This window comes from Lactuca sativa, chromosome 3 (assembly GCF_002870075.4).
Source record: "Lactuca sativa cultivar Salinas chromosome 3, Lsat_Salinas_v11, whole genome shotgun sequence".
Classification (NCBI taxonomy): Eukaryota; Viridiplantae; Streptophyta; class Magnoliopsida; order Asterales; family Asteraceae; genus Lactuca; species Lactuca sativa.
Genome location: NC_056625.2, coordinates 168,212,980 through 168,285,068, shown reverse-complemented (window position 1 = coordinate 168,285,068; position 72,089 = coordinate 168,212,980). Strand labels below are relative to the sequence as shown.

Sequence of the window (72,089 nt, the reverse complement as noted above, 5' to 3'; positions counted from 1 at the left end):
GGAAATGCACTTGTCACTCAAGCGTTGACCGACTCGGGTGCAAGCATTAACCTGATGCCTTTCTCTTTCTTCAAGAATATGAATTTACCGGAGCCAAGGCCGGTAAACATGAAGATCCATTTGGCAGACAAGACAACAATTCATCCAAGAGGCGTTTGTGAGGATCTTCTTATTAAAGTCGACAAGTTCATATTTCCAGTAGACTTTGTGGTGCTTGATATGGAAGAAGACCCCAAAATTCCGATTATTTTGGGGAGGTCATTTTTAAACACCGCATGTGCATTAATTGATGTATGTGAGTCTACACTAACGTTGAGGGTAGGAGACGAGTCAGCAATATTTAGAGCTTTACCAGAGATCAAGCAAGAAGAGGAAGGAAAAGAAGAGATCTCATTTATTGATTTGGATGATGAGATACTACAAAAAGAACTTGCACTTTTGCAAGAAGAAGATCCAAGAAAGTTTTTGCTGCCTTCTGGAGAGGATGGAGATGTTAACAAGGACTTGGAGGAGATAGAAAAGTTACTAGAAGGAGCCGACTCGAAAAACACAGTGGAAATGGTGAAACGCGATCCGACTCGCCGAGTCACTTTCCTAGACTCGACGAGTCCATTCGGAATTACCAAAAACTTGGACGAATTAGATCTGCTTGTTGCTAGTTCTCTGCATGTGCTGGGCATGGATGTTTTTCCTCATTCGTTAGAAGAACAAACAGCAGAAGGAGAAATGGATACTGAAGTTCAACACGTTCATAAAGAATGTCTTGATGCAATTCCACTTGAAGACGAGGTAAGCACAGAAAAAGAGGAGAACGCAATGGATATGAGAGTTGATGCTGATCAATCTTTCATTACCAAACCTAGAGCACAACTTTCACAAAATATGAAGTAATTAAGTTTGTGGAAAAGGAGGTGCAACAGAAGGTGAAAAAGAATGGGGTGAAGAAGAAAAAGAGGAGAAGGGAATTTCAAGCAGCTGCGGATGATGCTATAAGAAAAAAGAAAGAAGACTTAAAACGGTCTTACAAAGAGAATATTCACGCTTACAAGACAAAGTACAAACCACAAAATATTAGGCGTGCGTTCTCGATGCTGGAAGATGACGAGACGTAGATGGGAAGGAGTCCAACTAACGACTCCTTAAAAAGAAGCACTTGGTGGGAGGCAACCCGTTATTTAGAGTTTGCTTTGTTTTATCTTTTTAGTTTTGTTTAATTTTCGTTTTTAGGATTTTAATCTTCCAAATCGTCGGACATGTCTGCTTGAGAGTGAGTATGGACTAAGTGTGGGGTGGATTAAAATTTTCTTTTCTAAATAAATGGCAAAATTATTTAATTTTTGAATTACTTGCAAAAGACTCGCCGAGTCTGACCATGACTCGACGAGTCCATTTAGATTTCAGATGAGGATAAAATCGCGACCAGACTTGCCCAGTCTGCCTATGACTCGACGAGTCTGTTTTATTTACAGAAAAAAAAAATTCATTTTTTTACAACCGGTAACTAGGGTTTTTAACCCTAATGAAATCAGTTTTTCCCCCTTCACTCGGTGTGCGCCTCCACTTTGGTTTTCTCTCAAGCATTCATCAACTTCTTCATCTTTTCTTCAAGCTGTTCAATTTCCATCACAAAAGGTACTTAATTTCTTCCTAAATTCTGTTAAAGGCATGATTTTTAGATGATCTAGGGTAGCAATTTCATAGAATACCCGATTTTGAGTTATAGTAAATTTTTAGGGTTTTGCTTTTACATCAAATATGATGTTTTGGATGATTATTCTTGCCCTAATAAATGTTAGACATGTCCCTGGACAAAACCCTTGAAGAAATTTTGAGATTTCGTGGTTGAATTTTCATAGACTCGTCGACTGACTCGTACAGTTCATGCGACTCGCCGAGTCGTTCATGGACTTGATGAGTCCAGTCGGGGATCCAGGTGTGATCTATTTTGATGATTTTCTGTGTTTTCTGGGTTTTGTGTTTTCTGTTTTGCAGGGACAATGTTCAACAGAGGTCAAAGTTCCAGTGGACGCCAAGGAGATTTTCCTTGGTTGAATTTTCCTCAAATTGAATCAGCTTCAACCATGACGAGATGGAAGAAGAAGTTAGCTGAAGTCAGAAAGAAAGAGATTTACGTGCCCAACAGGATTGATTGGGATTGGTTGCGAAGTGTGCGGTATGAAGAGGAGTTGGCTCCTTATCTTTTAAAGGAGTTTACTTACGAGGGGGAGACAATGGTTTGCGATGGGTGGAGTCGGGTCTTTAGAATTCAAGAGCCGGTGTACCGGGAACTTTGCCTAGAATTTTTCTCCTCGATATCTTTTCATGGGGGAGATGATTGCTATCACCCGATGAGTTTCAGTTTTTGCCTTGGGGGCGAGTTTCATCAGTGCTCCGTTGTTGATCTTGCTTGTCGGATGGGTATTTATGACCGGCCATTGGTCTCGACTGCTATTTTCCGCGCCCTTATGGAACGCTCTCACAAGGTGTTCCCCGATGGTGTGACGAGTACGGGTTGGTGGAACTTGATCGCCAACAAGTTGTACATTCTAAATTCGGCCCAAGAGGGAAGTATTCGGTCGCCCACACACCTTCTCATTCATCGCCTTATCTCGACCACCATCAACCAACGGAAGGACGACGACAAGGTTTCTAAACTTAATGTCTTTTACCTATGGAGCATTATCACACCAGACACTTTTTGCAACATTCCGTGGTGTTTGGCTTCCTATTTGGTGGAGGGTGCGGTCAAGGATCGCAAGACCTCAAAAATTAATGGTGGCATGTTCGTCACCCGGCTAGCCAACTCTTTTGGCTTGATGACCCGTGGTGCGTGGAATTCGATGACAGTGATTCCTACCCCTCCATTCAATCCCATTATTTTCCGGAGGGCTAGGATTATTGAGGACTATGGTGGTGGTCATTATGCTATCCCGCATGATGATCTGGTGGTTGGTCCTGAGGCACCGGGAAGGAGGGTTCGGTTGAGGCGAGAGCGAGATATAGAGGAGGAACTGTCGGTGATTCCGGTAGACAATGATGAAGTACCGATGGATTGGTACAATGTTGAGATGACGCGGTTGCAAGATCAAATGGCGCGGAGTATCAACTTTAGCAATGAATCACATATCCGACTTTTTGACCACTTCCATATTCCACATATCGATGGTGGTAACTTTCCATATATTCCATCTTGGGATGCGGTGATTAATGCGAGGAGGGGTGGCGCTAGTGGAAGTGGAGTTGCACATGATCATGATGATGAGGAGGAGGATTAGTTTATTTATGCTTTGTTGAACAATTTTTATTTTGTTTTTATTTGGTGTGTTTTGGGATTTGTTAAGACTTTTATTTTATGCTTGATGTTTAATTGGCTTGATGATTTTCAGATTTGGATTACAATGCTTGCATAAAAGGGTCTAGAATTTGAGAGAGAAAGAGAGTTGTAAAGAGTGGAAACGAGTCAAGAAAGGGCGGAGTCTAGATTTAAGGTGTCGAGTCCGGTCCTTAGGGACATGAGCGAATGAGTCTAGAATTTGTGAGAATTTTTGAAGATTTATCAGAAGCTGGAACGAATGCAGAATCTGAATTTTTCCACCCAGCGGTCTACTCGCCGAGTGCACTTAACTGACTCGACGAGTCGCCTTGTATTCTTGCATATTCGAAGCTTTCCGCAACTATACTCGACGAGTCGCTTATATGACTCGATGAGTCAGTCATTTTTATACCAAGAGGACTGCTGATTTGATGTTGCTGAGTGTACCACTTGACCATTTATTCTTCCATATCGATTCTTGAAGATTTTACACTGTTTTTCCTATCTATTTGGAGTTGCCACATGTGATTTGATGCCCAAGATGTGGATAAGCTATTTCCATGTCTAAAGTCCAATGAAGATGGAGCTGAAAAGAAGAGTTATCAACCTATCGAATGCTACCCCATGGGAGTTTGTTCCAATTCTCTCTATATTTGCATTTTTATTTTTGTATAATATGCAATGGGGGCATTGCATAAAATAAGTGTGGGGTAGGGGGTTGGTCACATATTAGAAAATTTAGAGTCTTAATTTAGGCTAATTTTAAAAAATATTGTTGCATACCAAAAATATTACTTAGGAATTAATTGAGAAAATTTTGGTAAAAGCAAATTAGGATTCCATGTTAGAGTTATGTTGATAATTGCATGAAGACCCAAATGTTTAGTTGAACCTATATACATTCTAGTGTATTTGTGGCTTCTTTATTCCAGTGAAATCATGAGACAAAAACACGACCTTGCTCAGCCCGAGGGATGCAATATGTTTAGTATCGTGTACCAGAAATGTATCCAGGAAAGTTATTATCGTTAGCCAATAAAGGTTGAGGTTGAGCGCCCCTGCTTAAGCATGTAGGAATTTGAGTGAAAAAAAGTGAGGAACATGTAAAAAAAAGAGAAAAAAAGACAAAAAAGAGAGAAATTACAACAAAAGTTTGAAGAATTTTTGGAGCATCAAAGTCAAATATGAAATTAGAAGATCAAAAATTCCAAAGAAATTCAAAAAGTTAAAGATACCAAAAATCAAACAACAAAGGTGGTGAATTCAAAACAATCAAAAATCAAATTATCAAGGAAGTGAATAATTCGAAAGAGCTCCATAGTGGTATCATAAATTGTAATTCTAGATTATGTATGCTTGGGTTGCTCAACTAAAAATACCTTGAGGTTAAGAGGTTTTCTGGGGATGGATTCGGAGGGATGCATAAAATGAGCATAGTTTGGGGTGAATGGGCGAATGTTTATGAGGATTGTGAGTATTTAGAGTATGGGGGTATTTAGGACAATTTTAGACACAAATGCATGCGTTGCGGTCTTGGCATAATGGATGGGTTAGACTAGAGTTGTCATATGTGGTTCTAATATGTTTAAAATTCAGTTTTTCCCCCTTCACTCGCTGTGCGCCTCCACTTTGGTTTTCTCTCAAGCATTCATCAACTTCTTCATCTTTTCTTCAATCTCTTCAATTTCCATCACAAAAGGTACTTAATTTCTTCCTAAATTCTGTTAAAGGCATGATTTTTAGATGATCTAGGGTAGCAATTTCATAGAATACCCGATTTTGAGTTATAGTAAATTTTTAGGGTTTTGCTTTTACATCAAATATGATGTTTTGGATGATTATTCTTGCCCTAATAAATGTTAGACATGTCCCTGGACAAAACCCTTGAAGAAATTTTGAGATTTCGTGGTTCAATTTTGACAGACTCGTCGATTGACTCGTACAGTTCATGCGACTCGCCGAGTCGTTCATGGACTTGACGAGTCCAGTTGGGGATCCAGGTGTGATCTATTTTGATGATTTTCTGTGTTTTCTGGGTTTTGTGTTTTCTGTTTTGCAGGGACAATGTTCAACAGAGGTCAAAGTTCTAGTGGACGCCAAGGAGATTTTCCTTGGTTGAATTTTCCTCAAATTGAATCAGCTTCAACCATGACGAGATGGAAGAAGAAGTTATCTGAAGTCAGAAAGAAAGAGATTTACGTGCCCAACAGGATATATTGGGATTGGTTGCGAAGTGTGCGGTATGAAGAGGAGTTGGCTCCTTATCTTTTAAAGGAGTTTACTTACAAAGGGGAGACGATGGTTTGCGATGGGTGGAGTCGGGTCTTTAGAATTCAAGAGCCGGTGTACCGGGAACTTTGCCTGGAATTTTTCTCCACAGTATCTTTTCGTGGGGGAGATGATTGCTATCACCCGACGAGTTTCAGTTTTTGCCTTGGGGGCGAGTTTCATCAGTGCTCCGTTGTTGATCTTGCTTGTCGGATGGGTATTTATGACCGGCCATTGGTCTCGACTGCTATTTTCCGCGCCCTTATGGAACGCTCTCACAAGGTGTTCCCCGATGGTGTGATGAGTACGGGTTGGTGGAACAAGATTGCCAACAAGTTGTACATTCCAAAGTCGGCCCAAGAGGGAAGTATTCGGTCGCCCACACACCGTCTCATTCGTCACCTTATCTTCACCACCATCAACCAACGGAAGGAGGACGACAAGGTTTCTAACCTTGATGTCTTTTACCTATGGAGCATTATCACACCAGACACTTTTTGCAACATTCCGTGGTGTTTGGCTTCCTATTTGGCGGAGGGTGCGGTCAAGGATCGCAAGACCTCAAAAATTAATGGTGGCATGTTCGTCACCCGGCTAGCCAACTCGTTTGGATTGATGACCCGTGGTGCGTGGAATTTGATGAAAGTGATTCCTACCCCTCCATTTATACCCATTCTTTTCCGGAGGGCTAAGATTATTGAGGACTATGGTGGTGGTCATTATGCTATCCCGCATGATGATCCGGTGGTTGGTCCCGAGGCGCCGGGAAGGAGGGTTCGGTCGAGGCGAGAGCGAGATATAGAGGAGGAACCGTCGGTAATTCCGGTAGACAATGATGAAGTACCGATGGATTGGTACAATGTTGAGATGAGGCGGTTGCAAGATCAAATGGCGCGGGGTATCAACTTTAGCAATGAATCACATATCCGACTTTTTGACCACTACCATATTCCATATATCGATGGTGGTAACTTTCCATATATTTCATCTTGGGATGAGGTGATTAATGCGAGGAGGGGTGGCGCTAGTGGAAGTGGAGCTGCGCATGATCATGATGATGAGGAGGAGGATTAGTTTATTTATGCTTTGTTGAACAATTTTTATTTTGTTTTTATTTGGTGTGCTTTGGGATTTGTTAAGACTTTTATTTTATGCTTGATGTTTAATTGGCTTGATGATTTTCATATTTGGATTAGAATGCTTGCATAAAAGGGTCTAGAATTTGAGAGAGAAAGAGAGTTGTAAAGAGTGGAAACGAGTCAAGAAAGGGCGGAGTCTAGAGTTAAGGTGTCGAGTCCGGTCCTTAGAGACATGAGCGAATGAGTCTAGAATTTGTGAGAAGTTTTGAAGATTTATCAGAAGCTGGAACGAATGCAGAATCTGAATTTTTCCACCTAGCGGTCTACTCGCCGAGTGCACTTAACTGACTCGACGAGTCACCTTGTATTCTTGCATATTCGAAGCTTTCCGCGACTATACTCGAGGAGTCGCTTATATGACTCGATGAGTCAGTCATTTTTATACCAAGAGGACTGCTGATTTGATGTTGCTGAGTGTACCACTTGACCATTTATTCTTCCATATCGATTCTTGAAGATTTTACACTGTTTTTCCTATCTATTTGGAGTTGCCACATGTGATTTGATGCCCAAGATGTGGATAAGCTATTTCCATGTCTAAAGTCAAATGAAGATGGAGCTGAAAAGAAGAGTTATCAACCTATCGAATGCTACCCCATGGGAGTTTGTTCCAATTCTCTCTATATTTGCATTTTTATTTTTGTATAATATGCAATGGGGGCATTGCATAAAATAAGTGTGGGGTAGGGGGTTGGTCACATATTAGAAAATTTAGAGTCTTAATTTAGGCTAATTTTAAAAAATATTGTTGCATACCAAAAATATTACTTAGGAATTAATTGAGAAAATTTTGGTAAAAGCAAATTAGGATTCCATGTTAGAGTTATGTTGATAATTGCATGAAGACCCAAATGTTTAGTTGAACCTATATACGTTCTAGTGTATTTGTGGCTTCTTTATTCCAGTGAAATCATGAGACAAAAACACGACCTTGCTCAGCCCGAGGGATGCAATATGTTTAGCATCGTGTACCAGAAATGTATCCAGGAAAGTTATTATCGTTAGCCAATAAAGGTTGAGGTTGAGCGCCCCTGCTTAAGCATGTAGGAATTTGAGTGAAAAAAAGTGAGGAACATGTAAAAAAAAGAGAAAAAAAGACAAAAAAGAGAGAAATTACAAGAAAAGTTTGAAGAATTTTTGGAGCATCAAAGTCAAATATGAAATTAGAAGATCAAAAATTCCAAAGAAATTCAAAAAGTTAAAGATACCAAAAATCAAACAACAAAGGTGGTGAATTCAAAACAATCAAAAATCAAATTATCAAGGAAGTGAATAATTCGAAAGAGCTCCATAGTGGTATCATAAATTGTAATTCTAGATTATGTATGCTTGGGTTGCTCAACTAAAAATACCTTGAGGTTAAGAGGTTTTCTGGGGATGGATTCGGAGGGATGCATAAAATGAGCATAGTTCGGGGTGAATGGGCGAATGTTTATGAGGATTGTGAGTATTTAGAGTATGGGGGTATTTAGGACAATTTTAGACACAAATGCATGCGTTGCGGTCTTGGCATAATGGATGGGTTAGACTAGAGTTGTCATATGTGGTTCTAATATGTTTAAAATTCAGTTTTGCTTGGGGGCAAGCAAAAGTCAAGTGTGGGGTATTTTGATATGTGCATATTTAGTTCATATTAAGTATAGATTTTTATTCATTTATTAGCTAAATTATTGAATATCATGGACAAGAGGTACTTAAAAGTGTTTGAATTATATTTTCAGTCCAAAAGTGAAGCTCCGAAGCAAAAGGAAGCAGGAGAAGCGGTTGAGAGCTCGGGAATTGAACAAAGAAGAAAAACACTAAAAACAACACCTACTCGGCGAGTAGGGTCGACTACTCGGCGAGTCCAAGCAAATATTCGAGAAGATAAAGACTCGAAGACCCAGAGACTTGTCGCATACGGGGACTGAGAGATGGACTCGGGGAGTCGTCACTTGACTCGACAAGTCGTTTCGCATATATAAAGATAACTTCTCAAATCGACAGGGGAGAATTCTGGAACCATTCTGGAGAGGTTAGCTGCGATTGAAGAGCCAGAAAAACCCTAGAGAACGAAGATACAAGCTAGCATTCAATTCCGAAGAAGATTTGAGGCAAATTTCATCATTCTACTCAATCTTTTGTTTTTTATTATGGTTAGACAATTAGAATTTGTTTGGTTGTTGTTATTTACTTCAATCATGAGCTAAAACTCTTAAACTTCTGTTTGGGGATACAAAATTGATATTATGGTTTGATTAATTGTAGGATTAATTTAATATTGGTGATTTTTGTTATTTTAGCTTGCTAAAGAACCTTGTGTGTGAATGATAATTAATTTTATGTTAATAGGAAGGTAATTAAATAACATGAACATCTTTTGATTATCAACCTCATATGTTTATGTGAGCACGTTGTCATATGTCTAGGATTAATGAACATGAAACTAGAATTAACAAGAAAATTAAGTAAATTCATGTGTGAGCTTGTATGATGACCATCAACAATAAGTTAACTAAAGAACCAAATTAGTTAATTATTGCAAGTCTAAATTAACCCGAATAATTAATCTAGTGAATTTAATTAAGTTAGACAACTGATCACTGTTTGAGTTAGTTATTTCACTAAGGGTTAGTGTAGTGAACGCGAAACTAATCATTAGAGTCGGTAGCCAATAAAAGAATTAATCCATTGCACTATTACCATGAAATCAACCATAGGATCAATTGAGTTGAACTAAACAGAAGTTCCTTTTCATTATTAAATCTAGTTAGTTCTTTGCTTTCATAGTTTTTAGATAGTTAGTAAGTTTCTAGTCTTGTAACACTAGAGAAAACCCCTACTTATTAATTAATTTAGATAAAATTAGTTTTTAGTTTAAATGTACCGTTCCCTGTGTTCGATACCCTACTTATTTAGCTTTACCACAATTGATAGGTCCCTTGCCTTTGTGTGTTTATTTTTATTAAAAAGTAGGTTTAAAACTATTTGAGTTTTACATACATCAATATCATATTTACAATTTTGCCACCGTGTATTTTATGTTAAGATGCTAATTAAATGATTGGCTGAGAATGATTCCCTCATTCTCAACCTTTTTTTTCTCAATTGAACCCTCATATATATATATATATATATATATATATATATATATATATATATATATATATATATATATATATATATATATATATATATATATATATATATATATGGTTTAAATTATATAAATAGAACAAAAAAACATATATAAAGAAATAGTAATTGAAAAACGTGAATACAATGTTTAATTAAAAAAATTATTGGTTTCACTAAGGCAAGTTACATCACACAGTACCACCTTAGGTCATGTATTTATTTATATGATTATAAATTATATAAAAAAGTTGGATAATAGTAGAATATATATATATATATATATATATATATATATATATATATATATATATATATATATATATATATATATATATATATATATATATATATATATATATATATATATATATATATATATATATAATGTATAAATTTTCTTCATTTAATCTTACCTTAAAAATATCATGACTTGCTATGTCTTATAAAGCTTCAGACTTCGCTACGTCACACTTTTCATGTTCAATTAAGCATTTTGAAATCTCTTAGACAAACTAGTTTATTTTGTGTCGAATTTGTATCGGATTAGAGTGTCCTGTTAGATTTTTGATATGTTTAAGTTAGGTGCTAGTTTTAACGAGATTTCGAATTCTTTGTTTGATAACATGTGGTTAATCATGGTTTCATGTTCTCCAAAGTAAACAATTTTTTTACGGACGTACACCATCGTCAATGGTGGCATCAAATTTGTGTTATGTTGTTTGTTATTGGTTGTTCATCCGTGACGTGAATATTCGTTATAATAAATTCGATATATCTGTAATATATTTAATAACAATTTTAAAGTAAATTTTAGATACTAATTATTTGATTTCAATATTTGTGAAAACTTCTTTTAGAAATCGTATTTGATTCTGTTCCAACTTTTAAAAAATTGTTATTAGTCATGCACTTTTTTCTTAAAATAATGTTAATCTTATTTTTAAGAAAACCAACAATAATGTTTTATGCACAACCAAGAAATTATCTAGCATATGTGAACTGTCATTTATTGCTAGCATGTCACAGATAGTGAATGATACTATATATTGTGAAGACATATGGTGGGTTATAAAGAATCCATTTTAAAGGTTTCCAAATATTAGCAAATGAATGAATGAAATACTTTGAATCAATGTTCCCATTACCTCCTACTTACCAACCCTTTAATTGTGACCATATGCATTGTATTCTCTTAAGATATTATAGAACTTTAACTTAGTTACGTCTAAATTCGTACATCTTATAAATTCTAAGTCTTAGTCTTATTATAATCACTAAAATAATTTTATCAGTATTGGTTAGATATAAATTATTGGTTCCTAATAATGAGTGAACTGTCGTTATTGAATTTTTGTTGACCGATATCAATTACGTACACACCGAAACAGGTTTATAATCTATAAACATATCGTTTATGCCCTTTGAAAATGACAATAGGATAATTGATGATTATTAGTTATTTAAAATTTAAGAGATAAAATTGAAAAAAAAAAAAAAAAAAAAAAAAAGATAATGTGTGTACAAAAGGAGAGGTATGTTGCCAAATTAGAAGGGTAAAATCCATAAAACTTATTAAATTTATATAAAAATTTGATTTACACAAAAACTCAATTTTGATGTTGTATTATTTTTTGTCTTAAATTGAAACATTCCGTTTATCAATTTGTTATAATTTTAATTATTTAACTGGTCAATCAGATTGAACGCTGGCATATAAATTTAGATTGCATGACATAGTGACATTACTTGCATGACATGGTGACATTGCATGATGAGTTGACATTTTTTATTAGAACATATTAGATTGTGCAACAAGGTTGTCAAAAGAACATGTTCTTTATTAATTTACCTAGGCTCCATTCTAAGAAGGTGGGCTTCATTTCCAATAATTCATCATGTTTTAAACAAGTCACCAATTATAGTGATTTTCCTTAATTTATTCAATACTAGTTTATAACCCATGGAACTATGGCTATAAAATTAATAAAAATTTTATAATAAAAAATTATAATTATTAATAAATTATTTTAAATAAGTCATTTTAAATAAATTATTAATTAATAGATATATCAAAATTTTAAAGTTATTATAACGTCAAATTTAACATATAATAAAAAAATATAAATTTGAATTTTGAAATGAATTGCTTAATATATCTACATGACACATGATATAATATTAATGAGTTGTATTAAAGTGACACTTGTGTACAAAAAATGACTAAATGTGAACAAAATCAACAGTTAGATATCCTCCTGAGTCATTTTCCTTTTTATTACAATAAGGTTTCCATATTTAAAGCCTTAAGATTAGGATTATGGTTTTAATTTCACCAAACATTATTGAATTTGGATTTTAACAGTTAAACCATAAGATAATGACTAAAATAAACCCTACAATCGAATTTGGCAGGCTAAACACCAAAAAACGAAAATCTCGAAAAGTGCGGTGCGCCTTGCAATTGATGTTGCGCATCCAATTCTTGTAGTTGGTGCCATCCAATTGCACTTTTTAGCAGATGTTCAACAAATAGAAGTTGTTGTTGTTGGAGGAGGAGGAGGAGGAACCAAAAAGCATCAGTTGGATTAGACATCCGAAAGAGTAGAAAGGATAGTTTAAGTTAGATAAGAATATCCTCAATATAACACCCAAAATGAAATATCATGGTTATGATCCAACTAAATAATTTACAACTTAGAAAATGGATGTCATAATCTAATTATAAATTATATGAAGGTAGGTAATGATGATTTACCAATTTCACCATCGAAAAATGAAATTTTAACGAATTTTGTTTTAAATGAAATACCAAGATCTTTTTGAGAATCATTAAACTTTTCAATGGCATGTTTAATCTCGATTATGCTCTTCCATTTGTGACTGGGATACTGAGTATCACAAACAAGATGTGAATAACCATGCAAATTAACATGATACTCTCGATGTCATTTATCATCTCATTTTAATGTGCCGGTTAGCCACATGTGCTCCACTAATCAATGATAATTTTCAAGTTACCAATTGTATTTCTAGGATTCTCAAACTCATATACTTTCCTTAGATAGATCATATGTGTGTCTAAACTATTTTAGAACTTACAGCAGTAAGTCCCGTTCGGACTATTTGACATTTCTCACAATTCGAACTATGAAGAGGGATGTCATAATCGTAATCAAATGTGAGAATGCAATTACCATAACTGCTATTTATTTAAATCTACTTAGTAAAAGCGTTTTCTCACAATCCTTTTATGAAGCGGAGAGAAACATTTTGTCACTTAGATTTTATGGTGTATGTGTTCCTATCTATGTGAATTTGTCATGACCATAATCACAAGAAAAGGTTTGTGACAAATCCAGACTCATATGGACTGAACTTGTTCAATCTTAATTTCTTGTCATTTGGTAACACAAGGGCCTACCACTTCTTCCAAGTTATTGAGCAGCTTACTATACTTGATCAATGTACTTTCATTGATCAAGTTGCTTTGCCTTATGCAATCAAAATGCATAGTTAACTTAATTGGAATAGGCATAGAAACAAGAATATGTCAACACGATAGGTTACAACCTCAAGTCATGTGCTAGCGATAAACAATAGGTTTATTCTTGATTAGTTCTTAAAGCTATTCAAGATCATTAAGACTCCCACTGACCTCTTGGCATATAAGATTCTCTGTCAAGGAACATTCCTTGACAAACAAATACTCAAGAGTTAGTGTGGGCTCTTATTAAGAAAAACACTTCATTTATTGGTCTTAGTTGGTGTTTATTTTAGCCAAAAATATGCAAGAGTAAGAAACATTTTTACTCCACATTTCATGAGGTGTTATAAACCTACTTGGAACATGTCACACAAGGTACAACTTGGAGTAACTAGAGTATGACTCTAAAACTTGATATTGGAATGAAGTATGACTCATCTTCTCGATTTAACCATTTCAACAATTCATGATTCCTCTTTTCAGTCATATAAATGTACTAAGGTGTCCTTAGAGGATCAATTGTGAAATCGTTCCTAAATCAACAAGATGATCATAAAACATGATACTAAAGTACTCTTCTTTCCTTTCGGATTGAAGAAACTTTTATCTTTCTGCCCACTTTGATTCTTCTTATTCGTTTTGCCATACATTAAAACTTTTTCAATGTATCAGAATTACAATTAATCTTATAAGTATAATCATATTTATTGAACTATCAGTAAATCATGATGAATAGACTTTATTGTCCTTTGTGGTGGATCTAACCAGTACACATCAATGTGTACTAGATCCTTTAGCCTTTCACTTGACTCACATACATATGTGAACAAGGAATCAGTCCTAATTTCCCGAGGATCAAGATCAGTGGCGGCCCTGGGGTGGTGCCGCCGGTACGGTCGCACCGGGCCTCCGATCTTGGGGGGCCTCCGATTTTTTGGATAATTTATAGCTATAGTATTGGTATTTTTGTGAAATCTATTTTTATGTTTTAACAATAAATAAAATTAGCCCAGTAACATTTGGTTCAATTTTTGATGCATTTTAATTATGAAAAAAAAATCAACAACAATCAAAATCTAATCATAAATTTAAAATTTATCAACAATTTAAGGAAAATATCTATATCTAAAAAAAATGCAAATCTGTTTTCTTTATAAATTTTAGACAACATTTTCATTTTTTAAAAAATCACCAAAAAGTAAGAAAAAATCTCATAGATGAAAGTCTCATAGATGAATTTTCTTCTAAAAACGCTACAAGGTCGATGTTTAGAAAATAGTAATGTGTTCCTTTTTTTTAAAAGTTGTTTATAACAGTTTTACAGATTTATTTGATTACCAATGAATGCATACATTATTTTGTGGTAGTGAATTTATAAGATGTTTTTTAGCAACTTTATATTTTGAATTAGTGGTAACAAATGTAGTTAATAATATTTACAAGAAATTTTTTATGGGGCCCCACTTTAGTTTTTGCACAAGGTCTCCGAAATGTCAGGGCCGGGCCTGATCAAGATTCTCATACATCACACTATTCAAATCGTATGATTCAAAGTTTCTATCCAATTGAAACTTGGGTGATGAGAATCCTTCCTCACTTGGAAAATTACGACACTACCACAAACGATATAACCAAGAGTCAAATCCATTTTCAACATTGCTAATAATAGAAATATATAAACACTAATTTTCCATAAATGCCATTGCATGGAAACATAAAGTAAATAATTTTTTTTTATAATGTGCGGAAAACTTGTCCTTACAACACAAATACATACGAAACTATGTTTCTAGATAATCCTTAGCAATCTATCATAACTCCTAAGTAGCAGCTCAAAAATCTAATCATCAAACCATGCGATCGAAATCCATCTCTTCACGATCAGACTCAACTCACTCTTCCTTTAAGCTTCCGTTCTTTTCTTTGATCCTACAAAGCGTCAGAATGCAATATTATCAAATCATGTATTAAGAATCTATAAACAAGAACTTAATATAGTTAGATATAAGACTTACCTAAAGTAGAACCATACAATTTTATTTTACCATCTCTTAAATCTCTCAGGTAGATACGGAAGCTTTACATCCAATGCCCCTTCTCTTGGTAATAGAAACAAATCGACTCTTTTGGCACTCGGGACAATCTCAGAATTAGCCTTTCTCTTTACCATTTGGTCACACAGTTTGACCTTGGATGATCCTTTTTTCATTGGGAAGAGAAAACTTATCTGTACTTACAATGTTGCCATTGTAAATGTCCATGGAAGTTTGGGAGATTGATCTTCCAATCAAATTTGCTTGACCAGTACGCCAAATCATTGTTAATTCAGCAGCAATTAGCAAATAGGTAAGATTGATAAGGGTCATGTCGTGATCTGTCATATATTAGTCTTTAACAAATTGACCATACGAATCGGGAAGTGATTAAAGAACCAAGTCAATAGCCAACTTCCTCGGGAAAACGACGCCCAACATTCCCAGCTTGTCAGTATGTAACTTCATCTCCAAGACGTGAGCACATATAGATTTTCCATCTTCATGTTTGCTTGCCAATAGGGGTTGAGTGACCTTGAACTTTTCAAGTCGACGAACTCGTGGGTCAGGAAGAATATTTGGAGGAGGTGGAGGAAGTGAAGTATGATTTCTAGTTCCATCAATGCACGAAAAAAGAGATTGATCTTTCACCTTGATCGCCATGCGGAATATCTTCTTCATGAGGAAAGCTTTTTCCAAAAGGATAAGGAAGACCATAGTTGTCAAAACTAGACATCTACAAGGGGAGAAATTCAAGTAAGTTGATTTATTCCTTAATATAACACCCAAATGAAATATTAAGGCTAGGACCCAACATAATAATTCACAATTCGGAAGAGGGATGCCGTAATTCAATTGCAAATTATTTGAAGGTAGGTAAATGACGATTTACCAATTCCACCAGGAAAATGAAATTTTAAACGAATTAGGTTTTAAATGAAACTCCTAGATCTTTTGAGATTTATTGGACTTTTCAATGGCATGTTTAATCTCGATTATACCCTTTCAACTTTGTGACTGGGATACCGAGGATCACAAACAAGGTGTGAATAACCATGCAAATTAGCTTGGTACTCTCGAAGTCATTTATCACCTAATCAATGTGTCGATTAACCACACACAGTCCATTGATCTATGATAACCTACGAGCTACCCATTGCTATCCTTCATTAGTTGCATATTAGTGTGCTGGTTAACCACACATGCTCCACTAACGATCAATAAGTTGCAATGTGCAATTTCATGGATTAGCACCAAATTCACATTTTTCCTAAAGTAATTAAGATTGAGAATTTAGAAGAACATTTAGTTACTTTTTATAATTATAATTATACTTTTTAAAGAGAATTAATATCCTATCCTACTCGTTCGGCTAACGACCCTCCACTAGTCAAAAGTGCGGTGGCTAAGAGTGTATACCCAATAACGCTCATTTTACAGGCCGCTTCCTTAAACATTCCTTATAGACCAACTTTGTGAATGAGACCTACTAACGGTAAGACTGAATTTTAACGTATACATATATAATATATTAGACTTTTAATTTTATATAGTATAATGGTGTCTTTTAAACCTTTAAAATACTATGAGGTTTATCTTTTACATAAATTAGACTTTTAATTCAATTAAAACTTTAAACGGTTCTATTATGGATTTAGTAATACTCTTTTAATTAACCTTTTAATTAATTATTAATAAGGTCGTAATTATTCTTTCCAGTTGTGTCCATTTAAATTTCTAAAATTAAAACCTTTAATTCTAAATTTAATTATGAAACCAAAAGGATGTATTTTAAACATTTAAAATGCTATGGTTTTAGAATTTAATGTTTCATAATTAAGACTTTTCAAATTCCAAAACTTGAAGGCAAATTTTGAAACTCTTCAAAATCTTTTAGATCAAAATTTTAAACTAATAAAATAATCATGTAATTTATCTCTTACTAATTTGACCTAATTCAACTCATATAGCAAGATGATTCAAATTCTACAAATAATTAATTTTTCACAAAATCAAGTAATTATCTTAAATTCTTACAATCATCATTTAATTGGATGAGGATAATCATTACCTTATCAGAAAAATCGAATTTTATGATACAAAATAGCTTGTGGTAATGATCCTAATCCAATTCTGGCCAAGAAACTCGAAAAACAGCAAACAGATGACCCAACTAGTCAAGTTCATGGCATGGACTCGTCGAGTTGGACCAACTCATCGAGTTCCCTCATGGGACTTGTCGAGTCCAGCAGTCAGAGCCAAAAAATGAAGTTTTTTCAGCTTTGAAAATAACACAATTTCATCAATATAACAGAAAACACCCTAGGCTCTGATACCACTAATGGGTTTTGAGCACTATAACATCCTTATGGTGCACATATAACCCTAATGGTTTGGATCTAAGTTTTCTCAAGTTATACATGCAATTCCATTTTATCCAAAGCATGTACCCTAGCTAGCATGCAATTCGAGATATACAACATAAAAACTAGTTAGATGAATACCTCTTTGTTGTAGCTTGTTATCCTTGGCCTTTCAAGAGCTTAGTATCTCAAGTATGATACCTCTAATGTGTCACAAAACACTGAAAGCAAGATAAGGCTTATTAGAGAGAGGTTAGGAGGCACCAAAATCAGCTAGGGTTTCTTCTTAGAACACAAGTCACGATTTTGGAGTGCAAGGGTTAGTATTTATAGGGTGGAATTCATCGGGTTTCATACATAAAACCCTAATTTACTTAAACCTTTAAGTATTCCAATGATCCGTATGACAAAACCTTTGGACAAATCTTCATGGACTCTCACATAGATTTAGCCCATTCCTAATCAACATGGATCATTAGCCCAAACTATAAGTATTATTTATTTACCTAATCAGTCCCTGCAAATTTAATTGGTCTCTTTTGATCACTAAATTAATTCCAAATTAATTCTTGATCAATATCAATTAAATATTATGATTTCTCAATTAATATATTATTCTTATAATATATTAATAAATCATAAATGACATCTTTCTCAAATATCCATCCTATCAAATTGCTCTAGTGAATGCAACCCAAAAGGACCATGCTACTATCGGGTTATGTACATACTAGTTATAGTTATGAGCTTAGACACCTAATCCAACAACATTATGGAATCACAATTTAAACATTATATCTAAACTCCATAAAGCTAGGGTTGGAATTCTCCCTAACCCTCCATGAATCTCAAATCTTGCAACTACAATGAAATTTGTTGGTTAAATCATGAAGTGGAATTGAAATAGAAACTAGAATTAAACATAAAGTCACAAGAATAACATAAAACTCTAAATATATACCTACAACCCTAGAATCCATTTTGAGAAGAAAATGGAAATAAAATTACCTTCAAGCTAGGATATGAAGAGATTTGGCCATGAATTTAACAAACTGGCTTGTAACCTTCAAATCAGCATGTGAAGGAAAACAATCGTCCATGGAGGAGCTCTCAGGGCTGAACACATTTGAATGAGGGGGTGAAAGTGGGTTTGATATCTAATCCCAAAACTATGAACATTCGGCTAATAAGGTCCCTCAACTTCAAAAGCTTACACCTAGACCACCATTTTGACGTAGAAAACAACTAGTTACTTTATTTGTACATAGTTAATCCACACCCATATAATTTTTGACATGTAAGTCCTATTTGGTCAATAAGAATCAATCTCAACTTTTATGAATTGACAACTTTGGTCCTTAATCATATTTTTTCTCAATTTGAATCATTTAAAACTATTGTTTATTTCTTTTATCATATAGATAATATATTTTATAATTTTTCTTTAATTATTTATTTTTATTAACTATTTATATATTTGTTTTGTATTTTTCACTAAAAGACAAACACTTCTAGGCCTATTTTGCGGGTGTTATGGTGGTGATCTTTATGCCAAAAGTCAAAGTGCGGATGTAAAATTTTGTAGCGGACTAAAATGCGTCTACACTAGCATCCCATCTTAATTGAAAATAAAGGTAATTGTCTTCTAAATCTTTATCTGTATGTAGGAATCAACGTTTAGTTATACAAAAACGATTTGAATTGAATATGGTTGTATAAGCAATCATAGACAAAGTAATCACATACACGAAGTGTGTGCGCAACGTTACAATCATTGTTTATTGAAATCTATATCTATATATCTTATAAAGCTAGCATTTTTGCTTTCACCACATTCATTTGAAATTCTCATGCATTTTCCTTTCACCACATTCATTTGAAACTCCAATAACTTTTCAATTTCTTCATAATAATGGTTATAAGTTGGTTAATAAGATTAAATAAATATCAAACATAAAATGTAATCTTATACAAACTAAATTTTAATATTAAAAGAATATCTTTACTTCTATTTATAAAGTTATGTTTTTTAACTTTTAACATATTATACTTAATTTATTAGTTTTAATATATTGTTGGGTGTAAATCATTATCATTTTAAAACTACAACTTTTTAATAATTTGTATAAAATAGTTAAATTATAAATTTAAATATAAAATTACAGGATCAACTTAAATATAAATTTTAGCTTAACTTAAATAAACCAAATAACATTTTGTAAATAGTTAAAAGTGATAAATTGTATTGTCTTTCTAATAATGATTATAAGTTGGTTAATAAGGTTAAACAAATATCAAACCAAAAGTGTAATCATAAATAAACTAAATTTCAATATTAAAATAACATCTTTACTTCTACTTATAAAGTTATGTCTTTAATTTTTTACAGATTATACTTAATTTATTAGATTAAGATATTGTTGTATGTAAACCATTATCAATTCAAAGCTACAACTTTTGAACAGTTTGGACAAAATACATAAATTGTTAATTTAAATATAATATTACAGTGTCAACATAAATATAAATTTTAGTTCCACCTTAAAAACCCAATGAATATTTTGTGAATAGTTAAATGTGATAAATTGTAGTGCTAAATGCAAAAACTGAATTATAATCTCAATTTAACTAAAATATTTCCTAAAAATATTTGTATAATCGTTAAAAGTTTTCAAATAAGTAGTTAAAAATAACTTACAATAACAGTAGTTAAATATAACTCTATATAAATGATTATATTGTTACCTTTAAAATCAAAAAACAATGTTTGATGTTTTAAATAATTATAATGATAAAAATTAAAACGTTAAACAAATAAATTTGAAAAAATTAATTAACAATAACAACTATAAATAACATTAAACCATATATTATATTTAATTTTATTCATGAGTAACTCGCAGGTAAAAGTCATTCAAACGGTTGAGATTATGCAGTTATAATAGATGTATATATTATCATATAACTCAAAATAATCAATATATTATACCAATTAGTATATGAATTATTATATCAAATTTAACAACAATGCTATTGTTATATTTAAAAAAACATATATTTGTAAAGATTTCAACTATATAGATGTTTATGCGCAACGCGGGCATTCGCCTAGTTTTAGTAATTTTGATGGTGTTTAAACTTTCATCTTGTTAACTCAACATGGTGACTTCCGTTTAGGGACGATCCGATAATTTTGAGGGTCATGTGCTAAAAGTAATAGATGGGCCCCTAATATAAAAAAATAATTAGTTATAAAAATCATCTCAAAAAACATAAGGCAAGTGATTTGTTTGTGAGGAAGCTTATAATGTGTAAACCTTAAAGATAGTTGAGGTACATGACATTTTGTTATGGATCTACGTGTGTGTGTGTGTATATATATATATATATATATATATATATATATATATATATATATATATATATATATATATATATATATATATATTAGAAAGGAATCAGTTAAAAATTAAAAGAAAGGGAGTAGAAGGAATTGAACCCTGGGTGTTTGGCAAGAAACAGCTAAACACAGATTGTAGAACCAATTGAACTAAAAACAGTTTGTTAATATTACTGTGTAACATAATATATAACATATAATAAATATATAAATTGGCTAAAATTCGGGCCCCATTTTTTCCCGGGCTCTGTGCGGTTGCACACCTTGCACACCCTCAGGGCCGGGCCTGCAATTCCGTTTCCACGAATAAGTGAAAACAAAACATACCATCATTATCGGATGAAGATGAAGATGAAAATTGTTCACCATTTAAATATTTTTGTGTATAATGTATAGATAATTTTGTAAAGAATGTGTGATATCATAATGTGGAAATGTGTATAACATATGTTAGAATTTATAGGTTAAAAATGTAAATTTATTTATTTGTTTGTTTGTTTAAATGGTCAAACGGTAACAAGATCTTTTGCATGCTTCTCTTTCTTCCATGCCATAGCCATTTCACACCATGCCTATGAACCACAGTAAATGGTGTGCATAGTCTATGTGCCAAATGAGTCATTGAGTCCACAAGGACCATACCATATGGCCTAAGTTGTGGTGGTAGGAAAAGAGATAGATTTATAGAAGGTTTTGGGAGGGACATTTATTGGATTGGAATGATTCTATTTTTAGATGGGCTTGTGGGATGACGAATAAAAGAGAAATTGTGGAGAGAATTTTCTTTTCATGGTTTTGGTCACCTTTAGTAGAAGACACCTTCAGTGACAGCTAGAAGAGATTAAGAGAGGTAGTGGTTTGTAGCGCATTGGTCAACCTTATGTTATCAAACCATGATAAAATCAATATTCAACATATCCTATGATGAGTTCTTATTAATGTTTATAGGTTATAATATAGAATTATATGCTAATACAAATACTATATAATATAAAAACTGTATCAAATGTAAATATGTGGATCTGCATTAAACATAAATATGAAACCTAGGATCATAATACAAATACAATACTATATAAAAGCATCTAGCTTTGTTTATATTTCTCATAAATTTTCCTTGGAGAATTTCAAAATTTTCAAAATATTTTGTGAATTTGAAATGAATTTTTCTGAAAATTACATTATTTTTCCAGAAAAAAAATATCATTTCTCAAAAAATAAAGTTTAGAAAATATGACTTCAGAAAAACAAATTGGCAAAATTAACAAAGCTTCCTCACGAAATGGATCATAATTTATTTTAAAGAAAAACACGAAATTGATGCTATACTTTTACATATTTAGACATTTGTGCGATGAACTCTATATTTAAACATATAAAAAAAAAAAAACACTCATTTTTCGGATATTGTTTTTTGGTTTTACATGAAACAAAATAATGGGCAAAAAAAGAAGGCCAAAAAGCTTCAAACTAACCAACCCAACTTGTCTCTCCATAAACACTATTTATGGCTTCTCGATCCTCTTCGCTTCTTTAATCTACAAAACCCACGAAAACCTCAACCAAATTTCTTGATTACCCTTATTACAGAACCTTCAATGGAAGACAATTATGGCAGCCATGATCACGAAGAACACATGGAACTGCCTCCAGGCTTCCGGTTTCATCCTACTGACGACGAACTCATAATTCACTACTTATATCGTAAGGTGTTTGATGATTCTTTCGCAAGTCGAGCCATTGGAGACGTTGATTTGAACAAATTCGAGCCATGGGAGCTTCCATGTAAGTTTTTCTTTATCATGATCATGAACCCTGTTTTGTTTTCTGAAACCTTTTATTGTTTGATTACTGATTTTGGTGTCATAATTGAATTCAAGTGAGGGCGAAAATTGGGGAGAAAGAATGGTATTTCTTTTGTGTGAGAGATCGAAAATACCCAACTGGTTTAAGATCGAATAGAGCTACAGAAATGGGGTATTGGAAGGCTACAGGGAAAGATAGAGAAATTTATAAAGCAAAAACACTTGTGGGAATGAAGAAAACTCTTGTGTTTTATAAAGGTAGAGCTCCAAAAGGTGAAAAGACGAACTGGATCATGCATGAGTTTAGATTAGAAGGAAGATTAAAGAATCTTTCTGCATCATCAAAGGTACCATTTTTATGAATTTCTTTACTCTGTTTCGATGATTCTTGTTATGTTTTAGCTTTTTACGATTCTTGATCTGGTTTCGAAGCTATTTTGATGATTATGTTTGTGCTTTTGAATATTTTTTTATGATTAATTCTTTGTTTTTACTATTATTTGCTACATTTTTATGATTGTTTCTCTCATTTTGCTTTCTTTTGATTGAACTTGCTCTGTTTTTTACACTGTTTATCCTCGGTTTTGATGTTTCTTTGCTCTGTTTTTACTCTATTGTAATGGGTTTGCTTTGTTTTGATGATTCCTACAATGTTTTATATTTTTTTGATTGATTAGGATGAATCTTACTCTATTTTGATGATTTTTCCTTCTGATGAATCTTCCTCTGTTATTAGAATGCTATATTGCTCTGATTTTGTCTTGTTTTGCTGATTTTTGCTCTGTTTTTGTAGGGTGAGTGGGTGATTAGTAAGGTATTTGAAAAAAATTGTGGAGGGAAGAAAATTCAGATTTCTGGGGTTTCGGGCATTAACTACAATTCCTATGAAGATGAATTGGAGCCTTCAAATTTGCCTCCATTAATGGATGTCTCAAGAACAGTATCCGAATCTATCGAAGAACAGAAACCTACCAAAGAAGAGTTGATTGAAACTTACAACAAATCAATTTCCATGATGCCTTCAATGAATGATAATCTTTTTGGGGTTTCAAACAATCAAATGGTTCCAAACATTGAATACTTGCAGTACCATGATCCTTCAATTCTCATGCTCTTGATTGATAAAGATGATCATTCAAGCATGCAACAAAACTCAAAAAGTGAATTTGGGAACAATCAAGATTATGCCATGAATTTAGCTGGATTAGTGGACCTTGATTGGGTTTGGAATTATTAAGTTTATAGAGTTGCATGAAAGGTTTAGTATCTTTTTGATTCATTCTAATGGTTTGAAGGAAATTAAGGCGCGATTAAAACATGTAAATTATCAAAGTAGTGGGGTTTTGTTGTTTGATTTGAGGAAACGATTTGTTGTTATAACCATACGCACAAGCGATTTACAAATTTTGTTTGAAGTAAATCATACATAGATATTTTTTAACGAAATAAGTTGAATAAGGTTTCATTTGATAGTTTCTGTCTGAGAAAATATTGTCTGGGAAAGTGAAAGTGTTGTATGGAAAAGTTTTCTTACTGAGAAAAGAAACCATGTTGTTTGATTGTACATCTTATTGACTGTGCTGAATGATGAAAAATAACAATATTACCCTGTTATTGTATATCGTGATAGATGAAATTGTTGAATAATTATAAAAACATACAAATTGTCATACAAAATCAAAATTATACAATAATCATTTAAAATTCCAAATAGAATATGGATTAAGTTGTTTTTCAAGTTGATGTTACTTTGTTATTCTTTCTAGCTATTTTTTTTTTTTTTTTTATAACTCATGTATGATTCTTGACCAAGTTAATGTACGATAGTGATAGGATTGATGAAATTTTTTAAAATATATTAGGATGATGGTGTTGTAAAAAAAAATTAAACCAATAAAAATGAATTATATAAATTAACTAAAAGAAATTAATAATCCAATAAAGCAATATTTATTAAATATAAATATTATATATTTATAAATAATATTTACTAATATATAATAATCCAATAAAAAATAATTAATCCATAAAAAAGAAATAAAAAAATTATTTAAAAGAAATTAATAATCGAATAAAATAATTTCAATTAATACATAAATATTATATATTAAAAATAATATTTATTAGTATATAATAATCCAATAAAAAAGTAATAATTCAATAAAAAAAAGAAATTAAAAAAAATATTTAAAAGAAATTAATAATCTAAGAAAGAAAGAGGCTGGGTTTGGGAAACAATTTTCTTTTCAGTCAATTTAGCTAGAAAGATATGGTTTTGAAGCTTTCTGGGAAAGACACATCTTACCGTAAAAGGCCTATTTTTTGTGCATATCAACCAGTATTTTTGGTCAATTCAGCCAGAAAAATTTATTTGGACCTGGAAAGATGTCTATCAAACGGGGCCTAAGACTTTTTGGAAGATGTGTGTAACGCCCCGTTTATTTAATAAATAAAATAAATTAATTAATGAATGACTCGTAGCCTAAAATCAATAATTATATAGTGAGGTTTGACTTTGTGGAGCTAATTGTCATAATTTTGAAGTTGGGGGGGGGGGGGGGGGGGGGGTTTAAAAGTGTAAGTTCTGGATCTAATTTGAGAAGGGTTTCAGAAGTCAGGGTGCGTTTGGTAATTAATGGATTTAAATTGAAAAGATTTGAAGGCTTAGGGAGTTGATTGGTAATTTAAGGATCTATTATGAAAGCAATTTATGGGATCAGGGTTTAAATGGTAAATATCAGCCTTAGTCTAAAAGAAAATGTCATGGGGAGGGACTGTTTCTGCCATTCTGGCAATAAGTTTGGAGTGGTAGCGGGTATAAAACCATCCATGTAACCCTAACCCTAGTGACCATGTTACAGCTGTCATCTCCATCCTTATGCCTCCCATCGTCAGCCGTCACCCTCCTCCTTCGACTTTCGGGGCAGAAACCACCACTACAAACCTGCTGCCACCACTATCTCCGCTCCAATGCTACCACAAGTTGCCTCCGGTGAAGCCAAAGAAGCTGAAGACCGCGTCGGGGCAAGTGGTGTTGCCGATTTCCCATCTTCAGCCGCTGCCTTCAGTTACATCGCCGTCGTGAGCCATTGGTGACCGCTACGACACCGTTTCCATTGAAGACGAAGCCGTCTTTGGGCGTTGAGGCTGCCGTTTTTTCTGTTCCGACCACTTCTCTTTCTTCTCTTCTTTCTACTGCCGTTTTTTCTGTTTCGGTCGCTAGAGTCGGTTGTTAGCGCCGTCGCTGCCTTCTCGTTCCCTTCGTGATGTCGTCGCTTATTGTGCACTTCAACGGCTATTCCGCTCGTTTCCATCGCCGCCATGCGGCTGTACTGCCATTGACGCTGTTGTCGCCTCTCTAGGGGTCCTGTCGCCATTAACGCCATAGGTGGGTGGCTGTGTTACTATTCCGGGCAAAGGGTGTAGTATATGTTTATTGTAGTGTGTGTGTGGCTGTATTTCTTTTGTTACACCCCGCTCCCGAGTTCAACTTAAAGAGAGAAAAGAAAGGAAATGGGAGGAAATGAGAGGAAAGCAAGAGAGAATGGTGCTCCCGAGTTTCATTAAAGGAAGGAAGTGGAAGGAAATGGAAGGAAAACTTTCCCTCCTACCTTTCCTCCCGATTTGGGAGGATTTGAAAAGAAAGAACAAAATGTTTAACTTTCCTTCCATTTCTCTCCAACTCAGGAGCACAAATGACAATTTCTTTTTCCTTTCTTTTCTCTTCTTTTCTCTCCTTACTTTCTTTTCTTTTCTCTTCTTTTCTTTGCTATAACTCGGGAGCGGGGTGTTAGAGTGTTTTTGCCTAGCAGGAAAATTAAGATCAGTCGCTACCACCACCGTGAGATGGTGGCTGCTGTCGCGAGCCACCGTCAACCACCACAAGGTGGCTGTGTCTGTGTTTTATTAGATTAGTATGTGCGTGTGCCATTCGAATTGGGTTGTAAATTGTACTTGGTATATGAATAATAATAATAAAAGAAAATCCATAACCACCACCATGAGGTGGTGGCTGCCATCTCCTGCCGCCATCGGCCGCCATGTCGGGTGGCGGTGTTGATTCGGTTGGGATGCTTGAAACCCTAATGGGCCTAATGAAATCATAATGGGCCTAATGAACCCAAATTGGTCAAAGGACCTAGCTATTGGGCCTATTGGGCTAATATGGGTTGAAAACCCTAATTAAGGTTTGGAAAACCCTAATGCCAGGAAACCCTAATTTGGGACTTATCGGGACCGCATCAGAATTATTTAATGAACTTAAAATATTAATTAATAATCGTTGAAAATTAACCGAAGGCCATGTTGGACTTAATGGATTAAGTCCTTAATGGGTTAAGTAGGAAAACTTAACCCTAAACATCATTTTATGTGGAAACCCTAATTTCACTTGGGCCTTGAGTTGGGCCTTTCCATTGGGCTTTGGTAATTGGATTATTAATAGGCCATCCAAGAATAATCATAATTTAATGGGCTTTCGGATAAGTCCCATATGTGGAGGTTTGTGCCCAATTTGGAAAATTGGGCCATAAATGGGCTATAGTTTGGGCCTAGATGATTGTGAGACATTAGGCCATTGAAATGCCAAGTGTATGGACTGGACTAAATGGTTGGGCCTTTGAATAAGACCGTGTAAAGGTTTGGACCCAATTTGGAAAATCGGGCCATATGTTGGGCTTTGATTCCTATATTGACTTTTGGGCCTATCCAAGCATGGGGTAATGTAGTAATGACCCCAAGTATGTACTTATGGTTATGTAGTGGAACCCAATTATTAATTGGGTGATGTTTTGATATTGACAGTTCGGGAAGTTGTCATCCAGCAATTGGGATTGTGTCTACGAGACTTCAGCAGTGTGAGGTGAGTTACCTTCCAGTAGAAGTGGGTCTAAGGCACCAAGGTTGACCTACTAGTAGTTGATTATAGTTAAGATGATTGTCTTTGTGATAATTTTCTGGTTTACTATTACTTGATGTGTTCTATGGGGAATTCTATCTACACCATGCTGCAAACCATTTAAGAAAGTCAAAACCATTACTGTTCAGGTCAATTAAAAACATAAAATAATCATATTTAATTAAAAATAGGTTAATATGATGGAACGTTAAATTTCATTCTTTTCTTTTTTTGACGCCAATTAAGATTTTCTACTTTTACTTTTATGTTTAAACTAATTATTTTTATATTAATATTTATAAGTACACAATTTAATTTCTATAATTTATTCTGTATATTTTTTTATTTATGTTATAATCTGTAAAATAATTTTTCATAATAAAAAATAAATTTGTTAAAAATATCATAAATTTTTTTCTTTATGTTAGATTAGTCTCGTAATTGTTAAAAAATATCATTAATAAAAAATAAATTTGTAAAAAATATCATAAAAAATAGATTTGTTAAAAATATCATAAATTTGTTAAGCATGTTTATATATGCACGTTTTAAAGATGCATAATTTGTTTTGGATAAAATTTACGATGAAAAAAATTATTGGGTTCTTACGAGTGTCTGACAGTGGCCAGGGTCAAAACAAAGGGTGTCTGAGTTGTTACAAGATTACATATATAGTGAGATTCAAAATAAAATAGAGATATGGAGATTCAAGCTTAGCTACATATTTCACATCTGCCGTTCTAATCTTCTAGCGTGGCGCGACGGATCAATTATAATCATAAATGATTATATGGCGTCGTACGTGTAACATCTCAAAATTTCAGAACAAAAATTTCATTTTTAAATTAAACAAATATAAGACAACTTATAGAAAAAATTAAACAAAATAGCAATAATATCAAAGTACAAATCCCAAGAATCTCGGTGTTGGGATCAACTCTTCTCAAACTCCTACAGATAACAATCTCTTTTAATTACTCTTTATACCTCAAATGATCTGGAAATGAAGTTCTCCTTCTGGATCCAAAGTTCCTTCCTTCAACCAAACAATTCTAGCTTCCACTTCTTCAAGGAAACACCAAAGAATCACTTGTTTTTCACTCACACACACACTCACAAGGCTCAATATCATGAATTAGGGTTTTCTGGACTAAGGGTGGCGATAAGGGAGGCCACAATGGGGGAGTTAATGTCTGTAAATAGGGTGCAAACCCTGAAAATTAGGGTTTCACTCTGGTAGCCCTAATCATCGAGTCGAGGCTTCTCGACTTGTCGGGTAGACTTCAAGTCCCGCATCCAAAAATCTCATTCCTACTCGATGATTTTGGGCCTCCAACTCGTCGAGTCCCTTTGCAAAAATGAATAATACTTTATTAAAATACATACTAGGAACCAAGTGTTACAGTCCGTTTCTTCCTACCCCGCCACCATCCCCACCACCACAAACTGCCACCGATACCACCACCTCTGCCTCCAGCCGACACCACCACTATTACCTCCGCCACTTATACCACCGCCACGTCTGCCATCACCACCTCTTCTGCCACCAACTATCATAATCATATATGATTACTCAATCTGTGAACAGACATGTATAATCATTTTGATTAAACATATACATATAAACATGTATAATCATATATGATTATACGTCTCTGTCATATAATCATTTATGATTAGGTATACCCCGCTGCTGTCGGTATGTTGAACATTAGAGCGACAAATGAGAAATATATGGATGATGTTGAATCTCAAGATATCTAATTCTTTTTTTGAATCTCAAGAAAAAAGCGCCAAGGAAAGTCAACAAATTCACGAATTTGTCAACATACCACCGGACACGAAAAACGGTGGTGGTTGTTTGCCGGAGATCGCATAGATCTAGATCTAAAGATGAAAATAACAAACAAATTTCGCAGATCTAAGACATGAAGAAGACAAACCAGATCTGAAGAAATCAGATCTAAAATCATGAGCACGATGCACAAAAAAATGAACTGATCTGAGATGTTCAGGTGGTAGTCTGACATCGGAGGTGCTAACGGTGGTTTAATGCTGACGATAGTTGTTGCTCTCCAGATCTGATACATTTTTTCCATTTAGAGAGAGAAGTGGAACCGAAGGAGGTCGGTGTTGTTGGTAGTTGTTTGGCTTCTTCAGTGGTAACAGTTCATCAGAGTAATGGTGGAGGAGAAGAAGTGACAGTAGATCTAGATCTAAGCGTGGTGCTTCCAGATCTGAAGTTCCGACGACATATGTAGGTGTTTTCGTAGTTAATCGAAGGTTGTGACAAATGAAGAGAAGTAACGGCTGTGGAGTCGCCGTCGGCGATGGTGGCGGCAGTGGGGCCGCCTCTGGCGGTGATGTTGTCGCGCAACAATGGTGGCGGTGGTGTTCTTCAGAGAGGTTATTGAAGAAGATCGAGAAAATTACTTTTTCTCTTAAACAACTATAAAAGTAATTCATCATATATGATTTTAAGAATAAGTTTTTTAAAAGACCATTATAACCTTGTTGTGTTTTGTTATTTATCAAACTTTAAAAAATAAACAAAATAGCTAAAAATAGGAAGTTCTTAGGTTCTTAACATTTAGTACTGGTTTTCATTTGAACATTTACCTATATATATATATATATATATATATATATATATATATATATATATATATATATATATATATATATATATATATATATATATATATATTAAGTAGAAGTAATAAGGATTAAAAGTAACTTTTCAAAATAGAAAATGAGATAAATTGAAAATAAAGTTTAACTAGGAGGATTAGAAATATAAAAACTGTTTGATAAAGTGATGGCTTAACGGGACGTAAAATAATATTTGTTGAAATAATAATTGGTAGATATTAACGTTGCAATTGTATAATATGTAATTATTATGTTAAGTCCCATCAAATGGTAAAGTCAAAATGGTTTTTGACGTTAAAGCGGTTTTTGACCACTTAAATCAGGTGCGAATAGCATCACCCGTGTTCTATGTACCAGTATATTATGTTCTATGTGATAGTGGTAGTAGGAGGGGAATAGTCCCTCGATCGGTTGTTAGGACTGAAGGGTAGGTCGGACACCCCAGATATGTCTGACATCATGTTTATGATATGTTATTATGTGATAGTAGTAGGGGTGAAATAGTCCCCATGACCGGGTGAGATAGACCGGAGGGTAGGCAGGCACCCTAGAATGGCCTGACATGGGTAGTCAGCACCCCATAATGGTTTGACACAGGTAGTCAGCACCCCATAATGGCTTGACATGGGTAGGTTGGGCACCCCAGAATTGACCGGCAATATGTATGCTATGTGATTGTATGGTATGTGGTATGATGGGGGAACTCATTAAGCTTCATGCTTACAGTTTTTAGTTTTGGTTTTAGGTACTTCGTTTTCAAGGGAAAGGAGTCGGCTCGATCGCAGCGCATCACACTATGGTTTTTCCGCACATGAGATCTTTGGGATTACACTCTAATATTGTCTATGATAACATGTTTTGATTATTTCTACTTTGGTTTTGACATGACATGATATTATGGATGTTTTCTCATATTGTTGGTTTTATTATAACTTACTTGAAAATGAAATTTTTGACCTCGAATTTTGGGATGTTACAATGTGTTTTGTACAAATCTTCTACTCTTTCATCTTTTACTCCATCTTCCAATGTGTTTGTACTCATTTTTAGAGTAAATTACAAGAATCGTCACTGGTGTTCGTGCTAAAATGCGCATTTAATCCCTATTTTCGAAAATTAACTCGGACCGTCTCTTGTTATTTTAAACGTTACACTCTTCATCTCTACAGACATGAAAGAGACGATTATGCCCTTAGTTATTTCTTATTTATTTATTTATTATATTATGCTAAATAATCTATTAAAAAATTATTTGATAAAATAGAATTAATTATTAATCTGAAAAACTATCCACCCCACCCACCTATTTATTCTCATTCATTTTTTTGCTTTCTTGTTCTTAAAGGACCACCAACTGATGATGACAATACCGCCTCCCCTACTACTGCTTCAAGGATCGCCAGCAGTTGCATTTGATGAACCTAGACAACAACATAAGTGGAGATTTCAATTGGGAGGAAGTGGATCAATGAATGAATTCATGAGAAAATCGATTTTGATTTCCTTCCTAACCCTCAATCCTATTTTGTTTTATCTATTTGTTTATTATTTTCTTGAGATATTGCAGCTAACCTGTTCATCAACAAAACCTACATCAAACTAGAATCTTGACATAATGATATCAGAATCAGAAAATCTATACTTGAACCCAACCAAAACCTAAAACCTGTAAGCAACTCCAAACCCTAAACATGTAAATCATAACCCACATATCGTAATAAAAGAAAGGACCTAAAAAATCAAACGGTAATGCCATCAACCATCACCTGATCGACGACTAAGGGCCCATTTCCTTTTAGAAAACCAAATCAGCTCCTATGAAATTAAAGAAAGAGCTTTTCAGAACTCGAAATCGAAAACTCCATCCACGGTCTTAACTTGTTGAAAGGCCTAGTATGCTCAAGAGTCATATTAAAGTGATATTACTAAATAATATATGATACTAATAGGTCACACGAATAACAACTTGATACAATTGATTATCTATAAGAAATGGATTTTAATAAATATTCAATAAAATTGTTATAATTAAATTGGAAATTATTTATTTCATGGAAATAATAAATTCCATTTGCAAGTTACTTAATATATATCATATGGTATGATTTATAAGTCATGTACAAACTTTTGGACTAGTTGAATCCTTTTGTCTTTTTCCTAAAAGAGAATGTTTATATTTTATAAAAGAGTTTATAAAAGTTTGACTTTCTTTCTTTTTCTTTATGCAATTTTCGAGATATGCATAAAAAGAAGAAGTGTATGACTTGCCTAATCATGCTTTAAAGGCATGGAAGACATACTTATGACATGGAGACAAGTGTGTCTAAAGTTGAAGGAACCAATGGTTATTAACTTCACTTTTAGGCACAATAAATATGAGGCTTCCACTCTTGATGTTCTTGCCCTATTCTCTCTTGCTATGGCCGAGAGTTTCTCCCTCCCTCTCCATATCTTCTCTCATCTTGCACTTTGAAGATTTGATGCTTGGATTTTGCTCTCTTTGAACCATACTTGGGTTTGGTTCAAAGCTTAAGTGTTTTACACAAAGAACTAGCATTCTACATCAAGTTGAGCCGTTGTTGGTGTCTTAAAGGTTCCACATTCTTCATCAACTTCCAAGCCTCCCAAGAGGACCCAAAGAACTACAAAGGTTATAATTTCTTGACCTTTTCTTTGGTTGGTGTTTTAATTTTTCTAAAACTTTCAAGAAGATCGTTGGTGGGTATAAAATGTTTATGTTATTTCAAAAATCAAAGTCTTCCGTTGCCATAATTTTCTTGTTTATTAAACTATTTTTGAACTAAAACCCAATACTTGTCGACTGCTTAACGTTCTCCAAAACTGAGTCCATATCCTATAAAGAGGCTATAGAACGACGACCACCATCATCTGTATGATTTCGAATTATACTTTAATTTCTGGAACCAATTTTGATTCTGACTTTTGGAACCAATTTCAATTTCTTATTTATTTTGGTTTGGTTTGGTGCTCATCCCATTACTATCGAGGACCTCAGATCGACTTCCTCTTCCGATCTTGTTTGGTGCAAGAGAGATTGAGAGATCATTATTGTTGAAACTGCAATAGAAGGTTGGTGGTGCCCGGTGGTGGTAGTGGTTGGTAAGTGGTGATGATGATTCTTTATGCTTTCAAGTGTTTTGACATGAAAAAGGGAACATAAATATATGGGTTGTATCTTTTTTTTTCTTTTAAATATAAAATGAATTATAAATAAATAAAAAATAAAATAGTAAGGGTATTATAGTCATTTTTATATCTGGTAAAGGATTAAGTGTGTAAATTTAAAGCAACAAGGGATGAAGTATGCAAGTTTTAAACAAACAAGAGACGATCCGAGTTAATTTTTGAAATTGGGGACTAAATGTGTCATTTGGCACCTGCACGAGAGATGATTCGTGTAATTTACTGTATTTTTTGTTTTTCATTCTCTTTATTAATATAAATAATAATTATTAAATTTCAAATATTTAACTTACTAATTTATATATATATATATATATATATATATATATATATATATATACACACACACACACACACACAAACACACACACACAATGTTAAGTTATTGCGAAAATCAAAAGATTTGCAAAAACCCTAGAACTCCTAATCCGCTCATCATTTTTCAAAATGAATATCACTATTAGTCTCCAAATGTTGTGTCTAAAGAATATCTAGGCTAAAAAAGATTTGACAATTTTTGAAATGTGATTATATACACATTGGAATGTTCATATATGTGCATGTATGAACATTTAATATTTTTCAAAAAAATTTAAAACAAACACAATAATAAGACTCCAATATCAACGTTTAAGAGAATCGTAACTTGAAAACGTCAAAAAACACATAAAACATCAATGTGCAAGAATGCACATTTAGATGTGCATGCATGTACATTTTCAAAGAAAAAAAGTCCTTCAAATCTTTTTTTGGAGCATGGATCTCTCTTAGACGCTAGTCTAGGAGTCCAATGTTGGTATTGGTTTTCAAAACTATGAGTGGAATAGGATTTCTATGGTTCCCACCCACTTGTTTTCGCCATATTTTTTTTTTCTTTAAAAAACATCTGAAAAAATGAAAGTTCTTAAATTTTAATTTTCTATGAACTTTAATTTGAAAAAAAATTACTTTTTTATAAAACAATTTAAGTTTTTGAAATATACTAAAAATTTAAGGGATGCTTCTATTCAATATCTTAGTAATTTTGGAAAAAAATTTCAAAAATAAGTTTTTGAAGTATTTATTTTTAATTTTAAGAAATATTAATTGTTTTTTAAACAAACATTGAACATAATATGATCCAAAATGTGACGATTCAAAATATTTATGATTAAAAAAAGCATTTGATTCAACTTGTTTATTATTCTTAATTTGTTATGATCTAAAAATATTTAGATTCAAATATTTTATAATTCTTAATTATATCTTTTATGATTCAAAATTAAATTATTCCAAATAAATAATGATCCATAATTTTTTTTTCAACAAAAACTATATTATGTAGTGAAAATACTACAAAACATGGAAATATTATAATCCTTAAGATTCTATTTATTTAAAATTTTATAATTGTTAAATATTTAAAACTCAAACCGATATTTAGTTTAAAAATTAAAATAATAATAATAATAATAAAACAATTAATTAAAAACAAAAAGAAAGAAAAACACTAATGTCTTCAAGTATGTAGTAACGATACTAAAAAAGAAAAAAAGAAAAAAAACTTTTATTTTCAAAAACGAAAAAAAAAAGAAAAATAAATTAAAAACATTAAAACCGACCATATATCTATTTAAAAAAATACATTTTTTAACAACAAGTTAAAACAAAACTTAAAAAAATAAAAAAACAAAAAAAAACCAAAATAAACGAAAATAAATAAGAATGCCCACTTAAATGATGTTCCATAGACGTTCGTCGTACATGATTAAATCATTGAGTCCGTATTAGAAACCATAGACGTGGGTCGCATGCAAACGCAGTACGACCAAGTATTTGAGTTTGACGTTTGTGCCTTTAACGAAATGGGTGCTGGAGAATTGTCGTCACAATCCTCACAATTTTTTGAGTCCTCACAGGAACTGGAGCATATATATATATATATATATATATATATATATATATATATATATATATATATATATATATATATATATATTGAGAAAATAAAAAAAGTTGAAAATATGGGAACCATTTTCAGCTAATTAATTATTTTTGCCGCAAAGCACTTCGTCGTACCGGGCCGACGAAGGATGAGTAATATTCATACATGAATACAAATAAGAATGTATTCATATATAAATACATCAGTTCCCTCAGCCACCAACCACCAACAACCACAACAACAACGACCACTGCCACCACTACCACCTCCAAAACCAACCACCACAAACAACCGCCACCTCCGCCACCACCTACCATCGTCATATTCATATATGAATAATTGCTTCCATTATACATATTCATATATTAATATATGTATACACATATGAATAATTACTTCCGTTATACGTATTCATATATGAATATATGTATTCACATAAGAATACATTTATCGATATATATTCATATATGAATACGATATGTTCTGTCGGGCGGTACGCCGGAGCGCTAACGCGGCATATATATATATATATATATATATATATATATATATATATATATATATATATATATATATATATATATATATATATATATATATATATATATATATATATATATATAGACATAGTTATACACATTTCTAAGCAGTATTTTAACACATTTTAAGCTATAATTTAGTTAATCGCAAAGATATTTCGTACTTATAATGCTTAAATTGTATTTTGCAACAAAAAGTGAACATTCTAGACGAAAAAGATTGAAACCGACAAAACCTGGATACTTGGAGGACTGAAGCTAAAAAAGATACAAAAATGATGTTGCTAGACAGCTTGACCCTTCGTCGGTACATTGACCATATCTCATCACTTGTAACTCCGATTGATGAGATTCAAAATGATATGAAAACTAGACAAAACTTCGGACGACTTTCGTTTTTGTGCCAAATGCTAATTCTCAGTTTTCACGACGTGAGGAGTACAATCTCATGACGTGAGATTGATTCTTCTAGAAGATAGCTACGCGGAATGAAGTTTCCTTGCCGAACACAGATTCTACTAAGATCACGACATTTGAACTTAATTCTCATGACGTGAGATGAGATTTTTGGAAACTATATATATCCCTTTGCTCATTCGAGTTAGGGTTAGCTTAGACATATTCTGGAGAGATATTTGAATTTGGAGGTTAGAAACCTATGAAAAACATACTTTGGAATGAGAGTTTGCTTGAAGATTAAGAATTTGATGATCAAATCATTACATTCGGTTTGCATTATTTAGTCATGTCGATTTGTATAGAATTTGTGTGTTTAATTTGATTTATGAGTAGCTACATAAGTTTACTTTCATTTAGCTAGATGAAGCTTTAACTCCATGGCTTAGTTATTTAAATTATGGATTTTAATTGCTAGTTATGAGCTTGTGTTTGATTATCTCAACCTAACATGTTAATATTTGATACTTTGATTGCTTGAATTCAGGTTCTATGTAGCTTAGTGACCATTAAATTATATGAACTTGTTACATAGTAGTTTAGTGACTATTAAATTGCTAGAGCTAGGATCGACCACATCTTAGATAAATGATAAAAGTAACTAATTTAGTTGTGCTAGAGAACATAAACTGTGACCACAATTGTGTTTATTTGGATCAATCTTACATAGCTTATATACAATGTGTAACTGATTATGTGTTTGCTAGTGTATGACCATACACAGTTTTACATGAATTGGTGAAATTATTACTAAATTTGGATTTGAATTGCTAATTACATAATAAATGGCAACAAACTTTAATAATCCGTAATTAGTAACTAACCATTGAGAATAAGTGGATCCGAACTAAACGAAAGTGTTTTTAATATATTGATTAACATTGTTAGTTAACCATTTAAACTTGTCTGAACTTGAAAAATCAGATAACCCCCCCCCCCCCCCCCCCCCCTTTTGACTTTTGCTTGTTTTTAGATTAATCTATTAGTAGTTAGGTTAGTAAATTAAATCCATTCCCTAAGTTCGATACTCGACTGTTTTTGCTATATTATTTGCGAATAGGTCCACTGCCTTTAGTCGAATAGCTAGTTACATAGGAGGTAAAATTATGTGTAGTAATATTTCGACAGCAAGTTTTTGGCGTCGTTGCCAGGGAATGACTATTTAGTTTAAAATTTATTTTCTTTAGATTGATAGATCCTTTTTGTGGGGTAAAACCTGCAAAAAGTTACATTCTAGCAATAGATTTTTGTTTAGAACTGAAGTTGTGATGTGGCCTTAAGCTTACTGCGTGAATTTGATTATTTTAGGTTTGTTTTATATTTTTATTTGTTTTTCGTTTCTGTTTACATTTTCTGTGACAACACGACATGGTAGCCCTTGCCATGTCGTTATAAACAATCAGTAGGCATTTTAAGTACTTTTTGTTGGTTTTTACGTTTTTATTTTTGTTTTTGTTGCAGTAGTTCAAGACCCATGGATCCAATGCGCCTTTGATACCAGCACTTTTAGATCCAGAGTTAGCCCTTCACAAAAAGACGAATAAAAACCTAGGAGAAACCAACCCACCAAAGAAGTCACCTTTCAAGGACCTTAAATCGGTTTTCGGAAAGAAGAAGGGGAATAACTGTTGGATTTAGTGTCTAAGCCCATAACTATAATTGGTATGTACTTGACCCGAGAGTAGCATGGCCTTTTGGGTTGGATGGCACCAGAACAATTTGTAAGGATGAACTTATGAGAAGAGGATATTTATGATTTATTAATATATATAAGTTATAATATATTAATATGAAATCATATTATTTAATTAGTATTAATCAAGAATTAATTTGGAATCAATTATGTGATCAAAAGAGACTAATTAAATATAAGGGGTTGATTTGGTAAATCATTCATTCTTATGGTATGCGCCAATGATCCATGATTCCTTATGTTGGGCTAAACCCATGTTACAACCCATGGATGATCCATGGAGGTTTAAACCCATGGAGCATGAGGAATATGGATGGTTATGCACATTAGGGTTTATATGGTGTAACCCTAGTTTTGCAACACTATATAAGAAACCTATGAGCTCCTAAAATCGGCACCCTAGTGTTCTTGGAAGAGCCATAGCCGATTTTTTAGTACAAGTATTTCCTCTCAAGTCCTCCATTGTTGGTGGTGTTGTGTGAAGCATTTGAGGCATCACATTTAGGGTGCTAGGATTTTAAGGGTCCAAGGAATCAAGCTACAAGAAAAGGTATGTGTTCTAACTAGATTTTTGTTATATAATTACCCATGTTGCTATGCTAGTTAGGGAAAAGCTTTGGAAAATCATTTTACATGTATAATTAGAGAAAACATAGATCCAAAGCATTTAGGGTTGTATGTTCACCTTAAGGTTGTTAAGATCCTCAAAAACCTTCAGTGGTATCAGAGCCTAGGAATGTTTTCTATTATACTTGATATTATATTGATTTTTCAAAGTGTAAAAAATCAAATATCTGCCTTCTGCCCAGTGAACTCGCCGAGTCCACTGGGTGACTCGCCGATTCCCTTTCTTAAATGACCAAGTCAACGAGTCGAGTTCATGTACTCGCCGAGTTGGTGCTCCAGTGGGCAGATTTTAGACTTTTCGCCTGGAATTGGATTAGGATCATTACCCCAAACTGTTTTTTGAACCATCAAACTTGTTTTTTCATAAGGTATTGATCATGCTTGTCCAATTAAAAGGTAATTATCAAAGTTTCAAGATTTATATTAGTTTATATGATTTCTTGAAAATTGTTGATGTGAATTATATTTGCTTATGAGTTTTTCTAGATCATAGATATTATTTGACAGTTCTTGTTAGTTTAGTTGTTGATCTAAATGTCTTTTAATGGATGTCATAACTTGTCCTCAAGTTATGGAAAACCAAAAGTATTTTTCTTAAAAGTCATTAAACTCATAAGTTAAGAAAATGAAAAGTTTTGAATAGTGTCAAAACTTGTGCTCAAGTTTTGGAATTTGTAAAGTCACACTTAAGATACTTTAATTCCAAACCCTAGAATTAAAAGTTAAAAATTCAACCCTTATACTTTATAGTATTATAAGTTTAATATATATATATATATATATATATATATATATATATATATATATATATATCTTTACTATATTATTAAGGATATTGCCCACCTCTTGAAAATTAAGAGGTACAACATATCTTACCTCATGAACAATGACATTAAGCAATATACGTATTATACTACACGCTACACAAGGATCATATACTACACCGTACAATGACCTTACCTAATCTCTTAACCACAACCATCTAACCTATTCACATCGACATGCCCCTTTCCAACTTCATACAGAGGCGCTGATGAACAGATTCGAAGATGGTCATGAAGACAGATTAATGATACTCAGCATCTTCGATCCTCAATCCGATCGTCAGCCTTCAAGCAGTCGAGGTCTTAACATGGCAGATCTCCAGCGTTTCCAATATAAACCCTTTCCCCGCCTTTGATTTTCACCCTAATAGACGTCTTAGCATCTTCGATCCTCAAAAACCCTAAAGATCTGCCATCTAACCTATTCACATCGACACCACCAAAGATGACCCTTTCCCCGCCTTCGATTTTCACCCTAACACGCTCTCAGGTCTCAGCTATCAAAGATCCCGAACACAGAGGGGAGGAGGACGCCGCTGCTGACGACGAATCAGCTCTCAGCATCTTCGAAGGTCTCAGCATCTTCGATCCTGAAAAACCCTAAAGATCTGCGTCAATCGTCATTCTCTTTCTCTCCAGGTAATTTTTTTCCAATAATTTTTCCATCTTATGCCTTTTTTTGTTAATTTTTGATCTCGTCCGATTGCAGTTGAAGCAACAGTTTGATTCTTTGGAATCCTGTGTCTCAAATCTCGAATTCCTGTAAATCGGTTAGCTCTACTGAAAGCTCGGATGGAGGTATAGAAGAACTTGTACCTGTATTAACATAAAATATAATCTAAATCAACCAATCTAATGTAGTATTTTGGAACTTTTTATTTTTGTTTTTTCAGGATCATCCCGAAGGATTGAGAATTTGCTTGATCTTGATCCAGTGAACAATGGCAATCTTCGATCCTGAAAAACCCTAAAGATCCGTGTCAATCGTCACTCTCTTTCTATCCAGGTACTTTTTTCCCAATAAATTTTCCATTTTATTCCTTTTTTTTGTTAATTTTTGATGAACAATTTACGAAATAAAGCCCTAATCCTATTCCATTACTAAATTCCTGTAAATCAAAGAAGCAAATATCTTTTAGGGCAACCAACTTGCAAGTCACTTGAGTTTCGTGGGTCAATGGTTCAAGGAGGACAGTTGACTTTCATTGCATCTTATAGCGGAGGGTAAGTCATCATTTATACACTCATTAAAAAATCAAATGTATGACACGCATCTACCTTGTTGTGCTGTTTTAACGTTTGTTTATTTGATTCTTTTCAGGGAGAAAGGAGCTTGCTTCTTTGAATGGTTTAGAGTGAAGAATAATGGTAGCAAGGAGAAACTATTTTCTAAAGGTGAGTTTTTGCCTAATATATCTTATCACTTACATCCACAGTTAGCTTGCTAAACAAGCGTTGTGCATACATTGTTAGCAGATCATTTGGATTTGACTCTAGAGGAGTAGGAACATGTGTGGAGCTTGTTTATACACCTGTACCAGGTACTAATTTTGTAACTTTCAGGGTTTATTTTATATATTTTTCTTAAAATACAATTTTTTTTAAAAGAACGGTAGCTTACTTTTCTCCTTTTCCATTTATACCCTTCTTGTTTATTTATAACCTGGTTCAGGCACTGGCATTTATATGTGTATTGTTTCTATTTATGCCTCCTTAGTTTAATTTATTGTTGATATGGTTTTTGTTTGTTTTCTTGGATTACGATTTTGCATCTTCATGGACTGTATGGTTTATCAGTTGGGTATTGTCTCATAATATCATGGTACTACTTCACCATCTTCTTCATCATCATATGCTGTTTCTTTTCTGTCTCTCTATTTTTATCTTTTTCTTAATGTAAAATTCAGTTCAATCGTGTATTTGATTCGTTATATAACCTGAAACAGCCTGTGATGCCGACAATGGAATTGGATTCGGAAGCGTTTGTGGAGGTGGATCCGAGCGGCAGGTATGGACGATACAGGTTTTGATACATGCCTTGAAGAAGTGGTCATGGCAAATATTGAAAGGCTTAGATTATCTACACAGACATGAACCCTGTATCATTCACACAGATCTCAATTGCAGCAATGTCTTCATCAATGGCAATATCGGCGAGGTACAAATATTGATCCAATAAAGGATTGGTTTTAAACATTTTTAATAATAAATATATAATTAATTAATGAATAGATATATACGTATTAGGTAAAAGAAGGCAATTTGGGTTTGGCTGCAATAGTTGGTAAGAGCCATTGTGCACATTCAATACCGGGGACACCTGAATTCATGGCTCCTGAGCTGTACGAGGAGGATTACATGGAGCTGGTTGATTTGGGTTTGAGATGGTGACTCTTAAACTGCCTTACAGCGAATGTGATAATATTGCCAGAATTTACAAGAAGGTGACATCGAGTCAATGCCCTTCATGGAGGCTTTGAAGCAGCTATTTTTCTCTACAGGTGAGTTTACCATTACCATACAATGCATCAAAAGTGGGAGTGCAGATCCCACAATTAACAGCCAAGGCAACCGATACCCTGCCCCTGTTAATCCTAATTCTAAAGAGGTAAATTTTACTTTTATCGTTTTTTATCATGAGTTGTCGAGGATCTTTGCGGCTATTTTTTTCAGCAAATTAATTAGATTCACTCTGCTCATGAGTGTTGTCTAACTAAACAGGTGACTCATAGAGTGATGAGAGCTGGAAGTTGGAGGCATTGGAATTAGAGATCGGAAGGTGACCTAATGTTGAATGGAGCATTTTTTATCCCATCTGGGAAAGGAGCGGGAGTCGGTTACGCACGTGTGAGGAAAGGCATGAAGTGTTTTCATCTTTTCATTTTTTGTCCCATCTGGGAAAGGAGCGGGAGCCAGCTACATGGTTGCAGATTGTTGTTATTTATATTTTGTAAAATCAAGTATGAAGTATTAGATGAATTATTTGAGATGTAGACTTAACTTTTGTTGTATTGTATGACTATGCTCCTAGCAAGAAACTATATGTTGAAATGAACTATTCTACACAAAATAGTCTACCAAATGGCCACAATGAATAGGTCACGTCTAAAGGAAACTAATCATCACATTAAAACTATCTTTCGAAAGAAACTTTTTGCTGCCCGGCGCTTAGTGCGGGTAAACGGTATATATATATATATATATATATATATATATATATATATATATATATATATATATATATATATATATATATATATAAGAACAAGTCAGTCTTACCGTTAGTAGGCCTCATTCACGAAGATGGTAAATAAGGGGGGGGGGGTATAAGGTTACTGCCTATAAAATGGCAGTTTAATGGGTGTCCACTCTCACTCACTGCTTCCTTGACTGGTGGAGGGTCGTTAGCCGAATGGGTAGGATAGGACTATAATTATCATTAAAAGTATAATGATAATAATAAAGTAACTAAATGTTTTAATAAAATTCTCAATCTTAGTTACTTTAGGAAAATGTGAAATTGAGGCTTATCCATGAAAATTGCATTTTGCACCTTGCCAAGTCGTTAATGAAGCATGTGTGGTTAACCGTCACATTAAATTGGACTAGTAAGAGTGGCAATGGGTGGCTTGATGTTTATCATAAGATCAATGGAGCGTGTGTTGTTAACTGACACATTGATTGGGTGATAAACGACATCGGGAGTACCAAGCACATTTTGCATGGTTATTCACACCTTGTTTGTGATCCTCATGATCCCAGTCAATAACCTGAAGGGCATCATCAAGATTTAAACATGCCATTGAATTGTTCAACGAATCTCAAAGGATCCAAGAGTTTCAATCCAATTAAAACTTAATAATAAATTTCGTTTTTCATGGTGGAAGTTGGTAAATCATCATTTACCTACCTTCAAATATTTTGCAAGTTGGATTACGGCATCCCTCTTCCAATTTGTAAAATATTGTATTGGATCCTAGCCTTAATATTTCATTTTGGCTATTATATTAAGGACTCATTATCTAATCTAAACTTTGTCTTTCTTTCTTTTTTAGATGTCTTCCAACACTACTTCTGGCTCAAACACTACTAGCTCCTTCTCTCTCATGAACTTGTGTGGGAGAGTCATGTTTGATTTGTCAACTTCAATGACTGGATTAGGAACATCAGGATGGTCACTCTCTATGAGGACAAGGAATATGTCCTTGACAAGGAGCTTAAGGAAATTGATGAGTCTTCTGCTACTCCTAAGGAGATCACTGAGTTTAGGGCTCATGAGAAGGGTGCCACGAAGGTGTCTTGTATCATGTTGGCCACCATGACAGCTGAACTCCAAAAGTCCTATGAGGACTTCTACCCTTTTGAGATGCACTAGGACCTGATGGAAAGATACCATCAGAGTGCTCGTCAAGAAAGGTATGAAATCATCTCTTCCATGATAACAACCAGGATGAAGGATGGTGAACCTGTTACGGGCCACTTGCAGAAAATGCAAAGGCTTGTGGACCGGTTGCTAAAGTTAAATGTGAAGTTCCCTAAGGAGCTGGCTATATATATCATTCTACACTCCTTACCTCCATGTTATGATCAGTTCTGCATGACCTATCATATGAGCAAGGAGGAGGTCACACTTAGCAAACATCAAGGGCTTTTGAGGACTGCAAAAAGTGGTCTCAAAGGTAAAAATGTTATTTCTAATCCTAACACAATTGCCCCTGTTCTGGAAATTGGACAAGGGAAAGGGAAGAAGAGGAAGGCTCCCTCAAAGAGCCATAAGGGAAAGTCTCTTGATGGATCCTCTTCAAGTGGGACCAAGGTTGGTTCTGCTACTCCCTCTTCGACTCCAAAGGAAGCAGAGTGTTTCAATTGTCACGAAAAAGGGCACTAGAAGTGAAGCTGCCACAAATACTTGCAGGATGTCAAGGATGGGAAGGTTAAACCTACCCATGTAGGTATTTATACTGTTCTATCTAAAAACTCATCACAATCTAACTCTTGTGTTCTTGACACAGGTTGTGGATTTCACATTTGTTCTGATGTATAGGGCCTAAAAAGAAGTAAGGATGTGGAGTATGGGAAGATGAAATTGATCATAGGGAATAGGAAGGTTTCACCTGTCACCAAGATTGGAGTTTACTCTTTATTGCTTAGTAGTGGGTTAAAAATAGATTTTAATAATTGTTGCTACTCGTCTAATATGGCGAGAAATATCATTTCCTTTCATGGTTCGTACAAACAACACTATAGTTTTTTCATTTGATAATGAAATTGGTGCTATAAATGCTTATTATAATGGTGTTTTTTTTTAAATTTTAAAGCATTACCTTGTAATAGTGTATATGAAACTGTGAATGTTGTAGACAACTTATGAAATAATGTGTTGCATATCAATTCTTCCAATGAATTGGATAAGGCATCCTTGTTGCATTGTCGTCTTGGACATGTTAACAAGAAGCGCATAGGCCAACTCCAAAAGGCTAGAGTTTTGGAGTCATTCGACTTAAGGTCAGATGACACTTGCGGATCTTGTTTTCTTGGAAAGATGACTAAATCTCCCTTCACTGGTACTTGTGAAAGAGGTGAAGGTTTGTTAGATCTCATACACACCGATGTCTGTGGGCCCTTCTGAACTGCCACAAGGGATACTAACCGCTTCTATGCGACTTTTACTGATGATTATAGTAGATATGTCTATGTCTACTTAATGAAGCATAAGTCAGAAACCTTTGAGAAATTCAAAAGTTTAAACAAGAAGTGGAGAATCAACTGGGAAGGAAGATAAATATGGTCCGATCCGATCGGGGTAGTGAGTCTCTTAGTATCGAGTTCCTTGACTATCTTAAGGATTGTGGAATTTTTTCATAGTTGACGCCACCTAGGACACCACAGCTTAATGGTGTGCCTGAGAGGTGTAATCGAACCTTTTTGGACATGGTTCATTTGATGATGAGGTGAGCTTCGTTAACTATCTCATTCTGGGGGTATGCCTTAGAGACTGCATCCCATATCCTTAATCTAGTTCCTAACAAGAAGGTTTCCAAAACACCTCATGAGATGTGGACAGGGAAGGTCCGATCATTAGACCACATCAAGGTTTAGGGTTCTGAGGCATTCGTGAGACGCGAGACTCATAACAAGCTCGAACCTCAAAGTGTGTGGTGTATTTTCATCGGCTACCCACATAAATCCTTTGGTTATCTATTTTACAGACTGAGTGAAAATGTTGTCTTCGTTGCAAGGAGAGGAGTCTTTCGCAACAGAGAACTCATAGGCCAATGACACTGTGGGAGGAACATTGACCTTGAAGAACTTTAAGAGTCAAGCGATGAAGGAACCTCAAACACTAGCACGCAACTTGAGGAGGAAATTTCGGTATAGCCAATTGACAAGTCCGTAGCTCCGAGGCATTCTAGTAAAGTTAGTGTTCGATGTGTGTTATATGGTTTTCATATAATAGTTGAAGGTGATAGATTTATCAGTGATAACACACTGATAAATTGGATGAACCTAACAACTACAAGGAAGCCATGGCAGGCCCCGAGTTTGCTAAGTGGAAAGAGGCTATGGACAACGAGATTCAGTCCATGTATGACAATAAAGTTTGGATCGTGGTTGATAATGTACCGGGCCGTAAGACAGTCAGGTGCAAATGGATCTTCAAGAAGAAGATCGACATGGATGGGAAGGTACACACTTATAAGGCGTAACTGGTTGCAAAGGGCTTTACTCATACTCTAGGAGTTGATTTTGATGAGACCTTCTCACCAATAGCAAAGAATAAGTCTATTAGGGTTTTGTTAGCCATAGCTTCATTTCATGATTATGAAATATGGCAAATGGATGTCAAAACCGCTTTCCTTAATGGAAAGTTGGCTGAGGATGTTTACATGAGTCAGCCGGAGGGGTTTGTCGATGCAAAGTACCCTAATAGTGTGTAAGCTTGAGAAATCCATTTATGGATTGAAACAAGCATCTCACAAATGGAATCTTTGTTTCAATGAGAAATTCAAAGAGTTTGGACTTTCGAGAAGCAAGGATGAGCCATGTGTATATGTCAAAGCTAGTGAGAGCTTAGTTAGCTTTCTGGTATTGTATGTGGATGACATACTACTCATAGGAAATGACATCCCAACCTTGCAGGAGGTTAAGTTCTGGCTTAGGAAGTGTTTCACTATGAAGGACCACAGAGAAGCTGCCTATATTCTAGGGATAAGGATATTGAGAGACAGGAGTAAGAGACTAAATGGACTTAGTCAAAGTACCTACTTGGATAAGGTGTTAAAAAGATTTAGCATGCAGGATTCCAAGAAAGGTGACTTACCGATCCAGAGTAATGCCAAACCGAGTAAAGCTTAGAGTCCGAGTACAGAGGATGAGATATATGAGATGAGTCGAATACCATATGCCTCCGTTGTTGGCTCGATCATGTATGCTATGACTTGTACTTGCCCTGATGTGGCCTTTGCTTTGAGCATGGTCAGCAGATATCAAGGGAATCCTGGCAACGCTCACTGGAATGGGGTAAAGAGCATTTTCAAGTAACTATGAAGGACTAAGGACTGGGTCGTTACCCTCGGTGGGAGTGATGACTTGAGAGTGGTGGGGTATAGCGACGCCAGCTTTCGGATCGAAAAAGATAATTTACACTCTCAGTCGGGCTGGGTCTTTACTCCGAATGGAGGAGCAATAACTTGGAAAGGTTCCAAGCAGGATATAGTAGCTGATTTAACTTACGAATCAGAGTATATAGCAGCAAGCAAGGCAGCGAAGGAGGCAATATGGCTGAAGAACTTCATCGGAGACCTAGGAGATGTACCAGCTATAAAGGAGCCTATGGAGATTTTCTGTGACAGGGAGAGTGCAGTTGCCTTAGCCAAGGAACCAAGGGATCATGGCAGATCCAGGCACATAGACAGAAAATGCCACTTCATTAGACATCAAATAGAAGGACTCCTCGTGGCAAAGAGAGTATCGTCTGAGGAGAACCCAACAGATCCCCTAACGAAGGGACTGAGTAGGGTTAAGCATTTACAGCATGCGAGGCGCATCGGGATGAAGTATCGTATTAGTTTTAATGATTAGATAGCTTTCGGAACTTGTAATAGTTGAAATGTAATTGACATTTGATGCTTAAATAAAAGGTGTTTTTGTATTTACTAGTATGCTACTGTCTTATGTCAATTGTTTACTATTGTTTCATTTTGCATGTTTTGACTTCAAGTATAATTATATTATTCAAACTATCCACAATCGATCTTACCTTGGAAGTAGGTATTGAAGCAAGACTGTCATGAATTTGGCTTGTAGATTTGTCTGAGTTGTATTAGGCGTAGCAAAGTTTGCTGCAACATTCATGAGTGCTCATAAGGTCTGAGTATTGGATTAAATCCACGTTCACTTGTATCACTTCATGGAATTTATCTCTAGTGATCATGAGACGATAATATCATATAAGTCTTCAAACCAAGAGATATGATTTGTAGACTATGAGTTGGTTGTGCGTTGATAGTACGAAACCGCTTCAGTAACTTGATACTATAAAACATGATGTTGTGTACAATTTTATGAGTAGTTAGTACAAGCATATGATTCAAAGTTTATCTGTTCCTATTAGTCCTTGCAGGATTAAAAGCGATATCTTGGACCCCTTGATGATTTTGTTTTGAACTATGGGTTGGGCCCAGTCAAAACTCAATTGATGTGTTCCATTAAGTTCTATGTCAAACGAGTCGGAAATCAAGAAACAAACTGTTGGACAATAAGTACGACATCGTTACATGTATTTGTCCGAATGATATCTTGAGAACAGAGGATTATATGATCACTTATCTAAAATGGAACATCTCAGTTCGACAGAGGCTTTTAAGATCTACGATTGCTAGTCGGTGTTTTAATTAGTACTTACAGTTATAGTTATTAGACTTATCCAAGTGGGAAACTGTTGGATTTAGTGTCTAAGCTCATAACTATAATTGGTATGTACTTGACCTGATAGTAGCATGGTCCATTTGGGTTGCATGGCACCATAACTATTTGTAAGGATGGACTTATGAGAAGAGGATATTTACGATTTATTAAGATATTATAAGTTCTAATATATTAATATGAAATAATATTATTTAATTAGTATTGATCAAGAATTAATTTTGAGTTAATTCTATGATCAAAAGAGACTAATTAAATATAAGGGGTTGATTTGGTAAATCATTCATTCTTATGGTGTGGGCCAATGATCCATGATTCCTTCTGTTGGGCTAAACCCATATGACAACCCATAGATGATCCATGGAGGTTTAAACCCCTGGAGCATGAGGAATAGGGAAGGTCATGCAAATTAGGGTTTATATGGTGTAACCCTAGTTTTGCCACACTATATAAGAAACCCACAAGCTCCTAAAATCGGCACCTAGTGTTCTTGGAAGAACCATAGCCGATTTTTTTAGTAAAAGTATTCCCTCTCAAGTCCTCCATTGTTAGTAGTGTTGTGTGAAGCATTTGAGGCAACACATTAGGGGTTCTAGGCTCTTGAAGGTCCAAGGAATCAAGCTACAAGAAATGGTATGTGTTCTAACTAGATTTCTTTTATACAAGTACCCATGTTTGTATGCTAGTTAGGAAAATGCTTTGGAAAATCATTTTTTATGTATAATTAGAGAAAACATAGATCCAAAGCATTTAGGGTTGTATGTGCACCTTAAGGTTGTTAGGATGCTCAAAAAACTTCAAGAACGTGGGTGAATCAAGCAATTCCTCGAAGAACGAAAGCAAATTACAAAGCTTTGAGCAAAATCTGAATCTTCACGAATCCGATTGCACAACAGAAACTGAAAAAGAAGAAATCGAAACCGAAGACGAGCCAAAAAATGAGATGGAAAACATTGAGAATATTTCTATGGAGGCATACCAAAAGAGAATCCGAGAGGACACCGGTCCCGGTTTAGTGCAACCTGCAGTTCTAGCTGAAACAACATTCGAGCTAAAGGGACACATTATATCCGTGCTTAAGGAAGTTCCATTTTCTAGAAAGATCATGAGGATGCTTAAAAACACCTTGACGACATCAATGACATTGTTGATTACTTCAACATCTCATATGTTCCACGCACTACTGTTTTACTTAGAATGCTACCAATCACATTCAAGTGAGCTGCAAAAGATTGGTTGAAAGCACTTCCATCCGGTGCAATTACTACTTGAGCACAAATGCATGATCAATTTTTAGAACACTTTTGCCCACCTTCAAAAGTTTCTAAACTCAAGAAACCCATAGCAAATTTTGAGCAACAACCAGGTGAGTCACTCTACGAGGCATGTGAGCGCTACAAAGGATTGATAAGGAATTTTCCCCAGAATGATTTGAATGAGCAACAAGAAGTATCCATCTTTGATGATGGGGTCAATGTCATGAAAAGGCAACTCCTTGACTCTAAAGGACCGTTAACTAAGAAAATCTCAGTGAGATCAAGTAATTAATTGAAGAATTCTCTAAGCATTCTCATCAATATCACAATCCTTGAAATGATGGAGCAAAGGGAATTGGGAGTGGTACTTCTGAAGATATGGCTGCTGTTCTAGCAATGCTAAACACTATGGACCGAAGAATGATAAAAATGGACCAATCTATTCATGTTATTAGAGTTGGTTGTGAAAGATGCAACGGTCCACATTTGACCAAAGATTTCCATTTAGATGAAAGTGGAAATAAGAAGGTTCAAGTTTGCTACTCAAGTGGAGACAAATATGAGAAGGATTGGAGGAATCCAAAGAAAGAGTGGTTGTCATATGATTAGTATAAAAAGCAAAAAGAAGAAAAGTATTGGCAGACTGGCCGAGGCTTTTATTAGAAAGAGCAACCACCACCGGAAAAGAAGGTTGATTTGGAATCCATGCTAGCAAGGTTCTTGGAGGCTTCGGATAAAACACATGATGAGATCGTTGTAGTGATAAGAGACCATCAAAATCTTATGCGGGACCAACAAGCATTGCTAAGAAATCATCAAGTATCGATCGAAAACATTGAAGCTCAACTTGGATAGTTAACCACTTTGGTTAATGAGCAACTATCTCCAAAAATTACCAAAAAAAGCCTCAACCAGATGTTATGGTGATCGAAACTGAAGACGATACCATCTGTTAGTTCCTAGAAGCCCTTGAAGTCGAGCCACATCAGGTTGGACCAAAGTCGAAGATCGAAGAAAAGAATCTTGCTGAAACATCTGTAATGCCCGTGTTTCTAGGCTAGGCATTAATATTGACATCATAGTCTAGGTTAACCTTTGTAACTCATTTTGAATAAATGAAAAGGAATTATGTGAATATTATGTGAATTATGTGCTTTATGCTTAATTATTAGGGTTTAATTAATTAAGAATAAAAATAAGTGTCAAAATTAAAGTGTGAGATAAGCCCGATATCTTTACATAAAGTTGTAGTTGTCAAAACAAGGATTTCGGGGATATAAAGAATACCAAAATCCAAGTTATAACGAAGAAGTTATGACCTGTCGAAGTTTCGTGACAAAACCAACACGGTGCCGAATGTCCTAAAAAGTGAGTTTTTGATAAACTACTTTTTAGCCTTAGTGATCTAAACGAAAGTTGTAGAATTCGTTAAACCGAGAAGTTCGATAAAAAGAACGCCCAAATTTGACTTCGTATGAGGAAATTATGATTTTTCGAAGTTTCAGCTTAGCAGTAGACAACTAAAAACTCGAATTTTAGATCGAGCAATTTTTAGCCAACACAACCTACACGAGAACCGAAGGTCTCGTCATTAGTAGCACAACGGTAAAAAGTCTGATGAAAACGGACGTCGGGTGAAGAAGTTATGAATTTTTAACGGATTTCGTGTCCCGGTTTGTTAAAAATAATAATAATAAAATTAAATTCAAAATTATCCGACGAAGTCTAAACGGAAGTTGTAGAGCGTAATTTTAGCTACACGTGCATATAAAGAACGTCAAAAATGGAGCTCGTATGCGAAAGTTATGGATTTTAGAAATTTCGGCGCGAAAATCAAGAAAATTCGCATAGTCACGAGTTGCCACGTCACCCTCGCTGAAAAAGTGTCACGGAGTCATCCGAAGGGTCCAATGAGGATCCGACGCGTGTTGCCTTCCCTCGCGTGAACAATAGCTGCGTGGCGGATTCTGATTCGACCGAAGAGATGCCTAATCCGAAGCTCGCAGCTAGACCGAGCCTCGCACCGCCTAGCCTCCGAACCTCGCACGTGGACCAGTAGACCGTGGTCCAATCAGAGGCCGACACAGAGGCCTTCGCACATGCAGCCACTTGCAGACCTTTGCCTGCGGACCCCACCACCGGAGCCGACTTCGGACCCCTATAAATACAAGGGGTATGCGAGCCTTCTCGGTTACTTTTGGAGTTTTGCCATATTTAGCCCCTTTCTTCATATTTTCTTCATTATAACATTCCCCAAAGCCCCAATATCAATTATAAGCCCCGGAATACTCCACGAAGTGCCCGAGAAGCCCAGACAATTTATCTTTTCGGTTTCAAAGCCCGACCTTTGCAGAGCCCGGTTTCTCAATAAAACTCCCGGTTTTATTAGAAACGATCGTTTTAGGAAACGAATTGCTGCCTGATTATCATCAAATCATGTGAGTGTATAGTCACTTTCATTTTACACATAAATATGAAGTATTTACCTTATAATACATGCTATGTGTAACTATATTAATTGTTTATTTGAGGTGACTGTTGAGTTGATGTTTTATACAAGTTTTAAACTGTATAAGTATTTTTATCTACAAATATGTTGGGTAGAACATGGGTAGATAGTGACGTGTGATAAAAATAAAATTGATGAGAGGCCTCGATGAGTTTTGAGATCCAGTCATCTAGCGGAGTTTGGATGACGACCACGGATTTTCTAGACAGTCCAGTGGGAAACATTAGCAGGTCCGCAACCTTTAGGTGTTAATGAACTAAGAGTGTTCATTTGTTGTACTTCATCCCCATCATGGTTGTCTTTAGGACATGTATGGCTGAGGAAACCCCTTAGCAGTAGTGCCCATCCCTATGATATTCTTTAGGCTAGGTCCCTTGTGAAAAGTGTTAGGGACGTAAATTGAGGATAATGGGAACGGGTAATCAGGGTTATTGTTGATTGATGAACTTAGTAAGTTTATTATTATTGTGGGTTGAAAACCCTATATGGTCACCAGGCTCCCAAGCCTGACCTACTCAGCTTTTTATGTTATAGGTAGTGGACGCCGAGCATAGTCGGAGGACGACAAGAGATTTTTGGATTATAGGCCAGTAGTTGTAAATAACTGTTGAAAGGCTTATAATGTCTTGTTTATGCTTTTGATCTGTATCGGAACATGACATCCTGAGGTTTTGATATGAAATCAAACTATACATTTCTTAAAGAAGGTTTTGATAAAATTTTATCATGTTTTGTTTTGGGAACAAATTCTGCAACATCTTTTAATAAGATTTCTCTGATTTTATTTAAAAAAAAGCATAAATTAAATCGGTCTTTTCTGGCCAAGAAATTAGGGGATGTCACAGTTGGTATCAGAGCATTAGTTTATGCGAACTAAGAAATTATAGAATTTCTAGGCTTAAACTTAGAATGCTAAGTGATGATTGTGAGATGAGTGTCTACCATATTTTAGACGCGAGCACTAGTTTATTTTAGGAAAGATGCCTAAAATGCCCTTATGTGCTAAATGTTATATGTTTTCCATATATGCCATTATTTGTTCAGATCTATGGTCTGTTGCCGACCGGATCTGGAAAACTTATGTGTGTAGGATTCTAACCGTACGACTACGAGATTAGAACTAACATGTAAACATTTCGGAGGGATAATGGAATTTAAATACCTATCGAGGGTAAAGACCTAAATTCGCCTTATATGGTATATAGATTGTAATGGCAAGAACTCGTAGTGGAGTTGCAAATGCAAACGGAAACGGGGATCAACATCCTCAACCTCAAGAAGTTGAGCAAGTACCTGTTGTAGGAGCTGCACCTGAGCCAATGATGATGGTTGGGGTACAAGCAATGATGCATATGATGTTAGATCGCCAGATGGAGGAGACAAGGCGATTAATACAACAAAATAGGGAAGAGACTACGATGCCTATTGAACAGCCCGTATTAAATGAAGGGCAATCAGTAGGAGAGAACTACAGTGGGACTCTTGGTCAAGCCAATCCACCGATAGTTAGATAAGACAACCAGGATGGAGGAGTTGATGGACGCGGGTGCAAATACAAAGATTTCATGGCATCTTAACCGCCGTGTCTATATGGAAGTCCGACACCGGTGGAAGTCATGAATTGGATCTCCGAAATGGAGACGATGTTTGAAAGGTTTGACTGCAACAACAAACAAAAGATCGCACTTGCAATTCCTCTATTAAAGTTTGGTGTGTTGAACCGGTGGAAGTTACTAGCTAATTTGATGCCCAAGGGAGAAGCTAGTAAGATGTCTTGGGAAGACTTTGTACTACAACTGAAACTGCAATAATGCTCTGAGCAGGATCTTCTGGAAATCAACAATGAGTTCCAGAATTTGAAGAAGGGAAAGATGAGCGTTACTGAATACGCTACTAGTTTTACTAAAAAGATGAAGCTTGTTCCTTACTTAGTTCCAACTGAACTGTCTAAGATCAACAAGTTTTCCCTCGGATTACCAGCGGACTTTGGTCCGATGGTTAAGCAAGCAACCACTTTAAAAGCCGCCATCTGGGCTGCTAAGAACGTTGAGGTTCAAATCAGAGAGAAGGGTCTGGAGAAGTGCAAATTTTCTAAGCTTAAGAAGTTTGGAGGAGGAGGAGGTGAAGTGAAGTGGTGTGAGAAGTGCAAGAAAAAGAACTCGGGGAAATGTAGTGAGGAGGTGACTTGCTTCAAATGTGGAAAGAATGGGCATTATGCCAATGTGTGTCAGTCCGACAAAAGGGTATGTTTTGAGTGCCATGAAGAATGACATGTTTTTAAAGACTGTCCGAAGAGGAAGGATGCTGCAAAGCCCAATCTACCACTAAAGCCGAAGGCGAGAGCCTTTCAGATGACACTTGAGGCTTCAAAAGAAGAAGATCAAGTTATAAAGTAGTAATGTAAATAGTAACAAGTGGTTTAGCCTATTAGAGGCATAGTATAGGGTAAACTTGAAACTTTGTGTAATCGTTTCAAGGAAATAATATAAACCCTGGTTTTGTCATATGATGAATTGAATGACTATGTGAAATTCTTGTATGGCGATTTGGAGAACTGCGAGACAATATTTGGGACGAGTATTAGTAGGTGCGAATGGTAGTAGAGACCTATACTACCGGAAGCACATGACTCGTACTTGGATTAGGGAAAGTCACAAGGTTACCAAGGAGCTATTATTTGATTCCGTTTTATTCTAGTTTGTCATTACCATCGTTTCGGTAATGACTAAGAAGATGATTGTTATTCCGACCTTAGAGGTCATATTGAATCGAGCCCGACTAAGATGAGTATGTTACGTGGTTCAAAGAACCAAGTTCGATGTAGCATTTGACTTCAGCCAGAAGATTGAGGTGAAAGATGATTAAAGCGATCAACAAAAGTATCACACTCATTGTTAAAGAAGTTGATATTTAGGAATGATACATGTTGAATTGTGATTGTATCACATTACAACATGAAGGAAGGTGTAGTTTGTTCGGAAAATTGTCCCTAGGAGATCTGAGTCTAAGTAGTGCAGTATACAATGAGAGATCATTAGAACATGACCCATCGGTCTGTTACAATAAATGAAGGAAAGTACTTATTGTTGCATTAGTGTCTAAGGCTGTAATTATATTTGGTAAGTGCTTGACCCGATTGTGCATGGCCCTTTTGGGTTGCCTTCACCATAGCAACTTGATAGGGTGATTTAGAGAAAAGAGATATTATTATTAATGTATTATAAGAATAATATGTTAAAAGAATAATAATATTATTTGATTAATATAAGTCATAAATTAATTAGGAATTAATTTGGTGACTTAAAGAGATTAATTGAATAAAGGGGTATGAACTGTCAAATGTGTGAAAGTTGTATTTTAAGCTGATAACCCTTATGGATATGGGTTGGACGATTTTAGGGATGTGGATCACCTAGAAATCGTACAAGGCCTTAACTAGAAGAGGATTTGGATTGCTTTGAGGCTAAGTTATCCAATTAGGGTTTTAGGGTGAAACCTTAGGAGCTCACAGTATAAATAGACCCATAGGGTTGAGGAAATCGGCCACCTTTGTGATTGGAGTAACCCTAGAGCCGATTTCCCTCTTCCTCTCTCTCTCTCTCTCAAATCACCTTCTTGCTAGTTGGTGTTTGTAAGCCATTAGAGGAGTGACATTTGTGACTCTAAGCTCCAAGAAGAAGAAGGTTTTCTAGCAAGTAACTCAAGGTACTATTCTAGATCTGTTTTCATATGTTTTAATTGTTAGTTTACATTAGATCTAGCCATGAAAGTCTTGGATATGTTGCATGTTCAATTAGTGAAACCTAGATCGAAGCTATAGGGTTGTATGTGCACACAGGGAAAGTTCTTATGTCCAAAACCCATCAGTGGTATCAGAGCCATGATTGGTTTCAATTGAATATGATGCTTAATTGTTTTGCTTGCTGAAAATCGTTTTTCTTGTCCTCTGTCGACCCAACTCGGCAAGTCAGTGTTTAGACTCGGCGAGTTGGCCCTACTCGGCGAGTCCGAGCGTCAGACAGAGGATAATTCGGGATTTTGTTGCTGTTTTGTCTTGGATTGATACCTAAATCGTTTTATTATGTAAAAATCCGAATTTTAACTTAATTTAATGATTATCCTTGACAAAAATATAGATAATTTCAAATCCTTTAAATATTGTTTATTTATGTGATAAATATTGGACTATTTAAGATTATTTGGTAATTATCTAATGACTAAAATTTAATTAGGTCAAATATAGATAATTTTGAAATTAATTGTTTAATTTGAATTATTTGTTATTTGATCCCTATTTTTTTGAGAAGTTCAATTTTACCTCGAAGTTTTGAAATTTGAATTTTGTGATTAATAGTTTAATTTAGAAGAATTTAAATTTCAACCCCTAGAGTTTTACAAGTTTAAAATTCAACCCTATACTATTATATTATTAAAAGCTTAATATATATATGTAAAACTAAAATGCTAGTCTTACCGTTAGTAGGCCTCATTCACGAAGCCAGTCTATAAGATGGGTATAAGGTTGCTGCCTATAAAATGGCGCTTAATAGGTGTACACTCACACCCACCGCTTGCTTGACCGGTGGAGGGTCGTTAGCCGAACGGGTAGGATAGGGCAACTCTCTCTCCTCATTAATAAGTATAATGAACCTATAAAGTAACTAAACTATTTTATAAAATTCTCAATCTTAGTTACTTTAGGAAAAGTGAATTGATGGAATCCCATGAAATTGCACTTTGCACCCTTGCTAAGAAGTTAGTGGAGCGTGTGTGGTTTACCGGCACACTAATTGGTTCTAAGCAAAGGTGGCAAAGGGTGATTCATTGTTTATCATAGTTCGATGGAGCATATGTGGTTTATCGGCACATAGAATAAATGATTGTAACAATGAAGGCACCATGTAGATTTGCATGGTAATTCACACCCGCTTTGTGATCCTCGGTATCCCAGTCACAAACTAGAGGGGCATATCGAGATTTAAACATGCAATTGAAGAGTTCATTTATCTCCAAACTATTTACATGATTGGATTACGACATCCCTTTTCTAATACGTAAATAATGTTGTTGGGTCCTAGCCCTAATTTTTCATTTTGGGTGTTTAATTAGGGATCCAATTCTAATCAAACTTTGTCCTTTCTATTTGTAGATGTCGAACGCAAACAACGCTGCTGCTAACTCATTCATGTTAATGAGTCTTTGCCAAAAGGTGACTTTCGATGGTACGGACTTTAGCGAATGGATAAGATACATTCGCACCATTGCATGCTACGAGGACAAAGAGTATGTCCTCGACGAAAAGATCGAGAAGGTCAACCCAGAAATCGTTACTCCCGAAGAGATGGCTGTCTTTGAGACACACGAACGTGATGCAAAGAAAGTGCATTGCATCATGATAGCCACTATGAACCAAGAATTCCAAAAGTCCTATGAGGACATGTATCCGTATGAAATGCATCAAGACTTGATGGAGAGGTACCACCAAAGCACGAGGCAAGAGTGCTACGAGATCATCACCAACATGATCACCTCTAAGATGGGAAATGGAGAATCGTTGACTGTGCACTTGCAAAAGATGCAACGATATGTTGATCGTCTTCGCAAGTTAAATGTTAACTTTGGGGAGGATTTGGCCATAGACATTGTTCTTCATTCCTTGCCTTCATGCTAAAACAAATTTAGGATGACTTACAACATGAACAAGGAAGAGGTCACCCTAAGCAAACTCCAAGGACTCCTAAGGACTGCCGAGAGCAACCTAAAGGACAAGTCTGTTGCACCAACTCCCGCACCAACAGCTGCTCCTGTTTTGGCTATAGGGCAGGGAAGGGGCGAGAAGAGGAAGGCTCAGTCAAAGAGCCACCGCAAGGGGAAGTCCCAAGATGGTTCCTCTTCTAGTGGGACCAAAGTTGATCCCATTAAGCCCAACCCTAACCCGAAGGAGGCAGAGTGCCATCATTGCCACAAGATAGGGCATTGGAAGAGAAGCTGCCCGGAATATCTGCAAGCCATCAAGGATGGAAAGATCAAGCCATCTTTTGTAGGTATATACACAATTAAATCTAGTAATTCATCTCACACTATTTCTTGGGTTCTTGATACAGGATGTGGTTACCACATTTGTTCTGATTTGTAGGGACTAAGAAGAGATAGAGATGTGGAGCAAGGAAGAATAAATCTAATCATGGGAAACAGAAGATCGTCGCCTGTCACCAAGATTGGAGTGTATTCTTTGGTGCTTAGTAATGGATTAGGTCTAGATTTAAATAATTGTTGTTACTCGCCAGATATGGCAAGAAACATCATTTCATTTCATGGTTTGTTTAGACGAGGATTTAGATATTCGTTTAATAATATGAATGGTTCTATTTATGCTTATCTAAATGGTGTTTTATACTTTGAAGCAATGCCTTGTAATGGAATTTATGAAAGTGTTATGGTTGTAGATAACCTAGGAAATGATGTGTATGTATAGATTCTTCCAATAGTATGGATAAAGCATCTTTGTGGCATTGTCGTCTTGGACATGTCAACAAGAAACGCATAGCCCAACTCCAAAAGGATAGAGTGTTGGAGTCATTCGACCTTAGGGAAGATGACACGTGCGAATCTTGTTTACTTGGAAAGATGACCAAGTCATCCTTCACTGGCACTTGTGAGAGGGGTGAGGGTTTATTGGATCTCATACATACCGATGTATGTGGGCCCTTTAGATCCACCACAAAGGATGGAAACCGCTTCTACGTGACTTTCACCGATGATTATAGTAGATATGAGTATATTTACTTAATCAAGCACAAGTCTGAAACGTTTGAAAAGTTCAAAGCGTTCAAGAATGAAGTGGAGAATCAATTGGGTAGGAAAATCAAGATGCTTTGATCCGATCGAGGAGGAGAGTACCTAAGTCTTGAATTCCACGACTATCTTAGGGAATGTGGAATAGTTTCACAATTGACGCCACCTAGGACACCGCAGTTAAATGGTGTAGCAGAAAGGCGCAATCGAACCTTGTTGGACATGGTTCGTTTTATGAAGAGTCGTGCTTCACTACCTATCTCATTTTGGGGGTATGCCTTGGAGACTGCCACATATATCCTTAACCGAGTCCCTACAAAGAAGGTTGCCAAACACCTCACGAGATGTGGATGGGGAAAGCTCCCTCGTTGGCACATATCAAGGTTTGGGGTTGTGAAGTTTTTGTAAGACGAGAAACTCATGACAAGCTCAAACCTCGTAGTGAGCGATGTATTTTCATCGGCTACCCGTAGAAATCCTTTGGATATCTCTTCTATAGACCGAGTGACAATGTTGTCTTCGTTGCGAGGAAAGGGGTTTTCTGAGAGAGAGAACTCATAAGCCAAGGAGACAGTGGGAGGAAAATCGATCTTGAAGAGATTCAACAGTCGAGTGATGAAGGAACCTCTACCGCTGGCGCTCAACCTGAGGAGGAAACTCTGGTTGAACCAATTGACGAGTCATTACCTCTTAGACGTTTCGAAAGAGTTAGAGTTCAACCCCAGTTGTATGGTTTTCATATTACTACCGAAGGGGACACGTATATTAGTGATAGTACACTAATAAATCTAGATGAACCTAATTGCTATAAGGAAGCCATGGCAGGCTCGGAGTCTGCAAAATGGAAAGAGGCGATGGACAGCGAGATTCAGTCCATGTATGACAACCAAGTTTGGAATTCGGTTGACAATGTGCCCGGACGTAAGACGGTTGGGTGCAAATGGATCTTCAAGAAAAAGACCGACATGGATGGGAATGTGCACACGTATAAGGCATGATTAATGGCGAAGGGCTTCACTCTAACTCCCGGAGTTGACTATGATGAGACCTTCTCACCAGTTGCAAAGATAAAATCTATTAGGGTGATGCTAGCCATTGCTGCATTTCATGATTATGAGATATGGCAAATGGATGTCAAGACCACTTTCCTTAATGGGAAGTTGGCTGAGGATGTTTACATGGCTCAGCTAGAGGGTTTTTTTGATCCGAAGCATCCAAATAGAGTGTGCAAACTTGAGAAGTCCATTTATGGACTTAAGCAAGCATCTCATAGATGGAATCTTTGCTTTGATGAGAAAGTCAAAGAGTTTGGATTTGTACGAAGCGAAGATGAATCATGTGTATATGTCAAAGCCAGTGGGAGAATAGTTAGCATTCTCGTTTTGTATGTCGATGACATACTGCTCATAGGAAACGACATCCCGACTCTGCAGGAGGTCAAGTCCTGGCTTGGGAAGTGTTTCGCTACGAAGGACCTCGGAGAGGCTTCCTATATTTTGGGAATAAGGATAGTTAGAGAAAGAAGTAAGAGACTAATAGGACTTAGTCAGAATACTTACTTAGATAAGGTACTAAAACATTTTAGTATGGAAAACTCGAAGAAAGGAGAACTACCGATACAAAGCAATGCTAAGTTGAGTAAGACTCAAAGTCCGAGTACCGAAGCCGAGATAGCTTAGATGAGCCGATTACCTTACACTTCCGCAGTTGGCTCGATCATGTATGCTATGACTTGTACTCGTCCTAATGTGGCCTTTGCTTTGAGCATGGTCAGTAGATATCAAGGGAATCCTGGTAGAGCGCATTGGATTGCGGTCAAGAACATCCTTAAGTACCTTCGGAGGACCAAGGAATGGTTTCTAGTCCTCGGAGGGAGTGATGACTTGAAGATGCGAGGGTATAGTGACGCCAGTTTCCAGACCGACAGGGACAACTACCGTTCGCAGTCGGGATGGGTCTTTACCTTTAATGGAGGAGTGGTAACTTGGAAAAGTTCCAACCAGGAAACTGTAGCTGATTCAACGTGTGAATCAGAGTATATTGCAGCGAGCGAAGCGTCAAAGTAGGCAATATGGTTGAAGAACTTCATTGGCGATCTTGGAGTTGTGCATGCCATAAAGGAGCCCATGGAGATTTTCTGTGATAATGAAGGAGCGGTTGCCTTAACCAAGGAAACGAGGGATCATGGTAGATCTTGGCATATCGACAGAAAATATCAATTTATTAGACATCGACTAGAAGAAGGACACCTCGTGGTTAAGAGGATATCATCAGAAGATAACCCAGCAGATCCGCTTACGAAGGGACTGAGCAGGGTTAAGTACTTGCAGCATGCTAGGGGTATTGGGCTGAAGGGTGACATTAGTTTAGATTAGATAGTATTATAAACGTGTAATAGATAAATGTAATTGACATTTGATGATTAAATAAAAGAGTATTATTTATAAGTAAAGTTACTGTCTTATGTTAACCGTTTAGCTATTGTTTCACTTTGCACGTTTTGACTTCCAGAATAATTGAGTTTATTAAGAATAATCGAATTATTCAAACTATCCACAATCGTTCATATGTTGGAAGTAGGTATGAATGAAGATTGTCGTGAATTGGTGTGTAGATTGTCTAAATGGTATTAGACACAACAGAGGTTTGCTACAACATTAATGAGTGCTTATGAACAAGTTTTGAGCATTGGAATAAACCCGCGCTTGATGGAATCATTTTAGAGTGATCGCACGATGATAATATCATATGGTCTTAAAACCTAGATATATGGTTTATTATTTACTAATTGGTTGTGCATTGATAATGCGAAACCGCATCAGTAAATTGATATCATAAAACGTATTGTTGTGTATAGTTGATTAGTCGATAAGTAAATGCATATAAGTCGAAGTTTATCTGTTACTTTTATCCTAAGAGGGTAAAAGCGATATCACGGCCGCTCGATGATTTGATTTGACTTATGTGTCGGGCCCGATCAGGACTGGATTGATGTGTTCAGTTAAGTTCTATGTTGAATAAATCTGAGATCGAGAAAATTAATTGCTGGATGACAAGTGTGATAATCGTCTGAACGATATCAAAACAAAGGACTATACGATCCCTTATCTAAAGGACAGGTTACTGATAAGATCAGAGTTGACAGCGTCTTTGAGACCTACGATTGCTAATCGGATTGTGTTTCCATTTATAGTTACTAGACTTATCCAAGTGGGAGACTGTTGGATTAGTGTCTAAGGCTGTAACTATATTTGGTAAGTGGTTGACCCGATTGTGCATGGTCCTTTTGGGTTGTCTTCACCATAGCAACTTGATAGAGTGATTTAGAGAGAAGAGATATTATTATTAATGTATTATAAGAATAATATGTTAAAAGAATAATAATATTATTTGATTAATATAAGTCATAAATTAATTAGGAATTAATTTGGTGACTTAAAGAGATTAATTGAATAAAGGGGTATGAACTGTCAAATGTGTGAAAGTTGTATTTTAAGCTGATAACCCTTATGGATATGGGTTGGACGATTTTAGGGATGTGGATCACCTAGAAATCGTCCAAGGCCTTAACTAGAAGAGGATTTGGATTGCTTTGAGGCTAAGTTATCCAATTAGGGTTTTAGGGTGAAACCCTAGGAGCTCACAGTATAAATAGACCCATAGGGTTGAGGAAATCGGCCACCCTTGTGATTGGAGTAACACTAGAGCCGATTTCCCTATTCCTCTCTCTCTCTCTCTCTCAAATCATCTTCTTGCTAGTTGGTGTTTGTAAGCCATTAGAAGAGTGACATTTATGACTCTAAGCTCCAAGAAGAAGAAGGTTTTCTAGCAAGTAACTCAAGGTACTATTCTAGATTTGTTTTCATATGTTTTAATTGTTAGTTTACATTAGATCTAGCCATGAAAGTCTTGGATATGTTGCATGTTCAATTAGTGAAACCTAGATCCAAGCTATAGGGTTGTATGTGCACATAGGGAAAGTTCTTATGTCCAAATCCATCACTTATTCCAAGAAAAAGAAGGAGTCCTCAATAAGGATTTATTTTGTAACTTGAAGGTTACGACTGAAAGTCCTGTGGAGATCTGAAGCTTTTTAGGATTAGCTGGATATTATCACTGATTTATCCAAGGCTTTTCTTCGATCGCAAATCCATTGGCAGCTCTGACCCACAAAGGAGCTGTCTATACTTGGAATGAGAAGCATAGGAAGCTTTGAGAAGTTAAAGAAGAAGTTGTGTGAAGCACCGATTCTTCCGTTACCTGAAGGAGTTGATGACTTCACAGTTTACAGTGATGCCTCTGGAGTTGAGTTAGGATGTGTTCTGACCCAAAGGGATATGGTGATAGCGTATGCATCGAGGCAATTGAAAGAGCATGAAAAGAACTTCCCCACTCATAATCTAGAATTGGCAGTGGTAGTATTCGCCTTAAATATATGGAGGCACTATCTTTATGGTACTAAATTCAAACTTTTCACTGATCATGAGAGTCTTCAATATCTCTTTAATCAGAAGGAATTGAACATGAGGCAACGGAACTGGCTAGAGTTACTCAAGGACTACGACTGTGAGATACTTTACCACCCTGGTAAAGCAAATGTTGATGCTGATGCTCTCAGTCGGAAGGTGAACCTCGAAAAGAAAAGGCCAAGAGCTTTGAGAATTCAAGTTGTCTCTATAATTATGGAAAGTATAAAGAAAGCTCAAGAGGAAGCTTTAGAGAAAAATGACCAGAAGGAGGAACGTTTGAGTAAAACGTTGGTGTTTGATATAAACGGTTAGGGATTAAAGGTATTCAAAGATAGGATTTGGGTACCTAAGACGGGATGAGTAAGAGATCTTCTGATGGAAGAAGCTTACAAGACCATGTACTCGATTCATCCCGGCAATACGAAAATGTATAGGGACCTAAAACCCTATTACTAGTGGCCGACGATGAAGCTCGATGTTGCTAAGTATGTGGCCAAGTGTGTAAATTGTGCTAGGGTTAAGGCACAACATCAGAAAATGTATGAGAGTTTAGAACCTTTACTTGTACCCATGGGTAAATGGGAAGATATCATTATGGATTTTGTGACTAAACTACCCAGAACAAGGAACGGTCACGACATGATTTGGGTGGTCGTTGATCGCTTCACTAAGAATGCACATTTCATAGCCGTTAACAAGAAATGGTCTATGGATAAACTTGCAAAATTCTTATGTCAAGGAAATTTTGAGGTTACACGGTGTTCCGTTAATGATTGTATCCGATTGTGACAATCGTTTTACCTCAAGGTGTTGGAGGAGTCTGTAAGAGGAATTGGGTACCAAGTTGTGTTTGGATACAGCTTACCATCCGCAAACCGATGGTCAGAGCGAATAAACGATTCAAACATTGAAGGATACGCTGAGAGCATGTACCTTGGAATTCCAAGGTAACTGGGATGAACATTTACCTTTAGTATAATTTTTCTAGGGTAATAGTTTCCACTCAAGCATCAAGATGACAACTTATCACGCTTTGTATGGGGAAAAGTGTTGAATGCCATCATGTTTGCTGGAAGCTGAGGAAAAGCAGTTTATGGGACTTGAAATAGTCCATTAGACTGCTGAAAAGTTGTAAGTGATTAGGGAAAGGATGTTAGCTGCTCATAAAAGCTATGCTGAAAAGAAAAGACAACCGATATCATTCATAGTTGGAGATTCGGTTTTACTCAAAGTCTTGTCGTGGAAGGGACTCATAAGGTTCGGTAGAAGGGGAAAGTTGAGTCCAAGGTTTATTGGACCATTTAAAAGTTCTTCAGAGGATCGGAAATCAAGCATACAAGCTAGAATTACCGAAAGAACTAGAGGGTATTAACAATACCTTTCATGTGTGTTATTTGAGGTAGTTTACGGGTGGTGTGCCCGACATAATTCCTATTTCTGAATTAAGATTGGATGAGAGCAAGAGGTTAATTGAAGAACCTGAGGCAATCGTTAACCGTAAGACTAAGAAGTTGTAACGTAAGATAGTCAATTTAGTGCTTGTGCATTGGAACATTATAAATGGGCCAAATCCCACCTGGGAAACGAAGAGTGACATGGTGAGTCGCTACCCGTACTTGTTTATCGCTGTGTGATTCCGGGGATGGAATCATCCTAAGGGGGAGAGAATTGTAATGCTTGTATTTCTAGGCTAGGCATTAATATTGACATTATAGTCTAGGTTAACCTTTGTAACTCATTTTGAAGAAATGAAAAGGAATTATGTGAATTATGTGTTTTATGCTTAATTATTAGGGTTTAATTAATTAAGAATAAAAATAAGCATCAAAATTAAAGTGTGAGATAAGCCTGATATCTTTACATAAAGTTGTAGTGGTCGAAACAAGGATTTCGAGGATATACAGAATACCAAAATCCGAGTTATAACGAAGAAGTTATAACCTGTTGAAGTTCTGCGACAAAACCGGCACGGTGCCGAATGTCGTAAAAAGTGAGTTTTTGATAAACTACTTTTTAGCCTTAGTGATCTAAACGAAAGTCGTAGTATTCATTAAACCGAGAAGTTCAATAAAAAGAACGCCCAAATCTGACTTCGTATGAGGAACTTATGATTTTTCGAAGTTTCAGCTTAGCAATAGACAACTAAAAACTCGAATTTTAGATCAAGCGATTTTTAGCCATCACAACCTAAATGAGAATCAAAGATCTCGTCATTAGTAGCACAACAGTAAAAAGTCTGACGAAAACGGACGTCGGATGAAGAAGTTATGAATTTTTAACGGATTTCCTATCCCGGTCTGTTAAAAATAATAATAAAAAAATTAAATTGAAAATTAGCCGATGAAGTCTAAATGGAAGTTGTAGAGCATAATTTTAGCTACGCGTGCATATAAAGAACGTCAAAACCGGAGCTCGTATGCGAAAGTTATGGATTTTAGTAATTTTGGTGCGAAAATCGAGAAAATTCGCATAGTCACGAGTTGCCACGTCACCCTCGCTGAAAAAGTGCCACGTGTCCGAAATTTGGATGAGTCATCTGAGCTGTTGAGTCATCCGAAGGGGTCCAGTGAGGATCCGACGCGTGTTGCCTTCCCTCGTGTGAACAGTAGCTGCGTGGCGGATTCTGATTCGACCAAAGGGAGGCCCAATCCGAAGCTCGCAGCTGGACCGAGCCTCACACCGCCTAGCCACCGAACCTCGCATGTGGACAAGTAGACCGCGGTCCCATCAGAGGCTAACACCAAGGCCTTCGCACGTGCAGCCACCTGCAGACCTTCGCCTGCAGACCCCACCACCGGAGCCGACTTCGGACCCTTATAAATACAAGGGTATGCGAGCCTTCTTGGTTACTTTTGGAGTTTTGCCATATTTAGTCCCTTTCTTCAAATTTTCTTCATTTTAACATTCCCCAAAGCCCCGGTATCAATTATAAGCCCCGGAATACTCCAGGAAGTGCCCGAGAAGCCCGAAAAATTTATCTTTTCGGTTTCGAAGCCCGACCTTTGCAGAGCCCGGTTTCTCAATAAAACTCTAGATTTTATTAGAAACGATTGTTTTAGGAAACGAATTGCTGCCCGATTATCATCAAATCATGTGAGTGTATAGTCACTTTCATTTTACACATATATATGAAGTATTTACCTTATAATACGTGCTATGTGTAAGTATATTAATTGTTTATTTGAGGTGACTATTGAGTTGATGTTTTATACAAGTTTTAAACTATATAAGTATTTTTATCTACAAATATGTTGGGTAGAACATGGGTAGATAGTGATGTGTGATAAAAATAAAATTGATGAGAGGCCTCGATGAGTTTTGAGATCGAGTCATCTAGCGGAGTTTGGATGACGACCACAGACTTTCTAGACAGTCCATTGGGAAACATTAGCAGGTCCGCACCTGTAGGTGATAATGAACTAAGAGTGTTCATTCGATGTACTCCATCCCCATCGTGGTTGTCTTTAGGACATGTATGGCTGAGGAAACCCCTTAGCAGTAGTGTCCATCCCGTTGATATTCTTTAGGCTAGGTCCCTTGTGAAAAGTATTTAGGGACGTAGAGTGAGGATAATGGGAATGGGTAATCAGGGTTATTGTTGATTGATGAACTTAGTAAGTTTATTATTATTGTGGGTTGAAAACCCTATATGCTCACCAGGCTCCCTAGCCTGACCCACTCAACTTTTTATGTTACAGGTAGTGGACCCCGAGCATAGTCGGAGGACGACAAGAGATTTTTGGATTATAGGCCAATAGTTGTAAATAACTGTTGAAAGGCTTATAATGTCTTGTTTATGCTTTTGATCTGTATCGGTACATGACATCCCGAGGTTTTGATATGAAATGAAACTATACATTTCTTAAAGAAGGTTTTGACAAACTTTTATCATGTTTTGTTTTGGGAACAAATTCCGCAACATCTTTTAAAAAGACTTCTCTGATTTTATTTTAAAAAAAGCATAAATTAAATCGGTATTTTTTGTCCAAGAAATTAGGGGATGTCACAACATCGAACCCTCGACGTGAGCATCCAAACCTCACGGCATGGGGTGGGTCTAATCAGAAAACTTTTGCTAATGTTCATGCTTATCATCCTCCTTTACCATTTCCATCTAGAGCTAATATTCACCCACTGGAGCAGGAACATTTGGAATTTAAGAAGCAGGTAAAGGGTATTCCAGTAAATACTCCTTTCATTGAATCATTGACCCAAGTTCTTGAATGTGCAAAGCTTTTACAAGACTTACTCGATACTTGCCAACAATTAAAGAAGAATATCAAGATGATCCTTAGTGAGCAAAGTTCTAAAGTGATATTGGGAGAGTTACCAAAGAAAATGAGGGATCCTGGACGCCTCACTCTCCGTGTGAATTTGGAAATGAAATAAAGACTTATGCTTTAGCCGATTCGGGGCGAGCATAAATTTAATGCCTTACTTGTTCTATCAAAAGTTCAATCTTCCAAATTTGAAGGCTACAAGAATGACAATTCACATGGCTAATCGTTCAGTGCCTCATCCTCAGGGCATCGTGGAGGATATTTTGGTAAAAATTAGGAAATTCATGTTTCCAATTGATTTTTTTGTTTTGGATATGAAGGAAGATACCAATGTTCTAATAATTCTTGGTCCCCCTTTACTCAAGACTGCTAGAGCCTTGGTAGATATTCGTGAATCAGAACTTACATTGCGATTTGGAGATGAAGAAGTTAAATATGAAATGGAGGATGGATTTTAAAATAATATTGCTCAAGGTGAGGTTTTTAACATAGATGAAGAAAATGAACTTGAGGAGTTATAAAAGCTAATGGAAGAATAAATTCAGTCAATTCAACAAATCAAGCATACAAAGCCGCGAGCATCCACTCCTACCGTTTTTGAATTTTTTTTGCTTACAAAACTCCAACTTCTTGGGTACGTAATGAGAGTGAAGAAGAATTAATGTCTAGTGATGATGAAGAGGTTACTTCGGAGTTGAAGCCGTTAAATTTAGACAAAAAGGTTGAATCTAAGGAGCCAAAAAGTGAAGACGGGGCAGAACCGAAACTTGTGGTGAACAAAGGCTTAAAACGAAAGTTTGAAGAAGGGGTTGTTAAGGGTAAAAAGAAGAACTATTAAAAATCTTATCTTAGAAGAGTTCAAGCTTACAAAAGAAAGTGGAAGGAGCAGAAGGTGCGATTGATGATTGACACTCCTACAAACCCAACGTGAGGCGGCACGGAGTCTGACTCATGACTCCAACAAAAAGAAGCACTTCTCGGGAGGCAACCCGAGCTTGGTTTGCCATTTTCTTTTCATTTTTGAATTTTGAATTTTTACACTTTTAGTTGAACTTTAGGATATCAATCATCAAGTCATCTAAATTATTTTAGAAATGGAAAAAATCAAGTGTGGCGTTTCTAAAAGTTGAGTGGTAAATTTTTGTTAAAATTTTTAAGAAAAAAATGGATTTTTGATGAAAAACCTCGAAAACACGTTGTGGTCCAAAGCCTACTTCGTGTTTAAATGGAATTGACCTGATATTTGTAGCCCAGACAATACCCACGACGTGATCCTTAAAGCTCACGACGTGAGCTTTACAAAACACGGGACCACACATATAAATAATTCAGAAAACACTTTAACCACTTTTGTTCTTAAACTACGACATGAAATCAACCGTTTGGTCCCCCTGCTCGATTTCGGCTGTTTAATCTACTAACTTCCTTCTTGCTTACATAATCCTCACATAAGCTAAGAAATTCATGTTCTAAATTCTTTGTTAGAACGAGTTTATAGATTTAGGGATTAGGGTTTATTGCTCATATCTTAAAAGTTTGCAATTCCCCTGAGTTTGTGTGAAATTCGACATGCATGTTTCTGTTTTGTGCTTAGAATAACTATTAGACAAAACCCTATGTGTTAATTAGACTTATTTTGCATTGAAAATGGTTCGATTATGGAGCACAATACAAACTGACTTAGTACCGACCCAAGATGTATGTTTGTTCCTCATGACGTGGGAACTGGATTACAACGATATTATAATTTTATGTTAAGATTTAATGGTTATTATGGTTTGGTTTTGTTGTTTAAATCTTTTTGTAGGAATATGGGTCCAAGAAAGAATGCTCAGGAAGTACAAGGAGGTGTTTCCAACTTGTACCCATTTTATGCATTCCCTACTAAGATATCTCGCGAGGTGCATAATCAGTATATTAACAGATTAAGATGGCTGCATAGTCATGAGTTTTCTATAGTGCCAAAGGTAAATTGGAACAAGTTGAGGGAGGTTGGATTACTTGACCAATTGAACCCTTTTCTCACTAAAACATTTATGGGGAATGGGATATCTTTTACATGCAGGGGGTGAATCAATTTATTTGTGATACAAGAGTGGGTTTACAGGGAGTTGTTTGTAGAGTTTTTCTCAACTGTGGTATTTCAAGATAATGTGGAAGACGCAAATTTCCCACAAGCTCTAGTTTTTTGTTTGGGCGGGGTATACCGAGAATGTACATGGAGGCTGGGTTTGTATGAGGCTCATTACACAATGAAACCAATATTTTTTTTTCATTTTTACGAGTTGTTGTACGGGAATATTCGAGGGGTGTATCCGAGTATGACTTTTGGAGTAACATTGCTGCGGGGAATTTCAACTCGGGTGTTTCTCCCTAAAGTAACATTAAATCCCTATCCATTGCTTCATCCACCATCTCATCACCTTTTCTATTCACCATAAGAAGCATTGGGACACGGTCCAAAAATTAATTTGTTCTTTTTGTGGATCATCTTGGCAACGGGAATCTATTGCAATATTCCTTAATTTTTGGCAAGGTACTTAGCCGAGCACGTGGTTAGTTCTCAGGCCGGGAGCCCGATAAGTGGTGGTCATTTTGTGACCCATTTGGCAACAATAATCATTCCCGGGATGACTAGGACTCTTACATGCAAAGAGGGGAATGAATTTTCTTTGGGTTATTTAGAGACAATGTGGGTGGTGGTTAATATAGGTACACATTGGAGTATCCCAAATGATGATCATGAGGATATTGAGAAACTAGAGGAATAACCACGACAGAGAGGAAGGCACAATGTTAGAGCACGGGGAGAAGAAATTCATCCACAACAACATTTTCCATCGTTTGAAGGTGAAGTACCAAACGACTCATTTCAAGTTCGAGGGGGTGTAAACTACCACAACCAAGCTATCGATGTTTTGTTTATGCATTTACATGTGGAGCGGCCGCCAACAATGCCACCTCAATATCCTTACATTCCGACTTGGAAGGAGTTATGGATTCCACGAAGAGATGGGGCCGGAGCAAGAGAAACACACAGTGAGGAGGAAGATGATTGATATTTATCCTTTTATTTTTAGTTTTTGTTATTTTTAGTCTTGCTTATGCTTGGTGTGTTTGATTTTGTTTTTGTTTGGTTTGGTTGTGTAACAGGACTTGGTGATTGTTATGTTTCTTCCTTCCACACTTTTGGTTGTTTGATGACAGAAAATTGTGAAAGAAAATGGGAAGAGATAGAGAATTAGAGATACGATAGTTTACGAGTTAAACCGTATTGTTTAGAGTTGAGAGTTGAGACCCATTATTTTTAATAAGTGTGGGGTTGATCATGAGAGAGACAAGATGAGAGATGAGGAAGGAGTCAAGAAATTATAGAGTTTTAGAAGTGTCTTAATCAATTAAGACATTCGGTTGAATGTCACTTGAAAGAGGAAGATTTTACAACAATGCAATCTAGACATACCAGTTCTCACGATGTGAGGGTCCATAACTCATGTCGTAAGCACGTTATTAACAGTATTCCACAACAAAGTTTACACGACACCATGTCGTGGGTTTAATACCCCACGTCGTGAGACACATATTTCTACAATTTGGAAGTCTTTTATTCCATATTTATTTCATGGTTCACCATTATCATAACCGGGGATATCATGAACCTGGTTATGACTTTTTCTCTTAACCATAAAATGTGGCATATGCTTTTCCACATTGAAGAATTATGATTTGAATATTTTCCTATAGTAAATGAAGATTCAAGTCTCGGATTCACATTTAATCAGCACATTGACATATCTTATTTGTTGAAGATCCAAGTTCCATTCTCCATAATTGATGTCCATATTCGAGATGTTCGAAGTTATCCACACGTTCGAATTCGATCTCGCCACTACTATCCCAAGGGAGTTTGTTCCTTTTTCTCCCTTTTCTTGTTTTTAAATTATTCCATGCATACAATGAGGGCATCGTATGTAATAAGTACATGGTAGGGGGTCGAAAAAGAAATTCCTAGAAAGTTTTTTTTTTTAAAATTCTAATAGATTTGAAATAATAATCTAAAAATTGAATCTAGTGATAATATGAAAACTTACATTGCTAATGTTATGTGGGATGATCC

The 72,089-nt window shown here is 35.7% G+C and overlaps 1 protein-coding gene and 1 non-coding gene across 2 annotated transcripts; one reads left to right on the top strand and one right to left on the bottom strand.

Moving 5' to 3' along the window:
• Positions 1-22,605: 22,605 nt before the first annotated feature.
• On the top strand, positions 22,606-24,541 carry LOC111879737 (NAC domain-containing protein 92). Its single transcript, XM_023876174.3, has 3 exons — positions 22,606-22,902; positions 22,998-23,269; positions 23,716-24,541. Exons 1-3 carry the CDS (start codon positions 22,716-22,718, stop codon positions 24,157-24,159), a joined length of 903 nt encoding a protein of 300 aa, XP_023731942.1. The 5' UTR covers positions 22,606-22,715; the 3' UTR covers positions 24,160-24,541.
• A 25,448-nt stretch (positions 24,542-49,989) lies between these two features.
• On the bottom strand, positions 49,990-50,096 carry LOC111879768 (small nucleolar RNA R71). Its single transcript, XR_002846235.1, has one exon. It is a non-coding gene; the product is annotated as a small nucleolar RNA R71 (small nucleolar RNA).
• Between the last annotated feature and the right edge of the window lie 21,993 nt (positions 50,097-72,089).

Coding starts and splice junctions, on each gene's coding strand:
- LOC111879737 (XM_023876174.3), top strand. CDS start 22,716: ATGGAAGACAATTATGGCAGCCATGATCACGAAGAACACATGGAACTG. Junction 22,903..22,997: donor CGAGCCATGGGAGCTTCCAT/GTAAGTTTTTCT, acceptor ATTGAATTCAAG/TGAGGGCGAAAATTGGGGAG. Junction 23,270..23,715: donor ATCTTTCTGCATCATCAAAG/GTACCATTTTTA, acceptor CTGTTTTTGTAG/GGTGAGTGGGTGATTAGTAA.